Source organism: Leptidea sinapis, chromosome 26 (genome assembly GCF_905404315.1).
Source record: "Leptidea sinapis chromosome 26, ilLepSina1.1, whole genome shotgun sequence".
In the NCBI taxonomy this organism is placed as follows: Eukaryota; Metazoa; Arthropoda; class Insecta; order Lepidoptera; family Pieridae; genus Leptidea; species Leptidea sinapis.
This window is the reverse complement of record NC_066290.1, coordinates 469,994-542,082: the sequence shown is the minus strand read 5'-3', so window position 1 is coordinate 542,082 and position 72,089 is coordinate 469,994. Positions and strand designations below refer to the sequence as shown.

The 72,089-nt window shown below is 39.3% G+C and overlaps 2 protein-coding genes across 5 annotated transcripts in view; one reads left to right on the top strand and one right to left on the bottom strand.

Moving 5' to 3' along the window:
• The window catches only part of LOC126972281 (protein Skeletor, isoforms B/C), a 73,935-nt gene extending 49,866 nt beyond the window's left edge, over positions 1-24,069 (bottom strand). For 3 of the 4 annotated variants that reach the window (XM_050818920.1, XM_050818919.1, XM_050818921.1), the window contains exon 1: positions 23,903-24,069. In XM_050818920.1, coding sequence (XP_050674877.1) covers positions 23,903-23,939 — 37 coding nt within the window. In that variant the 5' untranslated portion in view covers positions 23,940-24,069. The remainder of the gene's footprint in view (positions 1-23,902) is intronic. The other variant, XM_050818911.1, reaches the window with a different exon arrangement.
• A 17,799-nt stretch (positions 24,070-41,868) lies between these two features.
• On the top strand, positions 41,869-68,582 carry LOC126972407 (protein Skeletor, isoforms B/C-like). The gene is made up of 9 exons (XM_050819119.1): positions 41,869-42,095; positions 45,588-45,725; positions 52,173-52,266; positions 52,337-52,483; positions 56,056-56,363; positions 61,712-61,916; positions 66,145-66,349; positions 66,494-66,655; positions 67,190-68,582. Exons 1-9 carry the CDS (start codon positions 41,869-41,871, stop codon positions 67,318-67,320), a joined length of 1,617 nt encoding a protein of 538 aa, XP_050675076.1. The 3' UTR covers positions 67,321-68,582.
• The last annotated feature ends 3,507 nt before the right edge of the window (positions 68,583-72,089 follow it).

The following is a 72,089-nucleotide window of genomic DNA, read 5'->3' as shown; positions in this document are numbered from 1 at the left end:
CAAAAAGTGGAATGTAGTTCACGTTATGTCATCTTGTCAGCGGACTAAGAAAGTGATCTCAAGAAAGTGAGCCTTACATTTCCGAGCAAATACCTCCGCCGACTTCACGAGACTGTGAGCTTTACAGTGAGCAAGTACGGTCTGGTTTGGAATGACATGCTGTAGGGCTGTACACGGCGAATGTTAATGTTTGTTGCGAACGTCAATAAATCATGTGGAGGTCGTGTTTCAGAACATTTGTTGTTTATAGATCTGTTCTTGACAGTGTTGTAGTGTCGGTCACTTAAGGCTTACAAATAGTTGTCGTTTCAACTGAGCCGGATCAAATAGCGACGTTCTCATATCGACAAATTATTAATATGGGTAACTTTGGAAAATTACGCCATACATATATTTGAGCGTTTGGCACCAATAATATAAGACAACAGGGGCAGAGCTTGTAACATTAGTATATTATAGTATTTAAAATTGTTATTATCAACACAAATGGATAAATAATTCTTCTTTCGAGTAAAGTATCGTATTTGACCGCCGACACGGTGTATCTCCCAGCGACACTAACCGGGCCCGCGCGCTCCACCGACACCTTGTTACTAACTCTACCAACGAACTTCAAATTCCATCTAAATCGTTCACATCTGACATGCTGACATCGATGAAATAATTTTTTCAATCAAGATTTTATAATAAACATTCATTTAGTAAAAAGTATAAAATACTTTATGGAATACATGGCATGAAAATGTTGGCAATGAGTTTCTTGATACTACTTCTCATTAAAGTTTAACCTTACCAACGTGTTGGTAAAATGCATAATTTTAACACTTATAACGGTCATTTTGACATAAATAAATAATTGAATTTTGATTAGCTTAATGATATACCCTGCACAACATACACACCGACTCCTAATATAGTATGAACGCACTCAATATGTTACGACAATTACATGAACATTGCACTTTAAACTTACATAATACAAAACGACATTAGAGAGTTACATGACTGCCCTCGAACGGATTTTCAAAGTAAGAGGCAATAGCAGTGATTGGCAAAAACTGAAATAGAATTTAAAATGAGTTGACGAGGAAAATAGAATTAGCGACGATGAAAGATACGCCGCCGACACTTCGCCAGAGGTCGAGACTGATCATTACTACCCAACTAATTCCACATTAAATTTTTACGTGATTTCAATGTCTGAACTCATCTCCATCATTTATTTAAATTTAAATATACAGATGTAACGGTAGTTTGTTAGGTAGTGAGGTCAGTAGTAATAATGTATGATTGAGATACTCATTATAATATCTTCTTGAAACTTTGTTATTTGTAATAATTGATCCCTTTCCGAATCGAATCAGGCTAGCTACCTTACCTTACCTTATTAACTAACCACTTAACTGCCCAAGTAGTCTGGGTATGTACCAAAACGATTTTACTTTACTTACTATTTACATTTCTACTTTCGACCTAAATAATTAATAAGGTACCTTAATTAACTTAAATATAGAAAATAATTTAAGTACCTTCCGTTAAAGTAAAATGTAAATTATTCCTTTTAGAAATTCTATCCATCAATACCTAAAATAAAATATACAAAAATTCTAGTGTAGGTAAATATATGTATATAGTGAAGTGGATAACCAGACTAATTTTCAAATGATTTTGATTCTCTATGTAACTTATATAACGCCATCTATGTCAATTTATTGTAGCTATAATAGGTTTATATTTTCGTACATTATGCTGCAATCTTTGGAGCTATTTAGAAATCTTACACTTTACACCAATACTTAGTTTTCACTTATATGTATTAACAAGAGCAATAATCGTAATATACAGTAAAGAAAAATACTGTAACTGAGAAGTAAAATACAACAATAATTCTATTATACTAGTTAAATCTATACAAGTAAATACAAAATAAAAATTAAATAGGATTTCTTACTCTAAATTAATAAAGAACATACATTAAGGACATGAAGATAAAATAATATTAATAGTCAGAACATTGGGTCAGAGTTATAGTTAATTCAAACTTACATTATAATTTACTAAACCAATATTTTGAAAGTAATGATTTAATAGTGTTAGGCTTAAAGTTAAATATATCAAACGTATTGAAGTCACGAAAGTCAATTAAATTGTTAAAGATACTTGTTAAAGAATGAGTTATTTCTATAATTAGATGAGTTATGACTAATTTTTAGGGTAATTGGTTGTCTATTTATCCTTACAGGAACTCTGAGGTTTAAGAGTGAAAGGAGATCAGGGGAATCAATTGTAGATTGAGCAATTTTAACTAGAGTAGTTATATCAGCAATCCTCCTTCTTCCTTAATGAGTAGTCGTTTTCAAAGGATTTACACTTATATTGTAGAAATTTTAAAAATTTGCGCTGCATAGTTTCTATTCTATTAATATAATTATTATATTGTGGGTTCCATACTTGAGAGCAATACTCGAGGTTGCTACGCACGTTATGTTTGAAAATTGCGATCTAGATCTTTTTATGAATCCTAAAGCTTTATTAGCTTTTTTATTATGTGATCAATATGTTTTTCATATTTTAATTTAGAGTCGTGTATGATGCCCAGATCGCGTATTTCATCAACACGGTTTAGTTCGTAAGTTGGTTGGTTTTTAAGTTTATAATTAAATTGTATCGGTTTCTCCTTTCCACTAAAAATCATGTAAAAACATTCCGATACATTTAAATCGAGCTTGTTTAGTGTGCAGTATTGTTCAAATTTGGTTTAGTCTTCTTGTAATAGGTCATCAGGGCTGCCAATTTTTTTGTAAATTTTTACATAATCAGCATACATCAAAAAAATTATATGCTATGTTCAAAATGCGATGTATTGTGAGTTCTGTTAGCGTCGGAAGTAGAAATAAAATTGGATTGAAAATACTCAGCAAAGAGGTTACATATGGTTTCTCCACTTTCAGCTGATTTACCTAAGTAATTAGGGACAGCTGGTAACTTAGCTGGGAGCTAAATAATTTTGGTAGCTCATTAATACTGTTTTCCGTATTTTCAATATGGACGGTCTTCACCGAGACACTCATTAGACGTCATGTATATTAGACACGGGGAAACTTAGGAGTTAGAGCTCAGCCATGTAGGTACTCGTAGATTGTTGTCATAAAAATATAGACTAGATGCCTCCTTTCCAGTATGCAATTCAACAAAACAAATATTTTGTGGAATAAGCCTTTATGTCTGTTTTATATAAACCTACTGTTTGTATTAGGTCTAGTTTGTTTACAAGGTTCTAGCAATATCAACTTTTAAATTTGTAATTAGTGGTTGTGATATATGTTGTAGTAAGTATTATAACTTGTACAACAAAAATGTTGTAGACAAAATAGATTTATTAGTCAATTTTAATAATTAGACAAAAATAAACTGTTTGTATTTGTTTTGAATGAAATCTTTTGAATACTTACTTTGTACGTATTTTGAATTGTGTTAATTTTTTTTTATGGAAAAGTAGGACAAACGAGCGCAACCTAGTGTTAAGTGATCACTTCCACCCGCATTCTCTTGCAACATCAGAGGAATCACACGAGCGTTCCGGCCTTTAAGGAAGGTGTATGCGCTTTTTTTGAAGGTAGCCATGTCGTATCGTCCCGGAAATACCGAACAAGAAAGCTAGGTTTTATACCACATTTAGATAACATAATGAAAAAATCCCTTAGTAAATTGAATAATACGAATATAACTTGAATACTGTTCTGATGCATGGAATCCTCAGTAACACCTTCATAAAGACAGGATAGAAGCAAGTGCAAAATAAATTTGAGAGCAATTGGTGTACAGAGATAATGAACTGAAACAAACTTACAGCTATTACGATCATCTTAAATTATTTAAATATTTCGCTCAATCTTATCGTAGTAACTTAATAGATCTATTTAAATTACATATATTATTTTATATATAAAAGTATAAATTGGTATTGATAATTCATATTTGTTAAATATATTAATTAGTAGCAGTACCAAGGTACTCGTATAATGCTAGAAGTCACATTCAAAATAAGAAAACATTTAGACAACGACTTGCTAGGAATAACGTTGGCAAGCCCGCTTTTGTAAATAGAATAGTCGATACATACTCTACATACAACAACTGTTAGGCGACAATTTAATAACAACTCTCCACTTAGAATTGCCTGTTAAAGTTTTTGATATTGTTTGCATGTTTGTTTTTTCTTTTTTTTTACTTTTCTTATTGTCTCACACTGAAATGTTTATTGTCCATATTGTTTAGTTACCCTTCAATTGTTTATTATTTTTTAATTGTTTAATTTATATGGCTTTTTGTAATATTTTTAGTTATATAGATATGTTTTTAAAATTACTGCTTGCATAGAATGTATTGTATTGTTTTTAAGTTCTTCTTTATATATTCATTATCCATGTTAATTTAGTGTGTAACTGACGTGTACAATTCATACATACTACCATAGATACATAAGAGTGTGCTTTAGAATAAGTATCACAATAGTTCACAACGTTGGCTTCCTATTGAATAAATAAATAAATCTGTGGCTTAAGAGAAAATTTGTGTATTGTGTTACTCTGAGCATGATGATGGTGACCGTCACCACCGCGCCTTAGCCAGAAATAAGAAGAGTTGTCACATGTGTCATGCCTTATCCACTATCAGTCTAATCAGGAATAAAAAAGCCTGCTGAGGTGTCTCCACGCGGTATTTGGTTTGACGTTTGGTATAAGTGGAGATGTGCCCTCCCAGGAATACGACGGGCGGCCTGAGTGAGGACACTCAGGAAGGGATTCTCTATGTCTGGCGGAGTCGGTATTGGGGTTTTAGGTATTGATACCAGTTCTAAGCTGCTAACACATGCGACAAATGATAAAGCTCGTATCGTAGCGAATTCAGCCGAATCGGCCTGCTGCAGCTGTGTCGTCATCGGACGGCCCCGAAACTTTAAACACCCTGGGACGTACCTGTTATATATATTCCAGGAGGCTATACATAGGGCAATTATGTATATATTATGTTAGCTTTTACAAAAACGTGTCGAGTATCAAATACATGGATGAATCGCATCCAGTTAGTAAATATTATGAATTATTATATATTATGGTAAACATAAAATTTTATTTATCTCGATTTTCTACTAATAAATTTAAGCTGTCCACCTTGCGTGCGGGTATAGAAAGTCATCTGCAATCGGAACTCGCCCAAACATTGCGTACCAAAAATAGAACGAGTTTGTTATTTTTATTCCACGCAGTATTGAACCGCATAAAAATACGCAATCACATAGATTTATCTGTTGAGACTTTCTAATTATCGAAACTTTCTCTCGGTCACTAATTCTGTGTCCGATTGATTTGTGCATTGTTCGTGTTCTGCTAACCGTCACAATCCTAACCGCCTCCTCCTCGACCTCCACCGACCTGGCCCCGGCGGCGTTGGCCGCCAGCCATCGTGATCCAGGCTCATGGCGGTACGTTGTATCAACACGGTGCCTCTTGGAATCACACATTCTAAAAATAACTTTAATAATTTCTTTATAATGATCGTATAAGAAGGTCAAGTAGTCAATAATGATTAATCAAATCTTCACCCAACATGGAGTCCGTCAGCTCTATAAAGCCAGAACATTTATTAGTTACTTCGAAGTTTTCAAGTCTTATTACAAGTGCAAATGGGAGCAGGATAAGTAACGTTTTTTGGATAATAAATACTGGTAAATTTTAAAGTAAAGCAAAATAAGTATTTTCATGTCAACGAGCCCACGTTCCTCCTCCGCACGTCGTCTGTATCGCAACAGTATCTCGTCGTCTGATCTCCACACAACATTAACTTTCCACTATTTGCTCTCACTTTCTACGCATTTTTGTCGAGAATGATCGGGCCCTGTACGTCATCACCCCTTCTCACAGATGCTCAACGTGGATGTGGCCGTGTGGTACTACACATCACACGTAATCACTGTAGCCTCGGTCGCCCGGACGCAATACGACAAAATATGTAAAATACACTACATACATTATAAAAATATAATATACAAACTCAATCTTAATTAAACTGAATTAAACTTAACCGTTTTGAGTCATAATTATCACTCACGTTCTCAACGTACCTTTTATATATTACTTTGAAGTACAAACTATGCTAAAAACACATTTATAAGAAGATCGTGTGATTACTACAATAATTCATTAATCAGCTTTGATATATTTTCGTAATCCATTTCTAAATATAAATCCAATATAACCAGACTAATGTCATCTTTCATAACCAATTAGTATCACTTTTTTTTACTGTCTTATATATATTGGAAAATGTACATGTATATAATTATATTATATTGCTTAGCATAAAGTTTATTTTCAATTGTTGTCACATTTGCTACTTCGTTACTTAAGATGTTTTAAGTTAACTGGTACGTCTCATATGTTTACTTTACTTCTAAATAATTAATGGAATTGATAGGTCTGTTTACTCAGTGAAATAAATAAAGAATTAAATAAATAACTGAATGTAAATTAAAATTATTTGCTATCATATTGCTACGTTGTTTACTTATACGAGACTCTATGCCTCGATAAATAACTAAAATACAAATTGATGGCCAAATGAGAAGAGATAGAAGAGATATGTATAATACTAGATTCAATAACTAAAATTCCTTAGTAAACTATTTATTCTGTTACGTCACATGACTTTAAGATATGTTTTATTTTTGCAATCAATAAAATATCGTTTGTTACGTGAGAGTATTAATCTGTTGAACTCATTTCAGTACCACGTAATGAGCGAGTAACACATCTCAACACACCACCTCTCTCGCCACCAGCTCACTGGAGTCCAGCCAGCCATCCATCTCAACTATTTGCACGGCATCGTACCTCACTCGAAGTTGTGCCTTTACAGCCAGGCAAGAAGGAAATTGGATTGCTGGCTGGTTTGTAGTCAGGTGGTAACAACCATATTACTTTACACTTCATAAACAAAGAATACACTAGCATTATTAAGAAACATGCAGTGACACAGACGGACGATCACCTCTCCATAGTGTTCATTTACTCTCACAGTAGAAAGCGTAATAATTGTCCGATTGACCAGTGCAACGTCCAAGGGAACGCGTTGATATCTTTTATATACACGTAACAGTATGTAGGTATGTCTGTCAGTATACGGAACGCCCAATACTGTCGCTCAATACTATGACTGTCGTGAGTGCAATGACAAACTTGGAGTACTTAAAGCTCAATCTTCAGATTGTTAATATTTTATCTGTTAATGGAAATAAACGACCGAACGAGCAGATGATCCACCAGCTGTAAAGCAACATCTTACAACAGACATTATACTGTGAGCCATAACGCATTACAAAACCAACTTAACAATAATTTCGATACGACAAATAGAACTTATGAAACTTTATCACAACAGTAATGGAGCACCGCGCCGGTGCAGGCAGCAGAAGTGTTGCAACTCGAAGATACATTGCGTTCAATATTAAATTATATTTTTTATTTATATATAATATACTTACTATACTACAAACTGTTTACACTTTTAGTTTTCATCTGAACAGAACAGTGTTGTTTTTACTATTTTCCATGCAATTTTTATTTTTAATTTGATTTAATTTTTTATTATACCCTTCCATGTACCTTAAGGAACTTCCAAATAAAAATTTGCCAAATTGATCGAGCCGCTTTTGAGTTTTGTGCTTTGTAATAATCATTTTTATTTATATATAAAATATATTACATATAGCAATCATTACATACAATATTAAATTCGTTGATTTTTAACAGTACAATATTTTTAACAAGTGTAGCCTTTACTTTAAAGGCTGCCATGTCGTACTGGCCGGCGTGCAGACACCGCGCCAGAAAGATCATTACACAGTTTGGTTGTTCGTGGGAGTGTGGTTTTAGTTTGTTATTTTAGTTGTGCCTGTAGGTTTATCTGGAAGATTTGGTGAATGAATGAGCCACCACCACGGTACAAACGTATAAAATACATGCAATACAAGTATGGATTGAATGTTCTGTCACAAATGATAAGGCAGTAAGCACTAAGGCAGTCGGTTGCAACATAGTTTAGATGACACCAAAAGACAGGTGTCCGATCAGATCACCGAGAGTGGGGACGAAAGACCACACTCCACCTCAGTCCAGATCATCCTCCACAGGTGCGCCCTGATCAGGCGTGACCTTACTTTTAATTTGTAACACTTACTCTTATTCTCAAACAGTTTTATTTTTGTTTTGAAAGCTAATGAGGCAGTTTAGGTAGTAAGACAAATATACCTACAAACACGTGCACCTATCCATAGTTTCTGTAGATCAATTTTTTTAAATAGAGCGCGGCGAGCGGCGTTATACACAGACTTTACTAGAAACAAAAAGTACTCTGTGACACAAACTTTGCCACAAACTTCAAACTTGTCCAATTAGGTGTCACACTCCGACGGGGTGCCACGGGGGCGCGGGGAGGGGAACACGCTTACTGGGGGATGTGTGACTCTCTACAGTCAGACTTAGAGTAACAACCATGAAGATCTGCAATGCGTGTGAACTATTAATTAATGTCCGCCGTATACAATATATTTCTACTGAAACATACAAAAAATGTTTGATACGTAAAATATTATTATCTGTTTGATCGAAGAAATTACTCTCGTTATCTTTACATTTCTACCATCTCACGGGAACTTCATTGATGCCTGTGGGACCTGGACTCAACAGCTCAATGTTGTGAAAGCATTTTGCTTTAATTTAATGGTTTCTGGAGCTAAGGATGCTGTAGAAAATTACGCCATGAAGTGACCACCAAACTTTTCTATGGGCAAGTATCGCTTTGTAGCATTATTGCCCCATTTGAACTGGAGTCAGCCGTTGTAATATTCGCTGGCGTTCATCGTATAGAATCTATTGTTCATCTTACGTCACAATATGCCAGAAAAATCTCTTCATTTCTTTCCTGGTTCAAAATACTAAGGCAAGTTACATCGTGTGCTCTCTCAATAGGTAGGTCAGTTAACTTCATACATAAGTCATATTGTACCTATAGCCAACGTCGATACTTGTGGTGAAACAAAAAGGTGCGTCATCTCAATGGTATCAATCGGTATCTTTTGCTGAGCAAGGCTATATTGAGTGAGCAATATCCGTAACGGTCAACTTTTGTATATATAACACTATACTGTCATGAAAAGTCTTAAAACTGCCATCTCCAGTCTGATATTAAGCTGAGTATTAATTCAAAACTTCCGCTTCACAGACAACACAGCCTCCTCACACCGGGAAACGACCCATTAGTCAACGTATGTTTATAACAGTGGAAAGTAACATTTTGTGGCAATTTTAGTGTTCAATCCAACGGATCCAAGTGAATAGAAGCTGTGGAAGTATGTCAAGGTTAAGGCAGGCAAAGGAGCTCCCCTTGGCAGACCGAGTCTCCGATATATGAACTGATTTATGGATAAATCTGCCATAAGTTTTAAAATGTCACAGTAAAAACAAGTAGAAAGAAATAGAAAAAAAATACACTGATTTATTTTTATTTAACATTACGTATTATGTAGAACCAAGGACTCGCTGATTTGATTATTATAATTTATATTATATCGTCGGTCGAGTATTTTTTAGACGACTTCAGCAGGCTTAGTTATTATTGACATTTATATATGTAGCTCTTCAGAACACTCCCCGTGATAAATGAGGTAGAAGACCCACAATGAAGCGACGTCTCTACGCAACGACAAGTTAGCTAGCTATTCACAGAGCACTGGGTCCGCGGAATTAACAATCGCACAAGATGATAAGAACAAGTATTCGTCAGTATTAGTATTAGTCATCGAACAGCGGTGACACGACAAATGGGTTCTTTTTAACAACAAAACTTCTTCCGGGGATTAAATTGAACAAGGCTTGTGGTATCCCATTCTTAGACGTTCTTCTTCTAGAGAAGACTCTATCAGAAGATCGCCCGCGGACTGACCATGGCGAAAGTAGTACTGTCGGTAGTTGGTCAACTGATGACACCAAGAGCTGGCGGCATAAAAATGTTGTCCAATATATTAGAGAGCAGGCAGAAGTAACAGGCCTGTAGTTAATCGAATTTGAGAATTTACCATTTTTGGGGTTCTTTATAGGGTATCGTACGCGTGCCGTACCGATTGTATGGATCTCTTGGTGTTGCTTTATCCGACACTTGGTCAGTTTTCATTTCCTGTTCCGCATTCATTTGATATTGGACATCACGTTACGAGAAAATTACTCGGGAGTTCTTGTTGCGTGCAAATTGCGGGCTTGAGCAGTTTATCCTTTTGCAAGAAATGTATATTGACCAGTGATTAAAAGTGGTCTGAGTGGCGCCCCTGGACCGTCCCCCGGCCTCGGGCTACTTCAACTTGTAAAAGCACAAGTACAATAGTTAACGGAGCATCGCATCGAAACCCTTTACAGTTTCTAACAATAGCGTCCAACTTTCATGCGAATATTGAACTGCAAGTTAATAACGGCCCCTTTATTGGTTCTTATACAATTCAAAAGAGGGTATTCATTTGTAATATATATATATTAGATATTCATTGTTCGTTCGTTATTCTTATTTAGATTCAATCTAAAATAATTGATAATCAGTCAAAACAGTAAAACCAAACAGAATATTTCGTTATAAATTATTAATTTTAATAATACTTAATGGTATATTATATATTTTCAGATTTATTCATTTAAAGGTAACCTTTGTAGAGTCGTAATAAATAAATAAATCAATCAATCAAAATCAGTTTATTCACGAAAGTAACGGAAATGACACTTGTGAATGTCATAAAATGAATAAAATATTTTTCTTATTAAATCTACCGCTACTTCGTAAAGGGTTTAGCTAGTGAGAAGAAGTACTCTTTTATATCAAGATTTACAAATCATTTCAATTACAATATAATATGTAAAATGTAAAATGATGCAACAAACACACTCAAACGTCAAATAGTCAATGTCTTACACGAGTAAGTCAAAAAAGTAAATGTAAATTAATACAAAAGTTATTGAGTAAAGGAGTGTCAATCCCTTATTTTGTTTAGCGTTGAGTTACTATGATTTCTGTCTTGACTGCCTTCCATTATTTCCCCGACTTAAAAAAAGATGAGGTTATCAACTCACAAGTCCGTCTATTATGGCCCGATGAGGGAACTCCTCAAATTGTACAGGTTCACATAATATGGCTTTCTCGGTTTTCTCAACTGATAAAGAAAAACCATAGATGCCTACCGGAACTCTTCAATTATATGTTATATGTATTTAATAAATAGCTGACCAACGAACGTTGTTGTTATTATAGAGAAGGAAGTGCTCTTTTTCTAAATAATGATGATTTTCTGTGTAGACTGCGTCTTTCGTTAAGTATAATAATATTGTTATTTCTAACCGAGCCAAATCCTTAATAAATTTACCCAAAATATGAAGCCTCTTTCGTACATAACATGTTGAATAATAATAATTTCTACTTAATAATGTTAATTATCAAATATTCTGTAGTAAACTTATTGTTACGCCGACACCTTCACACGAGTACCGATGTAATAATGTTCGCACACATCGCCCCACGGCACGCACACAGACATTATGTCACTCGTGTTTTGTTTTGTGTTGAAAGAGGCTGAGTTGACATGAAAGTCAAACCTTTCTAAATTACACGCGGGCCTCGTGTGAGCCACATGCTGACTTAAGAGATGTGTGTAGTCTGACGTCGAAAGAAGACAGTAGTTGAATCAAGCACGTCGTATGAAGTCAGTATTGCTTGGAACTGTAATATATATAAATAGCTTACGGTCCCCGTGTCAGCTACTATGATATATATATTGTACTAGAAAATTCTTTTAACTATTTCTATCCTGCTTACACATTTTCCATCCCTTTTTTCTGTTCGATTTGATCCTGAACTAACTAGAAATTTCCATTAACTTAACAAAACCCAAAAAATTCCATAGACTGGTAGGTGTATCAAACCCAGGTCTACAGCGTCTAAAGTAAACATTTTTCCGCTGAGCTACGAGTATTGCTGACGGAGCTGTTGAAATTAACAATGTCTTGAAGTTTGACACTCTCGTCATTTACGTTGCAGCGTTGCTACGCAACAATATACTTATTTTATCTTATTTATATGATATTCTCTTAAATACAAAAACCAAAAGCAAACTTGTAATGCTCACTTCTAAGTCAATAAGGTTTCTATTATTTATTTTCTTTTCATGATATTTACTTTTTTTTAACATGCTCACATAAATCGAAATTTTGTTTGTTTTTGTTTAATATATTCTATAATATTATAGTGATGAAGCAATAAATTGCTTTAAAAATGTTATTTTACATTTTTTCATTTAAGTTCGAAATTCCCAAACTGCTGCTAATTGGTGCCATGTAGTCTTTACATTCGTTTATGCAATTTTTTGAACTTAATGAATAAATAAATTATGATCTTATGTGGATGTCATAAGCTACAATAGCAACACAACTATGATGTTGGTGGATGTTCAAACATCCCGTCGCGGTCGATGACAGACAGCGGACTATAGTGACAGAGTTCCCTTTAGTTATAATATTTGGGTTCATAACAACAGTTAACAAATAATCAAAATATCGAATACCAAGTTTTATAACAGTCAAATATCTGCAGTATTTCGTTTTAGCCCAAAAATACAATACTTTCCTTTCCATTACAAATTATTTTGTTTAACATTTTAATAAAATTTATTGAAGTAGGCGTTACTTACCGGAAATCCATAATTATGCAAATGATTTAAGTTCTCTTAACTTCAGTCAAGAAGAAAACTTAAATCAATTGTATAACATGTTAATCTTTAACTAGCAAAAATGTTAAGATACTCAAATCAAATAAGAGATCGTATATTATTACGGAAAAACATAACGTCGGTACAAAGTTAATGTGTCGCTCGCGCCGGCACTAAGACCGTCGCGTGCCTGTAATGTGTTTTAAATGACGTTTTATTTACCCCGTCCCGACTCCCGCGACAGTCGTCACACTTCGATACCGTACCTATTAGTTGTACTATAACATATTCTTTGTCGTCGTTACGGGCTCACTCTCGGATCTCAATGCTGCTGGTATAAGTCATTTTGTGTTATGACCTATAATGACTTTGCCAGAAATTATTTTTTCGTAGAACATAGTACTTCTTTGACGTTTAACAATAAAATAACACCTCTCCGGCTTTTCTCTTTGATAGATAGTAATTTTTGCTATTTTAATGTCCATTAATAGACAAGTAATACTTGTTATAATAAACTCTCATCAAAATACTGCGGTTTTAATTCACGTTTTAATTTTTTTTTAACACAGTGAGTATGATGAACTATCAAATAGCAATAAAAAAAGGTCACTTGAGTTAATAGATTAACTCAACTCAACAACAGTAAGTCGTCTTTTTGTGACTGAACAATAAATGAAATACATAAAAGTAGGAATATAGGTATTGTATTCTTGTATTTTCAACGTTTCGTAAAAAAATCTTTTAAAAAATTTTTGATAGTTGTAAAAATGATATATTGATAAAAAGATAAAATATACTGATAGATTCTTAAATGATATGTTTATGAGTTTCGCGCGGCGTGATTAATTACCGATAACAAACTGATTGTCTAAATGACCTAAGTTAATGCATGTGGCGTAAAAGTGATGAAATAACAAATGTACGTGCGTTGGCTCGTACATCTATAAAAAAGTCTAATAGAAGTATGAAGCAGAAAAATCATTTCATGTAATGGAAAATGTAACATATTACTTTGCCTTCATATTAATCTTCTAATTTAGATCTTCAATAATTTTCTTTAAAACGGGGTACAAAACGGACCCTTCTAATTACGATTAAAATATACGATTATTTCAGACTAAGAACTTGATCATAATATTTTGTTTCAATCTAATACATTTTCATGATAGGCCCAAAAGAGTTGTTCTAACCTTTTACATATTTATACGTAAATTCTTATTAAAATAATTTGTAAGACGATGAAGCTGTAAAAATTGATTGTAAAAATAGCAATGAGGTTCTTCTCACTTTTTCTCATGAAAGCTCAACGTTTTCCGAAGTGGTGGTAAATGGTATGATGTACCTATGTACTATTGTATAAATGTATACTTTTGTAAATGTATAATGTATTTTATTTTATTCTCAGTAATGTCAAAAAATCTTGCATTGCCAAGTGTGTGAAGGTTTCTTAACAACCTTCCAAAACACAGCAGAAGTCACATTAAGCGAATTGCACTCAGAAAAATATGGTGAACTGTTAGTGAGTGTTGAAACTGTTTGGTCACCCAATATTGATTATTAAACTGTTTTTTCAAAATATTGTAATGATTTTATAATTGTCATGGCCGCGTTGTCTACATTCACCAAGGATAATACCAATAGCATAGTATAATACTTGACAATGATCCGGACGCGATAAGAGATAATAATATGAAAAGAAAGCGAGCAAGTGGTAGGCGGCCGAGCTCCGCGCACCGTTCACAGTACCGTTACCATGTGACCCAGTGGTCGCTAGGAATGTGCCGTACATCGACGGCTGACCACCGGGCCTGGCGCGCGAGCGCTAAGCCACTCGGCGATGGAGCGTGCACACTGTGACCGAGTAACGCGGACTTAATACATTGGATTCTAAACAGCGAATATGCTCAGTACCGCTACGATAACAATATTAGAAACAAACGAACAACAGACATCGGCGAGACGAAGGTTTGGCCTTAAATGAATAAAATTGAATAATTAAAAAAATAATTAATAATTTAATATAACTCATATAGCCCAGCCCGGTAAATTTGATTGATATGATGAATATGGATGTTTTTTTCAAAGTCAGGGATGCTTATATTATGTATTTATGACCACTTAAGTAAGTACATCGTATTAAATATATCGTTGTCTATCACCCATGGTACAGGCTATGCCTAGTTTGGGGCAAGATCATTTGAGTAAAAGAGTATCAAAACAAATAAGGTCAAACAGCTGTTCGGAACAATCTCCGTCGTAAATTGTGTTACAAACACACAATAAAACAACGTTTATGAGTGCTAGTACCATATTGCGTCTAAGTCTTACCTAAATGACACAACTGAATTGGTCCGGCACGCCCGGAGGTCCCTTTCTCCCAGTTAAAGCTGATGTCCACCCCCCGTCAGAGACAAATGAAAGCACGAATAAAAATAAACGACTCCAGGACGGTACCAGACTAAGCAGTCCGGAAGAATCCATCCCTAGATTTCGATATTTAGGACTTTTACCTACTGGTGGACGCCCGGGTTGCCCCGCGTTCTCTGTCTGAGGCAAAACTGTACGGACGCGGGGCAAACAGGCCTAGTGGCTCAAGCCACCCTCATAGTTGTGCATTACTTCCGGCAATCTACAATCGCCCGTTTTATGAGAAATAGTTGCAACACAACAGAACCACTTCATGGAATAACAGCCCGAACCGTAACAACTAAGGGACCTTTAACCTTATACCACACTCCCTACTTACAATCTGGCAACACATGAGCTCTAAGCCCCTGGTATTCCAGATGTCCTCGGGTGGCTCCTCACCACGACCCATCACGTTTGCCTCGTCTTATATAATAACTAGTATATGACCGGCAAATGTTGTTTTGTTGGCAGAACAACGTTTGCCGGTCATATTATTTGCCATTTATATAGATAAATTAAGTAACCCACGCCCGCTCGTTGTATGAATTGTAAAATACCTGGCCTTCAAAAGTAAGTATCACACTTTTAAAATTGGGATAACGTTTTAAGTTCACAAGATATACTTTCGAAATAAAAAGGACTCCAAACAGAATTTAATTTTGTACATAAAAACTTTATAGTCGGTAACCTTCTTTTAAGATTTGGAAAAAAAAAACTTCAAAAACAAAACCATTCCTTTTTCAAAGTTGACGTTTCCGAATTACAATTTTACCATTCACATTTTCTTTCTGTTTTAAATTTTTTTCAAGATCGATGGGTCTTGTTTTAAAAATTTATGCTAAAAAGCACATAACATTTATTTATCATGCCTCTTTCAGTTGAAGGATGTGCTAGGATCATGGCTTTTCTAGAACTAGGCATCAGTATTCGTCTCACTGCAAGAATGGTGGGTGTGACGGTACGAACGGTCGAGAAGGTAAAGCGAAGGTACGAAGATACTGGACACCATCTGAGGAGACCTTGTAATGGCAGACCCAGGTGTACCAGTGCCCGAGAAGATCGTTATATTATTTCCACTGTGTTAAGAAATCGTCACCAAAATGCAGTTGAAGTCCAGCAATAGCTACTTCAGACCCGGAGGGACTACATTAGTGACAGTACAGTGAGAAGAAGACTTGTTGAAGCAAATTTGAAACCCCGAAGACCAGCGAGTGGCCCAAAACTCGAGAGACAGCATCGAGTGACGACTGTAGACGACGAGTGTAGACTGCGATACGCCCGTGAACACATGCAGTGGGATGAAGAAGAATGGTCAAGAATTTTGTTTGCAGATGAGTCTCGATTCTCCCTTTACACTTCTGATGGAAGGCGAATTGGTTACAGGCGACCTGGTGAGCGATACCTTCAAGCCTGCATCTCAGAAAGAGTCCCATACGGTGGAGGCAGTGTACATGTATGGGCTGGCATATCTTCAGAAGATCGCACAGAGCTAGTAGCCATAGAAAATGGCACCCTCACTGGGCAAAGATATGCTCAAGAGATTCTCAATGAGTATGCAGGGCCGTATTTAGTAAATATGGGTGATGGATCGATGCTGATGCATGATAATGCCCGGCCACACACGGCTCATATAGTACAAAAGTATATTCAGGAGGTCGGTATTAGCGTGATGGCTTGGCCATCAAGAAGTCCTGATCTCAACCCGATTGAACACGCCTGGGACGTGCTTGGGAGGCTAGTCAGAAATCGCAGACCACCACCTACTACCCTCAGGGCACTAAAGCAGGCCCTGGTAGAAGAATGGGAGATTATTCCCCAACATCGGCTCCGAAACCTAGTGTTCAGTATGCCAAACCGGCTCGAAGCTGTAATCAGAGCTCGAGGAGGCAATACCAGTTATTAAAAATTAAATATCATGTAATACTGTCTATTTTCATTGTTTTATCTTTTTTTATTTAAAAATGTTACTAATGTATAATTTTTGTTTCTAAGAATTAAAGCCTATAAAAAATGCAACAAAACGTTTTTAATCTTAAATCTCTACCTTCTATAGTTAAGAAAAAAAAATAATTTGAAAAGTGTGATACTTTTGCAGGCCAGTGTATAATGAAATATCATTGACTGAATTATTTTTGTTTTTGCGAATATATATGTATTTTAAGACAAAAAATATAAGTTCCAGAGAAGTAATCACCATAAATTATGTAATAAATATTCTCCGAAACAAGCTGCATCATATGGTATGAGTATTATTCCGATCGGATCGGTAGTTTTCGCAGTATGGCCGATGGAATAAATAGCATTTATTAGCATAAATTGATAGTCTTTACAAAACGCCAAGTAATCTACCCGTTTACAGAACACTGGATCCCCGACAAATGATTCGACCTTATACTGGGGTGCACCAGACTAGAGATCACAGGAATTCTCCGAATGTAATCTGTGCTTTGTAGAGCGCTACTTATGTAACCGAGAATACGTATGTAATATGTAAGATAAGACACTAGATTTAAACTTATTAATTATGATAATTGGCAGCATTTTACAAGTTGCGAGAACAGCTTTATGATGATAATATAATTGTTGTGGCTCACGGCTGATGGTTGGTCGCGTCACGCTGCCCAGTTTTGTGACGACATCATTGTGACGTAGCTATTATAACAATAGACAATAGAAACACGTCGATAGTAACGAGCAAGAAGATCACGAAAAATACAAGAGATTAGAAATTCAAAGTAAAAGTTCACCTTAGTTTTACCTACCATAAAAATAAATTTAAAGCATTTTCGCATGCATATTAATATTTATTGAAATATTACATGAATCTGTTCAATTTTAGATAGTGGCCTGTCTGGTCAGACAATTTTGAAGCTGGTGAGCCTAACCATGTGTATTTATTTTTCTTTTAAAATTATATATGAACGACAGAAAAGAACGGCGCGTGGGGAAAATGTCTCGATATGACGTCACACGATACAGTTGATCGCAGTTTGGAGCGCTCTGTACTAGAGCAACTGTTCTGTGCGGACCACCGCCCGTATGATCCAGAACCAACAACCGATCAGTGAGCACAGAACTCTTGTTAGTAACCGATCTACGAATCGTTGTGATCTATCTTATTTCAATCAAACTGTGGGTTTATTATTTAAGTATGTATTGTTTTTTTAACTTATATGTGGGTTTATATATATTGGTATTGACAAATTGAAATTTAGAGGAATGATTGACGAACCACATAAAATCTGGATTCCAAACAAACACTAGATATCTGGTGTTGAAAGAAACTGCGGGACCCATGGAAATGTTAATGGATTGTTGACTTATTCACATTATGTTTAAAATAACGGACGAATGCGTGGGTTCTGTACTAATAAAATTAAAACAATGTTTTTGAACGGACAATCCTAAATGCAGAAGCTGTCTAGTCGAAGCCGAAACGGTCTCATGTAATACTGGAATGTATAGGAGTGTCCTACCAACGGGTAAAAATGGTTGAAAATATGAGGACGATCCGGAACAGATCAGGACTGCACGCAAGATGAACCCAACTTAGGAGTTTAATTACGGAAACAGGAATCCCCGCACCATACCATAACAATATAAATGGCTTTTACGGCCATATCTATTGATTGGTTTTATGTATAAGCTGGATCTATAAAGATCCAAATTTAAGCATCTGATGTTTACTCACCCAGACATTTTTGACTGTGTTTAAGGGTTTCGTGATACGGATGGAGAGATCAACGGAGTAATGATATGGATCCATTTAGAGCCAAACATTATTTAATGAAGGTTATATTACTTTAAAAAATGAAAAACTAGTTATTTTAAATTTATAGATATCATTAAGTATGTCTTTTCAATGAAATAATAACAATACAGCTAGAAAATCAAGTCCATCTTTGTCCGAATTGCCTCATTATATAATAACACAAACATTTCGTTGCTGGCGAGCTCTGACAATATAAAGTTATATTTGGAATTGAATATAATATTGAAGAACCACTTTAATAGAAGTCAATTCGTCTTTGCGTCCCAAGCGATCGTAGTATTTTCATAAGCAGGTAGCACTCGCCACCAGTCTGTCTGTCTGTCTGTATTGTTAAACAATAATTTGTTATGTGTTATTCAACACAGACCACTACCACGAGTGTTCACAACACAAACAGTATGCACAGTGTCCACTTTGTGCATATGTCAACATAATATATCGTCAATCTAAACAATATGTTATGTTTTTAAAGTGATAACCCTCACTTCTAGGATTAATACACAAATAAAATTTGAAAAACAAAATTTTATGAACGATGCGGGATTCAAACCCACGACCTCCGGCGTTCCGTGTTATTGTTTTTCAAATTTTATTTGTGTATTAATCCTAGAAGTGAGGGTTATCACTTTAAAAACATAACATATTGTTTAGATTTACAAGAGCGACATCTCAAGTCAATTTCCTAATATGCAAATATTGGGGTTGAGCAGGTTATCAACTGTAAAGTAGATCCTGTAGATGAAGCCACAACCTGAGAGTTGAACAAAGCAAACAGAATTTTATAACGAGGTGGTACTCGAACGGTTAGCTCAGTTGGTGAGAGCACCGGCACGGAACGCCGGAGGTCGTGGGTCGTGGGTTGAAATATACTACTCACACCAGAAAATGATCATGTCCTACATTAGGAAATTGCTATGAAAGTGTTAACGTTACTGATTGTATCACGGGTAAGTGTTTTGAGTACAATCAGACCCACAAGAATCTAATCTGAACAAACAACGGAGATCATCACAAGTGTGTCACATCGTTCAAGCTCTATGAGCGTGTCACGTCACTTATATGACAAGAACCTCATTAGTCTGTGTTTCAATAAAATAAAGCCTACTTGCTTATGAAAGACGTTCTAACATCGCGTGCCACTACTGACGTCACCGCGGTCACTAACTGTAACTAGATGTGACCATCTAACATATCATTTACCCATTTATTATGTTTTTTATAGAATATACTGTGTGGTACTCAATAACTTTTGTATTAATTTTCATTTACTGTTTGACTTACTCGTGTAAGGCATTGACTATTTGATGTTTGAGTATGTTCGTTGCACCGCTTAACATATTATATTGTAATTGAAATGATTTGTAAATCGATGAAAATGTAAATTTTGATATAAAAGAGTGGCAGTGAGTTTCTTGCTACTTCTTCTCATTAGCTCAACCCTTTATGTAGCAGCGGTAGATTCAATGAGAAAAAAATATTTTTTTGACATTTATAAGTGTCAGTTCCGTGACCTACATGAATTAAGTGATTTTGATTTGATTTGGTAAAAATCTGAAAATGTCATTTTCTTTAATTTAGCCATATGCTCAGTAACAGAGGAAATAATGGAACGTCTCTCAGACCAAAATATATAATAATTAAAAAAAAAAATATAAATGTTTTCTGTTTCATATATTGTTAGAATGGAGAGAAGAGTTAAATTTAATTGTAATTAAATGTTCAAGTCACCACTCCTGCCTAACACATTGCTCTACTTTTAGGTTTCACTGTCAAAGGAAATGTCAATTGCTTCATAAAACACGACCCAATGATTGAGACAGCTTGAGTTAATCGCGACGGCTTTGATAACTTATGTAGAATGTAAACAAAATATTATTAAAACTTACAAAACCTTACGTTATATTGAGAGGAATCAATTTGGAAATAAGTCAAACAGCTGGAGTTGTATTGAAGCATCACAAAAGATAATGTTATTGACGTTAAATAACTGACTGTACATCATTTTTTGAAAAAAATATTTGCATTCCATTGAACAGAACAGGTTCAGTGACAACTGGTCAGTGGCGGTATGATGGCGCCGCCTGGCCCTGCGACCAACCACTGACCAGACACCATAGCACCGCGTGTCTGCGGAACAATGCATGCACTTAAGCGATTTACAAACATTGTTAGTATGCAAAAATTCTTAGCAAACAAATAACAATCAAATTAAGACAATATAATGTAGGGATTAGTAGGCATTAAACACTTTCCTAGGATAACATGTGACTTATTATTACAATGAAATAGTCTCGAACTGAGCAAATTATGTAGCTACTGTGAATGAAGGGTTGATAAATTGACCAGAGACAAAAATATTCAAACAGATTAAAACTCAGAGTATAATGTAAATCTACCAGCCATTCAATAGATATGCCTAACACCTCAGTTCAAGCACAATAATCTTGTGCATCCTTTCTTTGAAGTGAAACTTTTTAAAGTAAAATTTCTTTTGATTTTTATTGTAAAACATCTCAAACTGAGCTACCAGCGAGTCATAGCTCTGCTTGTAGATTGCTCCACACAAGTTTCGATCAGCGAAGGTGAACGGTCACGGAGACAGCGCAGTGCGGGATCTCTCGTAATACAATAGTACTTTTTTGGAATAGCAGTCGAACTAGCTTTGCTAACCATAAGTCCTTGTAATACAAGAGCGCTAGGATATTACGCAAATAAATTCTGGAAGATTGTCTGTTTTTGAAATAGCTCTGGCGCAATCTGACTTGTGTTGTGGCTGCACCTGAGTCAGCTCTTGTTGATGATTGTTTTTGGTCTTGTCTCGGCCAGCGTGTGCACAGTGAACGTGTTGCAACATCAAGTGTCGCCATCACTATATCTTCTATATAAATATATATATCGTATCTTCACAAAATCCATTTGGTTTCACAAGTTGGCAGTGCCAGCGAATGCGAGAGATTGTCTCTGGGATATTGCTTATTATCTATGATAATGGGTCCCGTAACAAAGAGCGGAAGCTTTTCGGATCCAGCGCCCTCGGTGTCAGCTGGCGGTATATCCCGACGTAATGTATCTCCGACAGGAAAACCGACCACCGTTCACTAACGATTGTATACCATCCATTATACCTAAGTTATAACAGTATTCGACTTGTATGTTTATTATTTTGTAAATATAAAATAATTGTATTTTTATATTTATTTGAATTATCTGTTTTCTTTTTTAAAATCCCATCCGACCAGGATTTGATCCTTACTCACGCGCCTAACCGAACTAATCCTCTTGCGGGCATCATATATTTAAATTATTGTCGTAGGATTTATCATAGATAAATAACATTTGAGCGACAATAATATATATTATAATGATGGTAGCGAGATTGGACGCGGGAGGAGCTCACAATTTATTTAATTTTATTTCCAAACATCTTTTAAGTAGATTCTTATAAATTTTCAGTCTTCAAAATTCGTCGTTAAAGCCTTGAGTTACCAGTGACACAATAATAAAATTCAAGCAATTAACATACTATATTCTTATTACTTTTTATGATATATGACTAATTAATAACACTCTATATATAAAACTCAAATAATCTATTAAAATTAATTAATTACAAATTTTATATATCGCGATGATCGCGGTCGGCAAGTGAGGTGTCCATGAAGCTGGCTCTGACAGAGGTATGTACCAGGCCTTGGGTCACCTGTCAAATCCGTTAGACGCCTCGATAACCCTTGTATTATTTTTTTTGCTCCAAAGGGAACAAATATGTATCCATCACTGAGTGATGCATATTTCCTCCTAATATCAGAGCCGGCCATACAAAGCAGACACGTCAACTAACATAACACGGAGATTGCGATTTATACTCCGTAATACAAACACGTCCGATTGTTCTGCCAGAGCCTGTACTGTGTTTACATTGTGTGGGATCAATGACACACACCATCAGTTATTTAGATATCAACAATGTTCTCAATAATTGCTCATTAGTCTGATGCAGCTAACTTTTAGGGCTTAAAAGGAATTGAATACCACGATTTTGTATATTATTGTACTTATAAACTGTGTTAGTGTAAGTGTTAGTTATTCGTTATCTGTCCGCGATGTCTGTTCCGACACCGGTGGACTGGAGGCTCATCTGAACACTCCACGTTATGTACTTTCATGTGAGCGAGTGCTTAGACAACTTTTTTCGTAAATATTGTAAGTAACTCTTACATTTAAAAGGATCTGTCTTGTGAGCTGAGGGTTGCGTATGAGCTTTTAACGGGTAGGTCGGATGGAAATACAAACAAATTTGTTACAACATTAAATTAAACGCAATATTATAGTAAAAATTTTTCAGTTCAACTTGATATTAAATTGAGTCCATTCTCATATTAATATAAATAAGAGGATGACCCAGTAACTCAGATAGTACAGAATAGCCAAGCAAGGATATATTATTAATCCATCCAATAAAAAGCTCGTTTAAATATGACTGGTGAATAGTGTGGTAAGTATATCTTTTACATATTATTTTTAAAGGATGTTATTATATATATTACCTCATGAAGTAATAAATATTATTTAATCTTTCTTAATTTGAGATTAATATTAAAATTACAACGTTTTGTTTTTAGAATTTTATTTATTTACACACATGAAAGAAAATGTTTTTTTGCATTTTGTCACATTGCAATTATAATTTTAGAATTATACTATCATTACTTTATATAATATTTACAATTACACATGATTTTACGAATGAACTACAGTAATCGGAAGGACCCATCTATCATGAACATTCGAACTTAAACTCAATTAAAAATTGATTTTCAAAATTTTCGGGCTTAATAATTGTAAACACTATGATTAGACGTTCGTTTGTATATTCACGTGCACTTTATTATTGGAAACTTTTGACGAAAATGATGACTTACCAATGAGGAGTAGCAATGATACCGCCACGAGTAACATCGCGAGCGCAGATTCGTGGTAGTGTGGTAGTGGTGACGGCGCTGGTAGTGAGAGCACGGGCTCCGCGCTATGACCGACGAGTGACTGCGGAGCGCGGCGCCCGCACCCGGCCGGCCGGAGAGAGTGGTCCCACCACCGCGACCACCGTCTCGCTGCTCTCTCGTGTGGCCAGCACTCTACAGATCTCGCCGTCGCCGATCACGGCCGGGCCAGTTTACCACATAGCTGCGATAACTTTATAATTTGATAAAAAATGTGCGTTAACAATGGCGCGACGTGCGAGGATCACCTCCCATCAAGTGAGGCTCGCGCTAGGGCCCGCGCCGGTGCGTTCACTTCATGACACATTCCCTACTAATATTATAAATGTGAGTGTAAGTTTATTTGTTATGTTTTCACGCCTAAACCACTCAAACGATTGCGATGAAATTTAATACAGAGATAGAATAGACCTTTGAAAAGGACATTGTCGCTTTTATTGCAAAAATATAAAAGGAGGAGTTGAAATAGGGGATGAAAGTTTGTATGGAAGTTCGTCACTATCGAAGATGACTCCATAAAACTTTGTATTTAGGCACATTGATAAGAAGTAAATAAATTAGTCTAGCGTTATTAAAATTTTGACCTGTATAGGGATGAAATAAGGGATGAACATTCGTATGTATGGAAGTTCAAACAACGTCAGGCTGTCACGTCGAACTCCCACTCGATTTTGATTATGTTTGGTACAAAAATAGACTAGACCTTGGGAAAGGACAGAAGCCCCCATTGAAGTTAAAAAAAGGCATGAACGGGGTGAATTAAGGGATGAAAGTTTGCATGGGAATTCGTTATTTTCGGAGATAAAACCATGAAACTTTGTATTTAGGCACTTGATAGGAAGTAATTTATATACATTTGTTCGTGTATTTTTGAAACTTCGACCAATATGAGGATGAAACAGGAGATTTAAGTTTGCAGGGAAACACTATTAAAGAGACTGTCCACAATGACAAGGAATATTCGTTGTATCATAGAAGAGCACCGTCAGCAGCGTAAATAGCAGCTGTTTGTGTGTGTATTATTTGCAAAGTATCCTAACAAATAAATAATGCTGCCCACAATAACTATCCCACGCGGACGAAGTCGCGGGTTAAAACTAGTATTAAACGATTCTTAAACACGTAGAACGGCATGGCTGACAGACAGTTCACATGGCGCGCATAGTTTTGTAAACTAAAAGACAAATCGAGTTCATTCTACCAAGGAACCTCGGAACGAAACAAGACTAACAAGAGTTTCAAGAGGACGACTGTCCACAATATTCCAGTATAATAGTGTAAACTATAATTTATTATGATATAAGTACTGTAACAAGGAGTTCTTATATATATATATATATACAGGGTGTCCCAAAGTTATGGGACATGAAGGGAAAGTACCTTAAATATCGAAGATAGGCTATTTTACTGAAAGAATACTTTGTTATTTTTAAAAGTTAGTACTTCGGCATTCATAGATTTTCTAAAAATTACTTGCCTCGTCTGGGAATCGCACCGACTGAAATGTAAAAAAAAAACACCCCTACTTTTATAATGCCAATCGAAAGAATGGCCAAAAACTAATAACTCTTCTTAAGTAACATGGTATTTTAAAATAAAGGAACAACGTAAAATGAATGTTTTCCTTCTTCGATTAGTACGAATGGACCGATTAGATGGCCGGCCAGATCCCCGGACCTTACACCATTAGATTTCTTCTTTTGGGGATACGTGAAAGATATGCTATACAAAAAACGATACGAGAACGTGGGTGAGTTACAAACAGAATTGTGGCATATCATGTCGAGTATTCACCATAAAATGATAAGAAAATCAACAGGCATCGGGCTTATTAAAAGATTGGCGATTTGCGTAACACAAGAGGGATCACATTTTGAGCATTTAATTAATTAATTTACAAAAAAATACCCACTTAGTTGACTACTTTCTTTTAAAATACTATGTTACTTAAGAAGAGTTATTAGTTTTTGGCCATTCTTTCGATTGGCATCATAAGATTAGGGGTGTTTTTTTTACATTTAAGTCGGTTCGATTTCCAGACGGGCAAGTAATTCTTAGAAAAGAGATTCAAGTGACGCGAAGAAGACAATCGAATTACGAGACAGATTAGAGAATGAAGTAAAACAAGAAGGCCTAATATAAAATATAATATATGGTGTATTAAGTTGTAAGAAGAATATATACATTCAAAGAAGAAACAATGTTTTATTAACCAACGATCCCGCGTGTGAGGGAGGACTCACGCGTTACAGTACTTACTTATAATAATTACACACAACAGCAATGACAGCGTCATGTCTTCTGGGAGGACCGCCACTTTATCAGCCAAATGTAAACAGTGGAAATGGCAATAGTTATTTCACATTAGCTGTTATTTTGCGCTCAAACTACCAACATATTTACCCATACATTAATTATTTCACAAGCCCCATTAAAAGTTGGTATAACGTAATAAGAATCTGTGGAATGAGCTTCCTTGTGCGGTGTTCACGAGACGATACGACATGGGTGCCTTAAAAAAACCGGTGGGCGGCGGTGATCACTTAACACCAGGTGACTCGTACACTCGTTTGTTTCATAAAAAAACCAAAATTCATTTTACTTTCACAACGTATTATAACTAGACTTGAAGATGGTAGGCAAGAGTACAAAATAGAATCAGTGAGTCAGTAAGACTGTCCACATGCCTTTGGCAATTTAAACACACCCGCTATCGAGAACTTTGCTTCATGTTGTAAATTTTAATGTAAGATGTAACGTGGTTATAACTGTTAAATCAAAATCACTTTATTCATGTAAGACAAGGAAATTACACATATGTATGTCAAAAGTTTCGTTTACTTCTTTTACATTTACTACCATTTAGGAAAAGATTGACATTGAATGAGAAGAAGTGGCGAAGAATTGATTGTCACTCTTTTAAATCAACATTTAGAGCTTCACCGTTTTACAAATCATTTCAATTACAATATATGCGAGGTGTCGTCAAATACTAAATGCCTTACACGAGTAAGTCATTTAGTATTTGACGATTTTATATAAAAATGTAAATTAATAAGTAAAACACAAGAGTTATTGAGTACAGTAGATGCGTCAATCCACACACACCGCAAATCAATAACGGTATTATGCGTGCATTTGATTAGCGATTTTAAGTAAAATAACTTAATTAAATAAAATAGCAAAACGGTTGACACTAAGGGCCATCCCTGCAACTTCCCGCTAATTCCACACCTAAACACATCAAATTGTCCTTATGACGATTTCGACTTTGACTATTCAAGCTCAAAAATATATTTTGTGTTGTTTTGAGCTCTTCGAGCTCAAGGAGTTACCTGTTCTATGATTTTGAGCTGAAAAGTCTGGTAAAAGTTTAATAAAACACTATTTTTTTAATTTTCAAACGGCAATAACTTTTGAATGAATGAACCGATTTTCACGCGTGGCAGTTGGCGGCATTCGAAGTAGTTTTTAGAAAAAAACACAAGGTAGTATTGTTTGCGGATGACACTTCGCTCATATTCAAAGTAAAAAGAAGCCAAGTTGTATATGACGAAGTAAACAATGCTCTATCTGACATCTTGTGGTTTAGCGCCAATAACTTATTGTTAAATAGTCATAAAACTAAATATATTAAACTTACCACGCCAAAATGTCAAAAATGTAGATACGAATATTTTATTAAACGGAGAGGTGGTAAAACCAGTGGAATCTGCTATATTTCTTGACATTACTCTTGATTCCAAATTGCAATGGGGCCCCCATATTGAAGGATTGGCGAAAAGACTTAGTTCTGCAGCATATGCGGTTAAAAAATTTGACAGTTAACTGACATAGATACGGCGCGACTTTCATAGTGCTATGTCCTATGATATATTGTTATGCGGCAGTGCAGCCGATATTAATACCATCTTTATGCTGCAGAAGATTTGCGCTATTTATAACCTAGGTAATAAATAATCATTAAAAGAAAAATTTAAAGAAATAAAATTGTTGACTGTTGCTACTCAATATAAGTATACTTGATAATGTTCTATATGTCCATAAGCACATTGAGGAATTTGCTAGAAACAGTGACAATCATAATGTTAACACGAGGAACAAACATAAACTTGTAATGCCTAGGTACTACTCGGCTATGTCGAGTTAATAAGTCTTTTGTGGGGCGATGTATATGCTTTTACAACAACATCCCAGAATATGTTCAAAACAAAAGTACGACGATATTCAAAAGAATTGTTAAAAAAAGTTGGTGTGATAAAGGTTACTATAATATAAATAACTTTCTTAATGATTCCACAGATTGGGCCGCCCTCAGGCTTTTAAATAATTGTACCATATTACTTAGTAAACATATTTTTTGATGAAAAAAAAGCACGCTGAGTTTGTTGCGCCCATTCTTATCAGGTCTGCGGCATTCTTTTTGGAATGGGTAGTTTTTGACTTCAATAAGTGATGGCATATCCTATTTTGAATAAAAATATTTGAATTTGAATTTGAGACTCTTATATAATCTTTGAGTTTCAATTGATCAAACTCGGAATTTTGAAGAAATTCCGAACAAAAACTTTTTTCCGTTTTCTTTCGTCAACGATAACTCACAAACGAACCAGCCGATTTTGGCCGGCTTAGTGGCGATCGACGTGGTTTTATGATGTTTAGAGCTGATTAGTTTTTGGTATCGATCGAAGAAGCTGTTTAAAACTTATTCCAAAAAAAACACATATGAAAAGAAAAATTCGTAGTTTTCTTGTGATCTCTTAAAATATACCGGTCCAAATCGTATTCAAATTCTTAGTTTATTCAAGCCCTTTCGAATGGCGCCAACCACCCTGAAATCGGTCGAGCCCTTCAAAAGTTATAAGAGGTTTACATTCTTCCATACATACACACACACACACCTACACACACACACATACATACACACTCAATTTTCGAAGTACGGGGTAAATCCAATAACTTCCCGAATTTTCGAATATTTTCAATATTCTTAGCAGGAAGTTAAAAAACATAAAGCAGATTTCCCGCTGCCATACAAGTAGCGCCCGTTCACAAGCATGACGATAATATTGTTACTGTAATATCTAACGCGTGTAAAGTAACCAACGCACATACTCAAAAGATTTTCCAAGAATGAAACAAATCACACTAAAAACCGCTTTTTCCACTAAGGTCAAGACTGTTGTATATAAAGGATTTTTATGCATAAATGAGTGTCAAAAAATCTATTGCACATGTAAGGGTGCTATACAAAACTCCAATAAACTATATTAGTAAAATATATCAGAACCTTGCACTATTAGAAGTTTGAGTCTAAAGTCCAAATTATACAAAAGTGTTGATTAATGGATCAAAGTGGACATAAAAGTGGAAAAAGATCCGTCAATGAATTTTTTCAATGGATCTTAGTGGACAAAGCGATTAAAACATTTTGACATTTGCTACGGTAAATTTTATATATTTCGTTTTCTTGCTATTTAACATTAGATTATTAGCGATAAGCCAGTACACGATGTCAGATAGTTACCAGTGGGAGGCTCCTTTGCACAGAGTGCCGGCTACATTATAGGTACCAAAACGGTGGTGTGTGAAATTGTGTTTCGGTTGTAGGCGTCATAGCTAGTGAAATTACTAGCCAAATAAGACTTAACATCTTATGTCTCAAGGTGACGAGCGCAGTTGTAGTGCCACTAAGAAAATTTGGATTTATCAAGAATCCCGAGCGGCACTGCGTTGTAATGGGCAGGGCGTATCAGTTACCATCAGCTGAACATCCTGCTCGTCTCGGCCCTTATTGTCATAAAAAAGAGATAGGTAAAGTTTACTTCGTCATACATTACTTGTTTCTTTTCACTTTGAATATCAGTGAAGGGCCGTTTAAGTGTATATGTTTTTTTTCTATAAGGTTAGGAACATCGTTTATATAGTAACACTATTGGGAAACTCCACTAATATTTCAAAAGTTTTTCTGGCACAAAAAAGCCCATAAGAGCTTTACGCAATGTCAGTCCTCTAGAATCGTGTAGAACATTATTCAAAAAGTACCGTCTGTTAACGCTTACTGGTCTTTATCCTGTATAAACCTAATGGGTATGCGATGTTGGAGGTTCGGGTATTGGAATGATTATAGTCTGACTGCGATAATAAGCCCCTTTATTAGTCTATGCGAATACTTATATACTAGTTGGAGAGATGAGTGTGTGTATAGGTGTATAAAGGTGTTACACACACTACAGGTATAATATGCTTTGAACCAGACATTCCTTAGATCATCTATAATGACTATGTGAAGTCAGAAAAGAATTAGCATTATATTTTAATACAATATTCAAAGTGCTAAGTCTTCGCAAAAACTATGCATCCCACAACCCTTATCAGCTGTTTTTGAACTATCTTTGACCTATAAGACTAAGCATATTCATACTTTGACCTAAGCATACCTTTAAGGCCGGCAACGCATTTCTTGACACACCTGATGTTGCGGATGTCCATGGGCGGTTGCCTCACCTCTCCCCATCCCGTGAACCTCTTGCCCGTTTGCCCCCTCTTACATAAAAAAACAGATGTGTGGCACTTGGGGACTGCCGCGGTAAAGCTATTGCACAGCATTTTTTATCTGCATAAGTTATGCAATTATAATTATTAGTAAAGTTTTTTCTTTGATACTAATACAAGTTACACATTTTGAGCTTGGTGACCGATAAGAAAACATTTTTTTTTATTGAATAAATGAGAAGTTACTTAATATGGCTTAAAATATTTTTATTATCATACATGTAGGTTATTCAGGATTTTTTATCATTGAAACTATAGGTTTATGGTAACTGAAATAAGAAACATAAGTTTGAGACTTGATATCCTCTAAATATCTAGAAAATACCGCGTCAATGGTGGTCCCATATTTTGTTGTGGATTCTTGTAGCAGTTAGTTATTATTAATAACATTAATAAACAATCTACCTACATAGGTTTTTCGTATTTATGAATCAGTTACTGGGTGATCTGGTCACTAGGCTTGGGTAGAGGTCTTAGGTCTATGTGTTGAATTTAAATAGACATCTATCAGTGAATTTTACTTCACACTTAAACAGGCTTAGGACTGTCTACAGTGTCTTCGCTCAAAATAGTCCCATTTAGCAGCAAAACGTCGTCGTTCCGCCATAATTATAAATAATACCTTTTTCTACAGTTATTTGCATATTTTGAAGTTTTTGTACACTGTGATCACTAATTACCAGCACTAATCAACTAGAAATAAGAATTAAATTTAATTACCAAAATGTATCTAACAACCAAAAATCAAAAATATTTCCGAACCAATAAAATACGACTTGTCACGGCACCGCTATGCAAAAATTATGAAAATTAAGACTAATTGAGATTTTGGTTGCAGTGGCATTGTCAGGTAAACGGTACTAAAGGTGTGTAAAATACCGATCTAAGTACATCAAAGAATAAAGTGCGATTTTTCGGTATTACCTTCAGAATATTATTAAAAATCACGTTATTCATTGTCATACACTTACCATTGTGGCACCCCTTGCCAGACACCCTTATGGTCACAAAATTATAATTTTACTCCATCTAAGTTGAATTTAAAAATAAATAGTGTTAGCATATGCGACATCTAGTGTCACTTTTATAAACTATTTCGTATGTCCAAATCGAACGTTGAATCTTTCGAGTGTAATACAACATAACAGTTTCCGATAGATGGCGCTGATCACGGAACACTGGGGGGTGTTAGGTTTTCTTTTCGTTACGGAATTTCTTGATTCGGTCGCCGCGCTCAAAGCCCGCGATAAACGCTATACAATAGCTTTATAGTATTAGCTTATGCGACATCTAGTGTCACATTCATAAACTATTTTGTATGTCCAAATCGAACGTTAAATCTATCGAGTATAATACAACATAACAGTTTCTGATAGATGGCGCTGATCACGGAACACTGAAATGGGGCAGTTATTGAGTTTTTCGTAAGAAATTTCTCACTAGCAAAGTTAAGAGAGGCTGTAGAGGCTCGCCCCCTATTACGTGGGAATTAAACATAGTGAAACTTGGATGGAAAAAATACACCTCTAACCCTTCAGGAATATAGGCGTGAAACTGTGTAATGTTATGTAATTTCTTATTTTGTTTATTTGTTTCGCAATAACAGGAAGTAAAATGAATGAATAAATACATAGACACAAGCCATGTTTCATTTAGTGTGCATACTCCTTAATCATAAATCCAATTTCAATTGATATTTACTTATTTACCTAAATAAATAATTTTATAATTTAGTTATCTTCCTGCAGTTGTGATTGTCAGTTCGTCGCGTGGACTTTTGATTGCCAGGATTTCGTGTGATAATTATGGCAGATTATGGGAACAATGAATATTACGACATGATATTGCGTATGGGTGCGGTGAGGTTGGTGCACAGGCTCCACCCACCTGGGTCGTTTTGTAGTTCTGACCGTGGTGGAAGACAGAGGAGTAATGTTGCGCTTGATCATGTGTATGCATGATGTACCTGGGCTGTTTTGAAGATACTAGTGATGAAATAACCGGGTACATAAAAGATAATCAACATGACGTCATGTGGTGTTTTCTATGTATTTATTGTGTAACTCCAGGAGTATTTAAAAGCTGCTCAAGATACAAATAAAAAAAATGGTACGTGCCTACGCTTTGTTTATGTTTAAGTCCGTAGGTAGCTAACTAAGTATAGGTAGGTCTAAGATGTCTTATTGATTAAAGATGAGATGAGAATTGGATTTTTTTGTAAAATAAAATACTGAAAATAAATACCAAAAATGAAAATACTAAAGACGAGGCAGTAAGGGCCCGGGCTATAGCCTGTTCGCAAGAACGAATTAAATAAAAATGTACTCTGTGGTCCTGTCAAATCAAACATCAATGGAGGTGCGTTCATAAAGCTCAAGAAAGTTAGCCCCCCAGATTTTTTTTTTATTTTTTATTTTTTTTTATTACATCGTTAGTTCGCCATTTGTTCTTGATTGTTCTCTATAAACATTTGTTTGTTCTCGATTTATTTATTTAATAAAAATTTGCAATTCATTAAAATTTTAGGTTAGGTTATGTTAGAACAGCTAAAACAACGCACGAGCCGAGCGTAGCGTGCCGCGGCAGCGGCCGGCGAGTGCCAGAACCAAATAGTAGGCGTTTCCCCCCATTAACAGGGGGTGGAGGCTAACTAAAGGGTATGTTTTTAATTAATTGTTTTTATATAAACAACAATGAACAAACAATTATTTATAGCGAACAATTAAGAACAAACTACGAACTAACGATATGCGATATTGAAAATTCAAAACTAGAAAAAAAAAATTATAGGTATAAAAAAGGGTCTAATGGTATATAATTTGACGCAATTGCGCAATTTTAAATTGTATTTTTAGTATTTTCTGAGCAAAAAAACCGCTAAAATCATATCATTTTAGGTTTATAAACGCTCATAAGCATTCTTCATAAGCGATCCAAACGCCATTCAGTAAAAGGCACTTCATGGTACGAATTTTAGTGATTCAGTTTAGGTACCTAAACTGAACTGCATCGGATTCGCATCGCTTATTAAAAGTTGATGGTAGGCCCTCAGTTGTGAAGTTTGTTTCATTGGCAACCTGTTATAATAAGTGTTACCTGTTATATTAAGGCCTGTGGTTGTTTGCCTAAGGACTTGCATCCCGTGCCATTATATAACTTTAAAAAAAAAGTTCACAAAGTATGTTTCCATTCCAACCAACACGAAGTTCATGGTGAGAATGTGAAAGTGAAAGCCTTCTTGTCATTGGTTAAAATAGCCAATGTCAAAGAGAGACCAATCAAATTCGCGAAATATTACTCTTTAGTCTTTATTATATTGTTTTGTTCATTTAGATCGAACCTGAAACTTGTGTTTGTCAAGTTAGGTGACAATAAGTAATTAAGTAAAAACAGTAACTTACTACCACAGTGCATAGTAGTCAGAACAAACTTTTACTTTAGTAGACGTGAACAAAAAGTTTTGTAAAGTTATGAATCTTATATAAATTAAGTTGCACATTTTACTTTATTATGTTAATATTTTGTTTGATATATTTAGTTGTGGCCCAAGGTATGGAATAGATTAATAAAGAAGTAGTATATTTTTAATACTTTCTCCTAGAAATGATTCTATATTATAAATCGATATTAAATTTAAATTTTAGAGTGTTCGTCTCAAGATGATCAAGGACCATACAAGGGAAAGTACATCGGCAAACTTAACTCGTATCACCATCAGGTAAGATCAAACTTTCTCTGTTGGTAAAACTTTTGCAAGGACACTAATGATTCACAAAAGCATTTAACTAATAATGTTTAATTAGTTCTGGTATCAACTTAATTCATACTTGGATAACGTTACTGACCTTTTACAAGAAGCCAAACATGTTTTATAGAATATATAAATTTTATTTAAAAGTTTGTCGTTGGGTTAAGATATACACAAATTTTACACCCCACAGTCAAGTTAATAAGAAATACATTAATTGTATTATTTGAATATAAAGCATATGTATTCAAGAGCCTTCCAGTGACGAAATGAAAAATATCATAGATTGGTCCATATTTCATTTGATACCATAACTTTAAACCTCCTACTTCAATTAAGTAGGTGAACCATAATATTTTTTCTGCTAAGATTTCTGTGATTAGTCGAAGAAGTTTGATCAGATTTTATTTCAGAGCTGGTATGAGCTATACTAATTATGAAAGTGTCTTTTTGGTAAATTATGTCGAAATGAGCTTAGTTTTGTCATACTAAAAGAGAAACCCATAAAAGTACCACTTAAGAAAGTGAAAAGTAAGTACAGTTAAAATTAAAATTGTCATGTAAGTTTATTCTTAAAATATATTTTCCTAGGTGTTCAGTGCTACTAACTAGTAATCTTTATATTATTTTCCTACTAATAAAACTGTTTGAAAATGGCATAAAGCTAAGTATTCTTTTAAAGTTTTCAGCTTACATCTACTTTAAATATAACAGCTTGAATTGAACAACTCGAAATTTCAAGTTCTAGAACAGGTGCACTTTATTTACAATTTTTTAATATTGGATCTCACCTCAATTCTTAAATTAAAATACATTTTATAGTATATTCATAGAATATGTAATATGTATTTATACATATATATCATATTCCAAGGTTGATATACTATCTCTTCCCGAAACTACTGGTTGGTTTATCCTAAGACTGACAAAGGCCCTATCTGGCCCAAATTTCAATTTTGGCCTCCAACTAAAGTAATTTTAGTGAAAATTAAAAATATCTTACATTCAAGTTAATATGAAGAGTAAATAATCTGTTTTGAGCTTTGCCCAGTTGATCGTAAAAGTGGCTAGGGCAAACTCTTTCAAACATCAATAATTCATACTGGGCTTATAATTAATAATTCATATTCGTACATATTTGAACAGATTTATATTTATGTACACATACATATTTATATGCTTTGCAGTGTTCTGATAAATTAATTTGTTATTACATATTTGTATGTTGAGAATGTAAGTGTGCAGGCTCAAACATGAGTGAAGCAGACAGTGTTGCGGGTTCTCCTTCAGATTCTACATCTGAGCTGAGAAGATTCTGCTAAAGTTTCATACTAACATGTCCTGATTGTGATTTCAAATATATTTTCTTCTCTTCTTTCTTATTCTTCTCAGGTCTGAGGCAGTCTCATTTGAATGAGTGGTAGTTTTTGACATTCAATAAGTGATTTTAAAACCTATTTTGAATAAAAATATTTGAATTTGAATTTAAAAGTATAGGCATCACATTGGTCGGAGTGAAACTGGGCTGTACTGCACTGTGCTAAAGACACTTTATAAACCATAACCATTTTAAACTATCACTCATGTAGCTGACAGTCTTCTAAATATTTTCTATACTTTTGGTGCATAGGGAACTGTATAAATGAGGGCCACTGACTCTGTTAACTGCAGAAAAAAGCACATTTTGTTCATGGTTTCACATCACATACCAACAATCATTTTTTGTATTGATGTTTGGTGAGTGCATTGTCAAAATAAATAAATATAGGAATTGCTATAACAGATTTTTTTATGGAAAAGGAGAACAAACAAGCCTGTTGGTCACCTCATGTTTAGTAATCACCACTTGCTAAATTCACCAGAACATTCACTTTTTTGAAGGTACCCTTGTTGTACCTATTATCCTGGAAACACCCCACAAGGAAGCTCATTCCACAGCTTGGTTATGTGTCATGTGGAAAAATGTTCCTTGAAAACCGCACTGTGGAGGAATGCCATACATCCAGATGGTTGGGATGAAATTTTAGTCAAGCCAAGTAGCTTTGCCTTCCAGATGACCGTGGAATTGGCAATTATTGTTATTATAAATCTTACATTTTATGAATTGATATTATTTTTTAGGATGAAAATATTTTTAATTATAATATATATATTATTATACCAAACTTTCTAATTAAGTTAAATTAGTACATTGCGTATAAAAAGGCCCCTAAGGCATTATAGAAATGGTTAGAAAACCATTGCTATAATCAATACCCATAGCTGCAGTAGACATACTTACTATCTTGTCGTATTATAATATGAATTTGTTGGGGAGGCCAAAGTGAAAACTAATATTGATATAATATTATGCTTTAAACACTTAAAACTAGGCTGCGATTAGGTGAGCAATATTTAAGTAGATAACTAAATCTTTAAATATTAAAAAATATAGTAATGAAATGTTGGTGGCATGTGTATGTTTGTTTATCTAGCATTGTTAATTGAAGCAAGTGGGCGCCACTCTCCGCAGGTGTCGGGCGAGGTGTACGCCGTCGACGAGTGGACGCTGCTACTGTCGGACTTTAACTACGACGGCACCGGTGATGACACGTTCTTCTGGGCCGGCGACTCCGGCAGGCCGGGCCCGCTGGGCTTCATAGTACCGGACCAATACGGCAAGTCAGTATCTGTTGAGGCTCAAGAGGGCTGCACCATCACGGCCGCCCCTCTGGTACCATCGCCTTATATTAGATGGCACACTCGTCATTCCCTTGTGGGCTTCATGGTGTGCAGTGGCTGCGGGGAGCTTCTTTTACTTGCTGCTGTTTCGCCGACGGGCTTGGAGCTCTAATTATCATGATCAATAAGTTGGTCTTTCTCTATAACTATATAAAAATGATAAAACCGCTTGCTTCCTTCAAAATATTATTACGAAGGCCGCTAACACGTTAGAATATGTTACCACATAATATTAAAATTGTTAGACCTCTCATTTCGTAGTAGTAAAGGTGTTGTAATGTTCCCAAACTGTGTTCCTTTGGTAGCGATGCCTCCTTAACCATGTAGGTCCGTGCCACTACACATGTGGTCAGTCAGTTTGCTAGGTCATATATGTGGTAACAATGTAGCGTCGACCTTTAGTTAATTGATTTTGAAGCCGATAGTCTTGTCCTCTTTATGTTAAGCCCGTGGGTCCTGGCGCGCTCAGGTATTTCAAATAATCCTACATTGAAGTGCTTAGGTAATAACTTATCAAAAATGTGAGATCATTTAATTTCCAACATTACAAAAATATTTAATATATATCTTGAATTAAAAATGGTGGAGTGTGAATACGCCTTTATTGGCGGTTTTGTTTTTGACGGCCGTCGGCATCTTTTGAGGAATATTGCGTGATTGTGATTGGATAATGTCTTTCTCACATTTTCCAATCACATTGCAGTAAATATTTGAATCTTGATATTCATATTCACACAATTAAAAAGAGTAAAAATGCAGACAGGCCGATCTTTCTAACCTAAATGTATGCATTACGTAGTTTCATAATTGGATTAAAATTACCTATTTTTATTAGGTAATACATACAAAAAAAATACAATTTTAGAATGATTTTCAATGTCAGTTAAATATGTGCACTCTCTAAATTTGGTCAATCTGTCAATAACTCTACTCTCATTTCATGGTACCATTTAAATCCAGACTACCATAGCTTTTGACTGAACAATTTTGCTATATCTGAAAGTACCCGACTCTTGGTAAATTTCCCTTTGAGTTCAGGTAAATTTATTGAATACTCAAAATTGCCACTAGCTTCCAGCATATCCCTGGAACCTTCCCTTTTTTATCCTGTTGAATCGCTATCGAATTGTTTGAATGATGTTTGTCTTTGTCGATGTACCGCAGTAATGTCGTATTGCTCTTTTTTCTTATCATATCTTTTCATAAGATCTTATGACAATCTATGTAATAGTCATTCTTCGTAATTTCTGCAGCAATCGAAAGAGATGATTAGAGCTATTTTAAAATAAAAAGTAGTATTAAATGAAACATTTATCTATATTTATACTGGACCTATTTTTTCACCACCAATGCTAAAGAAGCTCTCGCTGTTTTCCAATCCTGGAGTTTTTTTTTGCGGAAGATGTTCAATAAGTATTTTAGAATATGATTATTTGAACGTGTCGTGTGGCGGCCAGAACTAACATCCTGGAGCGCTACAACAACGAGGAGCTGCGGCTGCGGCTGCCAGACGGCAAGCGCGTGTCGCGCATCACGTGGTTCGCCGTGTATGACCTGGCCTCGCAGAACGCGTTCGGCGACGTGTACGTGCCCGAGGACTTCGACGCGCCCGCGCCGCGACGTCTCACGCCGCTGACGCCCGCTGCCGGCCAAGCCGCGCCACTCTCCAGCAAGCCGGTGCAGTTCCTGGACGCCACTACCTTCGTGTGAGTATTGGACTGCACAACAAGCGATTCGATTCCCTAAAAAAAAAATGTTAGAAAGCTGATAGTAATAAGTACCTGGTGAAGCAACTAGATATTTAAGACTCGTGTTCATCTTTTGATACGTCATTACATGTACATCATGTGTAGAGAGCACTACCTATCTTTCTCCTTGGCGATGAGACGTAACGTTACTGCGGCGGTGTTCTTCTACAAAACATCTAGCGGTGCTATGAGCTGTTCTGATTTGTTAGCCAAGATGGACTCCCACATCCCAGCCAACCCTTGCGTCACCATCTTATATATTCCTTTCCTAAAGCGTCAAGTAATTATCGACTGGCAAGTTTGCCAGAACTTGAATAAATAATCCTAAGAATATCAATTGTTCTTTAAATTTATACTTTTCACAGTTGTATGTAGTTCTTGATGTGTTCTGATAGCATCATTTTAGTTAATACGCCAAATTATCCTCTTGTACTGTATACTCTCTAAATTGAGACGACTCACCTGTTCAAGACGGTAAAACTCCTCTCAATACAATTCAAACCTAGAACCTGGGTGATTGAGGATAATGATGGAACCCCACTCTAGGAACTCAGCGAAATCTCAAAAAAATGGCGAAAGTATTGCACGGAACTCTATGTATATCCCCAAAACAGTGGACCCCCGCAGATGCCAAACCAATGTTGCGATATTACCCCGGAACGCTGCATTCTAAGATCTGAAGTTTCAGCAGCAATAGCAGCGCTCAAAGACGGCTCCTAGTCCTGATCAGCTCACCGCAGATATTTTAAAAGCCATGGGTCCAGCAGGAGTAGACGCAATACATAGTATATGCAACGACATCTCGGCTACAGGAGTTTGGCCTGGCGACTGGTGTAGATCAATTACTCTACCTCTACACAAAAAAGGCCCTACAACTAAATACGACAATTATAGAACTCGGGCACACATTTCCCATGCCAGCAAAGTAGTTCTCCATATCATCAATCCCAGGGTTCACCATTATCTGGTATGGCAGATTTCCCAAAAGCAGGCAGAATTTGTCAAAAGCAAGGGGACGCGTGAATAGAGCCTCAATATCCGCCAACTGATCAAGAAAGCCTATGAGTTCAAAACATCCCTCGTCATGTGTTTTATTGACTACAGTAAAGCCTTCGATTGGGTGATCTGAACTAAATTATGGAAAGTTCTGGAAGAACTTGGAGTACCTCAACATCTAATTGCTCTGATTCAGTCCTTATATATCTGTAATCAAGGGGTAGTCAAAATCGACCAAACTGTCTCAGATGCTTTTAACTTAGAGAAGGGTGCACCTTATCTCCGATTTTATTCAATGTCTATGGAGAATACATTATAAGACGGGCTTGTGAAGACTGGAAAGGAGGCATCACCATAGGAGGCGTTAAGCTTTCAAATCTGCGCTATGCCGATGATACCACGCTTTTGGCAGCCAACGAATCTGAAATGGTGGAATTACTCAACAGGGTTGCTAATATTAGCTTGGAACTCGGCCTTTTAATTAACCACACGAAAACTAAGCTTATGGTGGTCGACCGCGCCAAAAGCTAACAATGACTGGGGCGCTGAATCTAGAACAGGTCGACAATTTCACCTATCTGGGGTCTAGTATCAGCAACATCGGGTCATGCGAGCTGGAAATCAGGCGTCGCATTGGAATGGCCAAAACTGCAAAGAGAAAAAGTGAAAAACAATAGTTGGATGAAACCTATAGGAAAAGTGAGAATATAACAAAAATGATAGGGAAAAAAAATTACATATTTCCATAGGCACTTGCAGTTTCGTCGGAAATCAAGATTAACAGTTTTTTACCCTTAAACACCCCCACTCCCTTCCATTTCCCGACCTCAGATCGCCCGTAATTTATTTTTCCTTTCATTTTTGTTATATTCTCTTTCTTGGCCCTACTATTATTTTATTTGGGTTTCAAAAATTATCGACCCTGGTGTATTATGCTTGTGTTGAGCACAAAATTTGTTCACTATTGCATATTGAAAAACCTTTTATTGTAAAATTCAACATTTTTCATTGATATAGGCAGCTTTTATTAGTTTCCAATTAAATTTGTCAAAATGACCATCATGGTAACGTTCTAGTATTGATCACGCAGTTGCCACAGCATGCGAGTTTTGTTCTTTTAATACCTAATAAGCCGTATTAGTAGTTGGAAATAACATAAGGTTTATGGGTCGAGGTTGTCAGCCAGCCTGCCTCCGTAGCTGACATTAATTATCATTACTTGTAAGACAATGTATCTTTAAAAAGTTCTACTGAGCTTCTTGCGCCCTTTCTTAGGCATATTTTCCAAATGGGCTTTAGATTTAATTTTTAATAAGATTTACGTCTTCATTCTCTAATCAATACATTTGAATGTCGCCAGCATTCCGGAGTTTCGGTTCGACAGCTCGGGAGAGGAAGTCTACTTCTGGACCGGCGTCGGGCCTCAGCCCTCCTCGCGCGGACTGATCATCCCCGACGAGGACGGATAGTGAGCACACAAATATACACACACACACACTTTTATGTATATTTTTGAAGACAAACATCAATCAATGATATGTTGGACGCCTCTAAGATGTAATAATGCCTGCATGGCATTACATCTTAGAGGCGTATTTGATGACAGTATTTGACCGCGTACAACGCAGAGCTCGGATTGTAAGAGATCCAGTGCTCTGTGATTTTGGCTAGATTACTTGACGTTGCGTAGAGACGTCACTTTATTGTATGTTTTCTACCGCATTTATGACGGGGCCCAGTGGGTAATATAGGCTATTTAGCCTGATTCCTGCCGCCGAATTCCAACTCGCCCGACACGCCACAAATTTGGATATCACGCCAACAATCTGGATGTGTGGCGGTCTTCTGCTGTGCGGTTTTCAAGGAACTTTCTTTCACATTAAACCAAATTATGGAATGAGCATCTGTCCATGGTTGCATTTTTCTTGCGGATCGACGATTCAGCGACAATAGATTATGTCGACATGAGGTCAATTATAACTCAATGTTAACTTAATATAACACATACAAATAAATAATGGGATTGTATTGGCGCAACGTGCCCGGCCAGTCATTATATTATAGGCTATAAGATTTATTTTACTACGCGACATGAATGTAGTCGTTAAATTTCAATTCACATGGGGTCCTGGTACGGGCCGGTACAGAGTGTCTGTGTGCGCAGCCTGGAGCCGCTGCGGTCGTACGCGGGCGAGGACGTGCGCCTGTCGCTGCCGGGCGGGCGCACCGTGTTCGACGTGGACTGGCTGGCCGTGTATGACGTCACGCGCGGCGCGGCGCTCGCCTCCGTGCTGGTGCCCGACCAGCTCAACGTGCCGCCCGCAGACACGCACCTGCACGACCACAGGTAACATATATAGATAGCTGTCGTCAGACTCCCCGACGGACGCACCGTGTTCGACGTGGACTGGCTGGCCGTGTATGACGTCACGCGCGGCGCGGCGCTCGCCTCCGTGCTGGTGCCCGACCAGCTCAACGTGCCGCCCGCAGACACGCACCTGCACGACCACAGGTAACATATATAGATAGCTGTCGTCAGACTCCCCGACGGACGCACCGTGTTCGACGTGGACTGGCTGGCCGTGTATGACGTCACGCGCGGCGCGGCGCTCGCCTCCGTGCTGGTGCCCGACCAGCTCAACGTGCCGCCCGCAGACACGCACCTGCACGACCACAGGTAACATATATAGATAGCTGTCGTCAGACTCCCCGACGGACGCACCGTGTTCGACGTGGACTGGCTGGCCGTGTATGACGTCACGCGCGGCGCGGCGCTCGCCTCCGTGCTGGTGCCCGACCAGCTCAACGTGCCGCCCGCAGACACGCACCTGCACGACCACAGGTAACATATATAGATAGCTGTCGTCAGACTCCCCGACGGACGCACCGTGTTCGACGTGGACTGGCTGGCCGTGTATGACGTCACGCGCGGCGCGGCGCTCGCCTCCGTGCTGGTGCCCGACCAGCTCAACGTGCCGCCCGCAGACACGCACCTGCACGACCACAGGTAACATATATAGATAGCTGTCGTCAGACTCCCCGACGGACGCACCGTGTTCGACGTGGACTGGCTGGCCGTGTATGACGTCACGCGCGGCGCGGCGCTCGCCTCCGTGCTGGTGCCCGACCAGCTCAACGTGCCGCCCGCAGACACGCACCTGCACGACCACAGGTAACATATATAGATAGCTGTCGTCAGACTCCCCGACGGACGCACCGTGTTCGACGTGGACTGGCTGGCCGTGTATGACGTCACGCGCGGCGCGGCGCTCGCCTCCGTGCTGGTGCCCGACCAGCTCAACGTGCCGCCCGCAGACACGCACCTGCACGACCACAGGTAACATATATAGATAGCTGTCGTCAGACTCCCCGACGGACGCACCGTGTTCGACGTGGACTGGCTGGCCGTGTATGACGTCACGCGCGGCGCGGCGCTCGCCTCCGTGCTGGTGCCCGACCAGCTCAACGTGCCGCCCGCAGACACGCACCTGCACGACCACAGGTAACATATATAGATAGCTGTCGTCAGACTCCCCGACGGACGCACCGTGTTCGACGTGGACTGGCTGGCCGTGTATGACGTCACGCGCGGCGCGGCGCTCGCCTCCGTGCTGGTGCCCGACCAGCTCAACGTGCCGCCCGCAGACACGCACCTGCACGACCACAGGTAACATATATAGATAGCTGTCGTCAGACTCCCCGACGGACGCACCGTGTTCGACGTGGACTGGCTGGCCGTGTATGACGTCACGCGCGGCGCGACGCTCGCCTCCGTGCTGGTGCCCGACCAGCTCAACGTGCCGCCCGCAGACACGCACCTGCACGACCACAGGTAACATATATAGATAGCTGTCGTCAGACTCCCCGACGGACGCACCGTGTTCGACGTGGACTGGCTGGCCGTGTATGACGTCACGCGCGGCGCGGCGCTCGCCTCCGTGCTGGTGCCCGACCAGCTCAACGTGCCGCCCGCAGACACGCACCTGCACGACCACAGGTAACATATATAGATAGCTGTCGTCAGACTCCCCGACGGACGCACCGTGTTCGACGTGGACTGGCTGGCCGTGTATGACGTCACGCGCGGCGCGGCGCTCGCCTCCGTGCTGGTGCCCGACCAGCTCAACGTGCCGCCCGCAGACACGCACCTGCACGACCACAGGTAACATATATAGATAGCTGTCGTCAGACTCCCCGACGGACGCACCGTGTTCGACGTGGACTGGCTGGCCGTGTATGACGTCACGCGCGGCGCGGCGCTCGCCTCCGTGCTGGTGCCCGACCAGCTCAACGTGCCGCCCGCAGACACGCACCTGCACGACCACAGGTAACATATATAGATAGCTGTCGTCAGACTCCCCGACGGACGCACCGTGTTCGACGTGGACTGGCTGGCCGTGTATGACGTCACGCGCGGCGCGACGCTCGCCTCCGTGCTGGTGCCCGACCAGCTCAACGTGCCGCCCGCAGACACGCACCTGCACGACCACAGGTAACATATATAGATAGCTGTCGTCAGACTCCCCGACGGACGCACCGTGTTCGACGTGGACTGGCTGGCCGTGTATGACGTCACGCGCGGCGCGGCGCTCGCCTCCGTGCTGGTGCCCGACCAGCTCAACGTGCCGCCCGCAGACACGCACCTGCACGACCACAGGTAACATATATAGATAGCTGTCGTCAGACTCCCCGACGGACGCACCGTGTTCGACGTGGACTGGCTGGCCGTGTATGACGTCACGCGCGGCGCGGCGCTCGCCTCCGTGCTGGTGCCCGACCAGCTCAACGTGCCGCCCGCAGACACGCACCTGCACGACCACAGGTAACATATATAGATAGCTGTCGTCAGACTCCCCGACGGACGCACCGTGTTCGACGTGGACTGGCTGGCCGTGTATGACGTCACGCGCGGCGCGGCGCTCGCCTCCGTGCTGGTGCCCGACCAGCTCAACGTGCCGCCCGCAGACACGCACCTGCACGACCACAGGTAACATATATAGATAGCTGTCGTCAGACTCCCCGACGGACGCACCGTGTTCGACGTGGACTGGCTGGCCGTGTATGACGTCACGCGCGGCGCGGCGCTCGCCTCCGTGCTGGTGCCCGACCAGCTCAACGTGCCGCCCGCAGACACGCACCTGCACGACCACAGGTAACATATATAGATAGCTGTCGTCAGACTCCCCGACGGACGCACCGTGTTCGACGTGGACTGGCTGGCCGTGTATGACGTCACGCGCGGCGCGGCGCTCGCCTCCGTGCTGGTGCCCGACCAGCTCAACGTGCCGCCCGCAGACACGCACCTGCACGACCACAGGTAACATATATAGATAGCTGTCGTCAGACTCCCCGACGGACGCACCGTGTTCGACGTGGACTGGCTGGCCGTGTATGACGTCACGCGCGGCGCGACGCTCGCCTCCGTGCTGGTGCCCGACCAGCTCAACGTGCCGCCCGCAGACACGCACCTGCACGACCACAGGTAACATATATAGATAGCTGTCGTCAGACTCCCCGACGGACGCACCGTGTTCGACGTGGACTGGCTGGCCGTGTATGACGTCACGCGCGGCGCGGCGCTCGCCTCCGTGCTGGTGCCCGACCAGCTCAACGTGCCGCCCGCAGACACGCACCTGCACGACCACAGGTAACATATATAGATAGCTGTCGTCAGACTCCCCGACGGACGCACCGTGTTCGACGTGGACTGGCTGGCCGTGTATGACGTCACGCGCGGCGCGACGCTCGCCTCCGTGCTGGTGCCCGACCAGCTCAACGTGCCGCCCGCAGACACGCACCTGCACGACCACAGGTAACATATATAGATAGCTGTCGTCAGACTCCCCGACGGACGCACCGTGTTCGACGTGGACTGGCTGGCCGTGTATGACGTCACGCGCGGCGCGACGCTCGCCTCCGTGCTGGTGCCCGACCAGCTCAACGTGCCGCCCGCAGACACGCACCTGCACGACCACAGGTAACATATATAGATAGCTGTCGTCAGACTCCCCGACGGACGCACCGTGTTCGACGTGGACTGGCTGGCCGTGTATGACGTCACGCGCGGCGCGGCGCTCGCCTCCGTGCTGGTGCCCGACCAGCTCAACGTGCCGCCCGCAGACACGCACCTGCACGACCACAGGTAACATATATAGATAGCTGTCGTCAGACTCCCCGACGGACGCACCGTGTTCGACGTGGACTGGCTGGCCGTGTATGACGTCACGCGCGGCGCGGCGCTCGCCTCCGTGCTGGTGCCCGACCAGCTCAACGTGCCGCCCGCAGACACGCACCTGCACGACCACAGGTAACATATATAGATAGCTGTCGTCAGACTCCCCGACGGACGCACCGTGTTCGACGTGGACTGGCTGGCCGTGTATGACGTCACGCGCGGCGCGGCGCTCGCCTCCGTGCTGGTGCCCGACCAGCTCAACGTGCCGCCCGCAGACACGCACCTGCACGACCACAGGTAACATATATAGATAGCTGTCGTCAGACTCCCCGACGGACGCACCGTGTTCGACGTGGACTGGCTGGCCGTGTATGACGTCACGCGCGGCGCGGCGCTCGCCTCCGTGCTGGTGCCCGACCAGCTCAACGTGCCGCCCGCAGACACGCACCTGCACGACCACAGGTAACATATATAGATAGCTGTCGTCAGACTCCCCGACGGACGCACCGTGTTCGACGTGGACTGGCTGGCCGTGTATGACGTCACGCGCGGCGCGGCGCTCGCCTCCGTGCTGGTGCCCGACCAGCTCAACGTGCCGCCCGCAGACACGCACCTGCACGACCACAGGTAACATATATAGATAGCTGTCGTCAGACTCCCCGACCATCCAGACTTGTAACTGGAGGGGTTGCAACGTTGGAGGTTCTCTATTAAGTTCACCCACACATAATAATTGGGCATGTAACTTAATTGAGTTCAATTATTATTTTTTTATTCTTTATTATTATTGATTTTATCTTAAGGCGAGGTATTCCCAACACTTAAGGCAAAAAGCACTCGAACGTATATCTATAACATTCGATAGGTACGCGTAGATACGTACATGGCTGAGACACGAACCGAGCGATGCGGGTCAATGACCCCCACTCCGGAAGGACCGCGTAATATTTTTTAAAATTTACAGTTGTGCAAGAGTACGATATACTATGACATTTTTTATGCATTTTTGAAGTGAAACTTCTTTATCGACGTATGACAGATATAGCAAATCGACACGATTTTCGGTTACGCGCCATTTTGATTTTTTAAATCCCAATGTCCGCCGCGCTAAATTATGATGTCAACAATATTGATATAAAATCCGAGGTTCTCAAGGGTGCAGAGAACGAAGTTGGGGTCATTTTTGAAATCCAAGATGGCCGCCGCGCAATACTAATTATGGATACTTACGTATGCGTGGAGGTTATAATCATTATCCTTATGCCAAACAACTAAAAATAGCTAAAAATCTTTCGAAAATTGTTGTGCCATATGGAAATAAAATCGTTAAAATCAGGACATTGTATGCTAACGAACACGAAACACTACAAAACGTCAGTATCTTGATGTGTTCTTCTTCACTGCATAATATTAATACAACTGCTCCATCTTCACTGACTGATAATGCAAATGAAAATGACGGTTATATTATAGATAACTTAGAAGAAAAAGGAGGCGTAATGTCTTGTTTATAAAGCAAATAGGTATTTATAGCTGGTATTGTGGTAAGATCTCTTTGTCACCATTTAAAATGCATGGGTTGCATCGACTTGTTAACTCTGAACAGTAAGTTTTTGTACCACAAATTAGTAAGCTCACGAGATGGAGGTGGAATAATATATATACCTCAAGCAGGGGCGTGCATTGGTTTTCCAGCGCGGTAGGCACTTGAAGTCCAACTAGTCGTATTCGCGATTAATATTAAACAATTGAGTTTCTGTTATAAGGATAAATATAAGTTCACTTTAACATTTTTCTGCCGTTCTGTCAGATTGATCGTGTTTTTTAGCAAGAGATGTCAAATTATGCAAGTCACCGTAACTTACACCGTATCATTCCGCACAGTTTTCGTTGTAGAAAATAAACAGCAGGGGAAGAAATTGAAATGGCGGCATCCAGCTAGCCAAGTGTATTTTTCGTAATACTTGGTATTGAAATATCTCATAATTTTACCTTTTTGTTGAGTTAAGAGACTAATATTTTTGCATTGGTCTATACAGAGAAAAATTTTTTATTTTATTTACGAACGAAAATTGTGCAAAAGGATACATACCTAATTTATGTAAACAAATCGTATTTTCGCCACAATCCCGACACTGGAATTCCCCCATTATATTTTAATTCCTTACTAGTTACCTATTTTAAACACAAAACACACAGCAATTTCTTTTTCTAATATAAACACTGGTTAAAACTTAGTATCCCTTAGCACGAATTTGGATGTAAAAAATATTGTAGTTGATAGAGCTTTAGTCCACGATTACAATGATACCACTCTTATTACAAGGTAATGCACCGTTTTCGAGAAAATAACGAAAAAAATTCTTACCTAAAACAGATAAATCACGTAAATAAACACTACTGTCATCGCGGCGGGTGGCTAGAAACTGTCATAAAATGATTTTGGTTTCTTCGTAAAATATTTGGATAGGCAAAGGGTTTAAGGCTGTATGGGCTACAGCCATAAATTGTATGAAAAACAGTGAAATGATGTAAAAACATAAATGTAAAAAATAGTCTATGACAGATTAGACGGCTTCATCAATAATTATTTTTAGATAAAAGAAAAGCATTTATAAAAGGGTTTATTGTTCATGTTCATCAATCCCCAAACATCTATCGCCGCTGCCGCGGCACGCTCCGGTCGGCTCGTGCGTTGGTTTAACTATTCTAACATAACCTAACCTAACCAATTTTAATGAATTGTATATTATTATAGTGCTACCACTCTTATTACAACGTAATACACAGAATTCAAGAAGAACCAAAATAAAAGTCTACCTTCCCCCCTCCCTAACTTGTTAATGGGGGGAAACGCCTACAATTTGGTTCCGTCACGTTGTTTTAACTGTTCTAACATAAGCTAACCTAACCAATTTTAATGAATTGCAGTTGATAGAGCTTGTTGTTAGAGTGTGGTTTAAAAAAACAATGAACCCTTTTATAACTGTCTATTATTGTAAACATGATTTAACACTTTAATTAGTTCTTCGAATGGATCCCTTTTTTGTTTTTCGACGAATCTTCTCCACGCATATTCAAATATTAAGTTTATTATTATTAAAATTATCCTTTTGAAAAAACCTTTTGATGACACGCCACTGTGACTCAATTCTTGAGTGTGCGTGCCGTCTGCAGCCACAAATGGGTTGTCTGGATCACTATGGTTTACTTTGTGGTGTATGAACCCATGATCCCCCATACAATCATAAGCTCGCCAGAAGTCAGTATGTATGGTGGTGGCCTCAGCCACATGCTGTTTTATTAATGGCAACAACACATCGGCTGAGCGGATATTGTCTGGGCAGACTTCTAAACGGAGGTCTTCGCTTCCATCCTCTATAAGGACCAGCACCCAGTGACCTTCAATATGACGTCCTGAAGCAATAAAATAAACTTCATTTTAATTCTATACACAATATGCAATAGGATATGTTTATTTTATTTCGTGCATTTTTGTTAGTGAGAACTTACCTTTATTAAACTTCCTTTTGCCGAACTTGCTCTCGTCAATTTGAACAGTTTTGCCTGGACCACCAATTTTCCAGTAAATGATTGCCTATCCATCTGGTACAGAACAATACCTCTCTGCAATAATTGAACCAGTCCATTATGGTTGCCCTAGAAAGGCAATGCTCTCCCTCTGTGAAATCTTCCTTCTAAGTATCATAGTAATTCCACTTGCATGCATAGGCATACATTAAATAAAATACTTGTGGTAATGTTATTCGAATGCCGTCAAACCAAGTACTATTTCCTCGGCTAACATAAGATTTGAATCTGCATGCTTTCTTATTGCATATAAAAGAGCCCACAGTCCGATTGGATGAATAAACAATCGTCATTGGTTTTTTATGATAATGACAAATTGTTTGCCTTGGTATCATGCCTTTGCTCTCAGCAAAGGCAAGAGCTTGCTCGCGCGTACCCAATCGTTGATATACTTTAGTTAAATTCCACATCTCTTTAAATTCTTTAACGTAGTAATGCCGTTTTATTGGTGTTTCATCGGCATCAACATAATCACGACTGCATGATGGTTGATGTTCTTGATTAGTCAAAGGCGGGAATCCCTGACTAGTTGATGGCTGGGGTTGTTCGGCGTCCGACATCTTAACAAAACGCAACGCGGTAAATTCGAAAAAATTCGTCATTCGAGAAAGCAGAAAATCGGGTTTGTTGATATACTTTAGTTAAATTCCACATCTCTTTAAATTCTTTAACGTAGTAATGCCGTTTTATTGGTGTTTCATCGGCATCAACATAATCACGACTGCTTGATGGTTGATGTTCTTGATTAGTCAAAGGCGGGAATCCCTGACTAGTTGATGGCTGGGGTTGTTCGGCGTCCGACATCTTAACAAAACGCAACGCGGTAAATTCGAAAAAATTCGTCAGTCGAGAAAGCAGAAAATCGGTGTCCGGTGTACGAGCGCAGGTCAAACGTATAAGCAAAGAATCAAAGCCCAGGAAATAAGCCAAAGTCGTTGAAAAAAACCACAAATAACACGAAACAGAACACAGAAATATTCACGTAACCACGATAGAAACGGAATAAACCAAAGAGATTTTAAACATGGAATAAACATTATAGGAAATAAACCAAAAATTATTGTTTTGTTTTACTGACTTCACGGCTCTAGGTTCTATTCTTTTTATATAAAAATAATTATTGATTAAGCCTATCTGTCACAGACTATTTGTTACTTTTCATTTCACTGTTTTTCATACAATTTAAGCCGTTTTATCTCCCACAGATTTTATTTTACTTTTACATTTCACTGTTTTTCATACAATTTATGGCTGTATGAGCTTGAACCCTTCACCTGTACTTATATTTTACTAAGAAACCAAAATCATTTTATGACAGTTCTTAACCTCCCGCCGCGATGGCAGCGCTCATCTAGTGTTTATTTACGTGATTTATCTTTTAGGTTAGATTTTTTTTCGTTATTTTTTTGGAAACGGTGCATTACCTTGTAATAAGAGTGGTATCATTATAAACGTGGACTGAAGCTCTATCAACTACAATATTTTTTACAACCAAATTCGTGCTATGGGATATTTATTTACATGATTTATCTGTTTTAGGTAAGATTTTTTTTTGTGATTTTCTTGAAAACGGTGCATTACCTTGTAATAAGAGTGGTATCATTGTAATCGCGGACTAAAGCTCTATCAACTACAATATTTTTTACGACCAAATTCGTGCTAAGGGAAACTAAGTCCAACCCTAAACACTAAATATAATTAACAATAAACTAATCAACATAAAACAAATAACTAATGTAATTAGCTTAATTATTCACGCCCGTATAAGTACACGAATGACGAAAACACAACAACTAAAAAATGGCGCTGTCATAGTTGATTAGTGAAAAATATATTTTTATTTCCGGAAATGTCATATTTTATATCTCATAATCATGAATCACGTCATGTGCGATGTCAACACTCTTATGGGAGCGCAATAAGGTTGAAACTCGGACACTAAGCGAACGAGACACGTCATAATAATTACTCATAAATCTTAATGAAGGTATCATTTCTTTCGTTGGTTTAATCCGTGACAGCTCGGTTGTCATTTCGAAGTGTCATAAGCTTGCTTACTCCGGATGTGTTTAAGATGTCAAATTGCGATGGTCATATTTAAGAACGATATACATAGTAATCTTTTATTTTTCTGTGGTCGTATTACCTTGACAAATAAATTTTGTTATAGAAATTGAACGTATTCTACTAGGCTTCAGTAAGCATTATCGGAACTTCTTACTGTGAGTATTTAGTATATCGCGTAACGAAAAACTTACTGGTTGGGTGTTCAATAGAAGTTCGATTATAGAATAAAAGAACTAAATTTGTCTGAATTATCTTGGAATCTAGTGTAGGTATATTAATAAGACTCTAAATATGGTGGGTAGGCTATGCCTATTGGCATATATGGAATGCACGCCCCTGGCCTCAAGCGATGTATATGAGGTGTATAAAGCTGCAGAATTTGTTGTTATATATGTCATGTAATTGTTTACATTAAAATATTTAATAATTGTTAAGCTTGATGAAAAATAGTAAACCTTACACTCTGCTTACACACTTACTGATACTCCTGATATTCTATATATTTTTTTTGCATCTGCACAAGTTTAGTAGACTGGCATATTAACTAAAAAATAACACCTATAATATGAATAATGAACCTCGTGTGGGCAGGTCCGCGCTGCCGCACTGCAAGCAGCTGCACAGAGACCTGCAGGTGTCGTGGGAGGTGTTCGGCAACCAGGTCACGTTCCAGCTGGCCGGCATGGTGAGTGACCGTATCTATCAGCAGGATGTACTCTGTATACTGTGCACCGTGTGACGAGTGGTGGTCGCAGGTGGCGGAGGACGAGTACATGGCGTGGGGCGTGTCGGGCTCCAGCAGCCGCTCCCAGATGCTGGGCGCTGACGTGGCCGTGACCAGCTTCGACCCGGCGCTGCAGCGCGGGCTGGCCACCGACTACAACATCACTGCGCTGACGCCGGTCAGTATCATTTTATTTATTTGTTTTCAACACTTACATCTTGCCTTACAGGATTATTCCTAATGCGCGAGTGTTACATTCATCTTATAAAAATAAATTAACATTTAAAATGAGCATAAATTAAAAACCTATGTAGGTACCTCATCTAATTATATATACTTAATATTACATTCATAAATTAATACTAAAGAACCTAATCTAATAATTATTATGTATTACTATCATAACATGTAGCCCACATTGCAATCCTTGTGAGTTCACTCAGAGTACAACAGAACAGGTCTATCCGCTCGGCCACGACGTTAACAGTAACAAGCGCGCATCTTCTTGACCAGGTAGGTGCGACCGCGGCCCGCGTGCCAACGTTAGCAGTGACGGCCTGAGCCTCCGCCACACGTACCGGTCCGGCACTCGATGATTAACCTGCCGTAATACGTCCGCATTAAATAACTTGCCTCTTATTATTTTAAAAATATACGGAACAAGTGCGAATTCCCTTCTAGACCTTATCTCATTGTATTCGACCATACCCAAAACAAATAGTGTAGGGTACATTAATGGGTAAACCCCATAAAGCCTTATGTACAAGAATCTAACAAATTTGTTTTGCACCCGCTCCAACATAAGACTATATTTAGCCTCATGTGGAGCCCAAATACCTGCGTTACTTTCTAGTTGACTCCTTACCAACGTGTTGTATAATGCTGTAATAGAACTTATGTTAGTGAAACCACTAACGGTACGAAGCAGGAAACCCAAATTTCTGTAAGCTTTCTTACAACAATGAAAAATATGATCTCGAAACGAAAGCTCAGTGTTTAACCTGACTCCTTAGTTTCTGACTTCTGAAACTCTCGACATTCGTATCCCCTCCATATTATAATTATAACAAATAGGGGCCCGTAATTTAGAGAAATTAATGACCAATGTCCTTAGAATTTGTCATTCCTCCTTTTTTTATCTCTGTATTTGGATACCTACTTTTTCTCGAACGAACTTCTGTACATATATTATCCTCTATTATTTCATTAGTTCTTGTTTTCGGTTCCTCAGTGACAATTTGTCTGTTATTGTAGTTAGTTCCCCGCTCTTCAACAACAATACTTTTATCGAGTTCCATCAGTGATTTATTCTTACTACTGTTCTTTGGAAATAAATCAATATTTGTTCAAACCGCATTTTTTGTAGCCACACTTGGTTTTGCATCTACCTTCATTAGATTTTGTGCTGCAACCTTTGCAAACGACATCGATTGTTTATTAAAGCTCGATTTATATTTTTGTTCTTGATTCTTTAATTCTTTTAAGCATGCTTCTAGATGTGAGTTTTTAAGTTTAAGTTCTTTAATTTCGTCTTCCAATGTGTTAGCTCTGTCTGCTTTTTGTTGTATAATGTACATATTGTTTCGTAATTCCTTTAGCTCCAGCTCAGTTCTACTTGGATGTTCTTGAAACTGCTTGTTTGATTCTGTTTGGACCTCCATACAGAACTTCATATCTGCCCTAAATTCTCGTAACTCGGTTATCGATGTCATTGCGAAACACTGCACATGGTATAACATTTTACATCTTGAGAACACTTCGTATAAGCTATATCAAATATCCCGCCAGTATTGACGTAATGACACTCGAGGGCAGAACATACTCAGATCCGAAGAGTATCTGCAATGCTTGCGCTAGCCAATTTTGTTCGGTTTACTCGTTCTCTAGCAACGTAAGCATAGACAATTCTGCCCTACAGTCGATCTTAACCAATACGTTTTCCCCTAATACTCTTAGTCAAATTTTAATCACCAAAGCAACCGTGGAAAAGGCATATACCGTCGAGTCGTGGTACAGAGCGGACGTGCGTTTGTTATTATTGTGTACTGTCATTGTCCACTAACAGACAAATTGTGTCAGTAATTAAATCGATTTGTTCTAATATATTAATATATTTGAAGTATGTACAAGTGTCAATGGTGTGAGGCAGAGTTCAGAGATGGAGTTCTATGTAGTACGTGTCAGGGTCGTTATGACTTTAGCTAGTGCGGGTATCACGGAAACGGGATACAGAAAATAAGTTGAAAGAAGGAATACATGGAAATGTTCCACGTGCAAAACGTCGGGGTCCTTGAGTCCGCTTACTGTCCCCACTTCGAAATCAGCCGAAACGAAATCCCCATCGATACTTGACATGGAGAGCATATCACGCGACCTAAGATTACTAACAAAGCAAATATCAGCCCTCCCGGCACTTATGGAGAGCGTTAAAATAATTCAAGCCGATATTGCTAACATCATGGCAGTGAAGACAGACATAGAGGACATTAAGAAATCAATGAATTTCGTACACAGTTCTGTCGAAACGTTGACTGAGAAAATAACAGCAGTCGAACTCGAAGTTCAAGTGTTATTGAAAACGAAAGAAGAAGTTAATCGCCTACAGAAGCAAATGGAGCAGATTCAAGACACTATCCGGGACCAAGAACAGCGTTCACGCTTAAATAATATAGAAATAAAAGGGATACCTTACAGGTCAGGGGTTCCAGAAGTTTCTCACTTAAGTCCAATACTTTTCTTGGCGTTTGTAAATGACCTCTCTGAGGTTATTTTACATTCTCCGTTCTCACTTTTTGCTGACCACTTAAAACTGTTTCGTGTGGTCAAATATCCTGCCGATGTGACCTTACTACAGGAAGACTTGAATCGCATTGGTAAATAGTCGATTGACAACCATTTACCTCTTAATATCAAAAAATGCCAACATAAAATTCAGTAAGAAACTATCAGTGACTGATTCTTCCTATCAATTGCAAGACACAGTCCTCGAGGAAATGGACAAGATTAAAGACCTTGGCGTGTTTTTTATTTTAAGGTAAAATTTTTTGTTTAAGGTCATACCGGTTCCTGGGATTTATATGGCGAAATTGCAAAATGTTCAAAAATAATTCAGCTCTGAAGAATATTGATGCAGTATAATGAATCCCCACTATAAAATTCACATTAACAGTATCGAGAAAGTCTAAAAACGCTCCACGTTTTTTTTTCTGTCCATGGAAAGAAATTGTCTACTCTTAAATTATATCCGGAGAGATTACAACACTTTAGATTTTCATCTCTTCTGCAATGCCTTTACGTATCGGTTCAAATCCTGTTGCTTAAAATTCTAAGAGGCTTCATGGATTGCCCTTGCTTGCACAGATATGGTTGCTTGGTTGTCCCCAGACCTAGTTATAGATTTAGTTATTCTAGACCCTTTTAAGTGATGAATACCAGGACCAATTTCGGTCTAAACGGCTCGCTGTCCAGGATGTGTCGCGGAGACAACAGCTGTCACGCATCTAATATAGATATTTTTCTGATTCTTTAACTAATTTTAAAAGTAATTTGCATTAAAAATATTCGTAATAATTATTAGTCTTCCATATTTTTAATAATATTTAATCCATATCCATTCCGAGCGATATTGTTTTATCGCAAGCTGTGTCGCCTGCAATTGGGTCTTCATCTCTATTTATAATAGAAATGTGAATGCCGCTGAACGGTGATGAAAGCATACATAAGGTAATGGCTAAAGCGGTCGTGTTCCAGTGCGTGATGGTGCTGGGCGCGTGGCGCGGCGTGTGCCGCGACGAGCGCGTGGCGGGCCAGGACAACAACCAGGTGTTCACGGCGGGCCGGGCGGCCGGGCTCACCACCGTGACGTACCGGCGGCAGCTGGCGCCGGCCGAGGACATGGACCGCGCCTGGCCCACCGAGCGCGACGTGTTCGCCGTGTGGGCCGTGGGCGGCCTGGACGCGGCGCGCGACCCCGCCTACCACCGGCTGTTCCCGCGCCGCGACGTGCGCCTGCGGCTGGCCGCCGACCCGCCCACCGACGACTGCGTGCCCTTCGCCATGTGAGTCTGACCGCGACCGAACACACACACCCACACACACACACACACCCACACACACACACACACACACACACACACACCCACACACACACACACACCCACACACACACACACACACACCCATCTAAACCTATAAACAATAATATTGTATAGATTCTATTATTACACAAGCGTATGAACTTAGCCCTCTGAAAGCTTTTTACATTATACTTTTATATATTACTAGCTGACCCAGCAAACGTTGGTTCTAAAAGCTGACAACCACGACCGCGAAAAGGTCTTTTCGTTTTTCGTGGTTAACATAATATAGCATAAGGTTACTATGGATGCGAGTTCTGACGAAAATTTGTTCTGACGAGTACGTTCGAAATCCTCGTCAGAACAAGGCGTTTACGCTGTACGCGTTTTCTGTTATTCTGATAGTTAGTTCGTTTCTCCCGTCCAGCAAAGATGGACGAATTTGATGAATGTGATTTGACATCGATAAAGAAGGTCTTACTTCCGTTGATATTCCCGAGGTGGACTTTGAGTCCCTACACAATGTGCCAATTTCACGGAGATATAACCACTACGGAAGAAGCGCGAATGAGACTAAAGAATCATTGAAAAATTATTTTGATAGTCGAGCAGATGAAATTCCATTTCAATACAACCTACTGTAATAATCTATAGCTCTACAAGTCGTGTTCTTGATAGATAAAATGTAAAAATTAATTCTAATTGCTCATGTCCCTAATTATTGTAAACCCCACATCTAAATAAAAAATTATACTTACTGCTAGTGTTGAGTTCTGTAGCACTTTTCTCCCAATTTTACCGGGAAATACCTCTGTTGTGATAATTTTTGTCTCTCATATCCCACAAACACCTCTTCTCGTACACGTGACTGATCAATTTATCGTTATCAATGGTAGAAACCAAATCACTCGAAATTCGCAAACGCAGGTCGTGCGAAAAAATCAAACTCGTTTGAACGCTCGAGTGGTTCTGACGACGTCGTGCATGTTCTCACGCGTTCGTCATTGCCCGTGTAAACACTGTCATTGGATACCAGGCGTTTGTTTCTTCTGACAAATCTGTCAGAACTCGTCAGAACAATTTTTCATCAGAACTCGCATCCATAGTAACCCTAGCCTAAGACACTCACAAAAAATCTCACCAATTCTGCCACCGATACACAGATTCATAGCCAAGGGACATTCGCCAGTGGTCTTCCATCGCTTGTGCCTGGCTGTATCATGCGAATGCTATGCAATGCATCACATGACATCACACGATGTTCTACACTACGCATTGCAGCACACTCGTTTCTGTATCACATCGTAATTAAAGTTTCTCTTATGCTCAGCACATCGTTGGACTGATTACTCGTCACTTTCGGAAAACTCACAAGTTATGACATGTCTTAAGACTATAGCATTAGCTTAACGCATTAGTAAATTTACTACTATGATTTACAGAAAATAAAATTACAAAATAGCAACTACTTTTAATTATTACTCAAAAGCTAAGTCTTAAATATTAATGGTAACATGAACTTATTTTCACAAAAATGAATTTCATTTAAATTCAAACACTTAATTCAATTTGTACGTATTGAGGGTGGGTACTTTTTTTTGTTCTAAAACGACCTTCAAAAATAACATCGAATAATCGGTAAATTCAAATTAAGTTAACTTGAATCCTTCAATCCCTCCACCTGCGATGACGAAGAAAGAGCCTTTGTATTGATTTACAAAGCTATGAAAGGTATACAATAATCGTAATTGGAATTACATTTTTTTATTAGATTGTATAAAAATACGCAATTATTTTTATACTTTTTAGTGCATATTATATCTATTGTTTTGGAATAGTGTTTTTTTTTTTTTTTTTTTTATGGAATAGGAGGACAAACGAGCGTACGGGTCACCTGGTGTTAAGTGATCACCGCCGCCCACACTCTCCTGCAACACCAGAGGAATCACAAGAGCGTTGCCGGCCTTTAAGGAAGGTGTACGCGCTTTTCTTGAAGGTACCCATGTCGTATCGTCCCGGAAACACCGCACACGGAAGCTCATTCCACAGCTTCGTGGTACGAGGAAGAAAGCTCCTTGAAAACCGCACTGTGGAGGACCGCCACACATCCAGATGGTGGGGATGAAATCCTAACTTGTGGCGTGTCGTGCGAAGGTGGAATTCGGCGGCAGGAATCAGGTTGAACAGCTCTTCGGAACACTCCCCGTGATAGATGCGGTAGAAAACACACAATGAAGCGACGTCTCTACGCAACGCCAAATGATCCAGCCGTTCACAGAGTACTGGGTTCCCGACAATTCGAGCTGCTCTGCGTTGCACGCGGTCAAATGGATCAAGCTGATACTGGGGTGCGCCAGACCAGAGATGACAGCAATAGGAGTATTGCACATGGAGATGTGAGGCCGGACCTGCGCTTTGTAGAGCGCTAGAATGTGGGCCGGCTTGAAGTATTGCCGTGCTCTATTTATGACGCCCAGTTTCTTTGAAGCCAGTTTGGCTTTGCCCTCCAGATGGCCACGGAATTGGCAATTGCTCGAGATTTCGAGACCCAGTATTCCGATACTAGGCGAGGCTTTAAGGGAAGTGTTCTCGAAGAGCGGTGATACGGCAAATGGGGTTTTTTTAGTGGTAAACGCGCAAACTTGAGTCTTCTGGGGGTTAAATTGGACAAGGTTCAACTTACCCCATTCCGCGACCTTCTCGAGAGAGGACTCGATAGAAGACACAAGTTTCTCCCGGCACTGGTCGACGTTTTCCCGAGAGAGACCTGCATGGCCCGTGTATACGGCATCACCAGTGCTGTCGTCTGCATAGCAATGCATGTTGGCGGTGTCCAACATATCATTGATATGCAGAAGAAACAGCGTGGGAGATAGCACACAGCCTTGGGGCACTCCAGCATTCACGGGCTTGGGATTCGAGCAATAACCGTCGATAACGACCTGTATGCTGCGCCCAGTGAGGAAGCTGGAGGTCCACTTGCATAAGCTCTCGGGAAGCCCAAATGATGGAAGTTTTGCGAGGAGCGCCTTGTGCCATACACGATCAAAGGCCTTCGCTATATCCAGACCAACTGCCAGGCCTTCCCCCTTGCTTTCAATAGCCGCCGCCCATCTATGTGTTAGGTATACCAGAAGATCGCCAGTCGACCGACCATTGCGAAAGCCGTACTGCCGGTCGTTGATCAACTGGTGACCCTCAAGGTATACCAAGAGCTGGCGGTTAATTATGCTCTCCATGATTTTGGAGAGTAGGGAGGTAATCGCAATAGGCCTGTAGTTTGCCGGATCCGAACTGTCTCCTTTTTTTGGGATCGGATGGACAAGGGCTGACTTCCATGAATCAGGGACTACGCCTTTTGAATAAGAGTGCCGGAATAAACGCGTTAGCACCGGCGTCAACTCAGGGGCACACGTTCTAAGCACGATTGGAGAAATGCCATCCGGCCCGCTCGACTTCCTGACGTCCAACGAAAACAGAGCTCGCCTAACAGTTTTCTGTCGGAACTGTACTTCAGGCATGGAGCTCTGACACCGCGGGATAGTCGGCGGTGTTTTTCCGTTGTCGTCAAGAGTCGAGTTGGAGGCAAAAAGAGTGCACAGGAGATCGGCTTTCTCTTTTGCCGTATGGGCCAGGGTGTCATTCCTCATGTGCAACGGCGGCATGGACGGCTGGTTGAAGTTACCAAGAGCAGCTTTCGACAACGACCAGAACTTGCGTGTTCCGGTCGGGTAACTGGAAAGCTGCTCGCCAATTTTGACGACGTGCTTCGATTTCGCACGGGCGATTTGCCGCTTAAAAAATCTGGAGGCACGGTTATATTTCCTCTTCAGAACTTTGCAGTTCGGATCCTTTGAGCCCAGCGCCGCAACCCAAGTTCGATACGCCTGTTTTTTGCAGTCAAATGCTGCTTTAACTGACGCATCGAACCAGGGCTGTGATCTGCCACCGATCGGTACTACAGAGCTTGGTATAAAAATATCCATGCCCTGCAGCATCACATCGGCTACTGCAACGGCGCAGGCACTAGGATCATCCGAAGGGAAACAAACCCTGCCCCAAGGGTAGGATGCAAAAAAGGAACGCATCCTATCCCAATCTGCTGACTTGTAGTGCCAAACGCGGCGGGTCGCTGGTGGTCTGCGACGTTGGCGTCGGATAGGCACTACACTCCTGACCAGGCAATGGTCGGACGTTCCGAGAGGGGCGTCGACAGAGACCTGGTAACCATCGGGATGTGTAGTCAGCAGAAGATCTAATAAGGACGGCATGTGGCTATCCACATCCGGGAGCCGCGTCGGCGACTCAACCAATTGGGACAGACCATACGCCAATGCAAAATTATGCACAGATCGCCCTGCGTAATCTGTGGTACGTGATCCAAGCCATTCGGCATTGTGCCCGTTGAAATCACCCAAGACTACGATTTCAGCGGAGGGGATCTGAGCAAGCACGTCATCAAATGCCGCTTGAACGCAGCCCATGAGGTGATCCGTTTCTGCGTTACCACTATGGGACCTGTAGACACACGCATAGATGCGGACGCGGTCCTCTAAATCTACGCGGAGCCAGAGAGTAGACAGGCCCCTACCCTCAAAATTGCCGAGACGGCGACAGCAGATATCCTCCCTAACGTACACACATACCCCGGCATGAGGCATGAAATTATGCTCAATTTTGTACCCGGGGTACGTTAAATATGACGTATCGCTAGGTCGAGATATCTGCGTCTCCGTAAGGAAACACAAGGCCGGCTGCGACGTCTCAAGGTGGTGGTGGACGGCGTTTAAGTTGGAGTGAATTCCCCGGATGTTACAAAAGTCCACATTAAGCGTGGAGCGGGGTGCCGTGGTGTTGCTGCCCTGTTTGTCCTGTGACATACACAAAAGTGTTTTTAATGTCAGTTGTTTTTTTGTTAAAAAATTTTTTATTATTGTATTTATGGCTCTTTTGTAGAATTATTTAAGATAAACATTTTATTTTGAATGTAACTCCTGTGATTTTTACGGAGCAATCATGAGTAGCTTCCAGATTGCAGATTTATTTTCTGCTTACTTCATACTTCTTTTATTTTTTTAATAATTCACATTCTAGTTTTATAATTGATTGCCTATGTGTCTGGTGAAGCTATATTATTGTGAAGTATCATAAAAATCCATTCAGTAGTTTTTGCGTTAAAGAAGTTCAAGCATACATCCGGACATATAAACATTCCCATTTATAACATTAGTAGGATTAGTGAAAACTAATCTTCCTTTAGTTCGAATACTCCATTTAAAGTTGAACTCTCTCTCGTCGCATTGCGATGATCATTTTGGTCACACTCGCAGGCCCAAGGCGCGGTCGGTGTCGGGCTGGGAGCGCGCGCAGCTGTTCGACCCCGCGCTGCGCGTGTTCTCGTTCCGCGTGGGCGAGGCGGGCGGGGCGCGGGGGCTGGCGGCCCGGCGCCGCGCCGCGCCGCGTCTGGCCTGGTACGTCAACGGACAGCTGGCGCCCGACCTGCAGCTGCGGCGCGGACTGACGTACACGGCCCAGGTACCGCCACGATAACACTCGCTTAGGTGAATGATGATGGCAAATACCAGACCGAGGTGCAGCTCTGGTCGCCCGAATATTTTTAAAAGTATGGGGGTGACTTATCGCATATTTCTATGTATTTATTTATTTTACATATTTATACATATCCAAATTACCATAAAATATTTAATTATCTAGTTATTATATTCACACATACAAAACATAATATAATATTAAATTCACAACAAACCCGCGCGATATCCGTAGTATGTATGAATTTGTGTTGAATGCGCACGCGGCGCGGGGCGATCGCTCGCATTCCACAGTAACCGGTAATCATTAGCTAAACGGTCGAACGCCAGTCGAGATTTAGTTAACCTGCGCAGAACTAGTGTCGTTCGCTCCTTCTAACAGCCTTAAATATCGTCACGTGTTATTTTTTTGTATATAATATATATTTGTAGTGTCTTCTATTTACAATCTGGACTTGCTAAAACTAAATTGCTCTTCTTATACTATTTATACTCCTTCTTTTATATTGTTGCGTTGCTTGTGTAATTAAAAGTGCTTGTTTCTAAACTGTATTTTCTCTTCATTATCTACTCTCACTGGCGCTTTAACTTCATACCGCCTTGCAACCTAAAAGTAGATCAAGATCGGCGTAGTTAGCTGAAGAACTGGCAATAGACAACAGTTTAAACTCATATTAGTGAGCTAAATAAATAAGGCAGCTCGATGTTTGGGTGCCCAAAGTTTAATGAGATCGTAATGACACCAAAGCGTTTTATCAGAGATTGATAACTAGAACGTTCGATCACAGTCGATCAGTTCATTTAAGATCGCAGTCGGTCAGTTTTCACACACTGGCAAAACCCGGGTTTAACTCGCAATAAATGATATTGTGTGTATGATGTTATTGGAAGGACATTGTATATTATGAGCTGTTTAACCTAGGGCTTTCAGCTCTTTGTTGACACTGCCTAAATTAAAGCAAAAAGTTGACAGAAAGCGGTCGGAATCGATTAATAGAAAGGCTGTGGTCCTTCATCACGATAACATAAGACCACCCACATCTCTAGCCCTTTAGCACAAATAAAGAGAGTTGAACAAATAACTTTGGATTCTTCAAAATGGGGGATACCACTTGTTGCTGCTTCAGCTAGTTCCGCTTCCTCCCGAGCCGACGGCGTCGCCACCTCACAGGAAGTGGAAGACCCCCGAGCTGTCGCAGCTCTATCACTTCATAATATGGCATCCAATCCTCGTCAGACCGTTGTTCTCTGCGTCTGCTACACGTGACGTTAATTTACTCTCACAATGGTGACCGCATCTATCACTATAGCTACGGCTAGCTAATATCACTAGCTCTGACTATGTATTGCCGTAGATCATGACGCGTTATGGACTTAAGGAATCGTCTTTTACTTTCCATCCTTATTTCAACGGTACGATCAATTTGACTAATTTATTTCCATTTGTCTCGGAGCTGTCACATAAAATAGATCATTGCTCTCAGGTTGCGATTTACACCGATTTCAGCAGCGCCTTCGACAATGTGAACCATACGCTATTTGTCTCTAAATTCAATCACGGCATCGAGGGCTTGCTGCTGAAGTGGTTTAAGTCTTATTTGCAGAATTGACCGTTGTCGTTGATGGACTTAATTCTCAGCCATATCTTGCAACATCTTGTGTGCCTCAAGGTTCCCATCTGGGGCCCTTACTTTTTTCCATATTGTCACGTAGCTATTTGGGCTGTTGATAGAAATAACAACCACGTGGCAATTTTTAAAACTATATTTAGATTATATATCATAAAGATTTTATAAGGTCGAAGTTGAAGCCGAGGTCATAATTTGCTCGCAGAGTCGCAGAGAGAGAGAGAGAAGAAAATGCAGCAATTTAGCTGATTACGTAGCTAGAAAAAGCAATATATCAAAATAATATATTTAAAGAACCAAGCATTAATCAAAACATATTCTAATATTATTGAAAAAACATACACTAATATTTAAATCATATTACTAAAGCTAACAAACTAAATTATACTAATATTAATCTGAGAAGTATTTATTACAACAGCAATAATAACAGCTAACGCAAATTTCCTAACGCGCCATGACACTCTTAGCTTATATTTATATAAGCAAGCAGAATATTAAGTAACAACGAATATATAATTGTTCTGTCTTCTTGTGTTTGGTAAAGGACCAACTAAATCGATTGATAAAACTTGAAAGGACCTTGAAACATTTTTTGGTCTCCCCATTTTACCGAGAGTACCATGAGTTGGTAACTTATAAGCAAGGCAAACGTCACACTGAGATATAAAATCAATCACATCAGCGTACATTCCGGGCCAATAGAATCGAAGTGCAAAACGTTTATATGTCTTGAACACGCCAAAATGACCAGCCGTGGGCTCTGAGTGACAGAGTTATACTTTGTTCTCTCTGCTCCTGAGGCACTAACTCCTTCCAATCGAATTCTGTAGTGAGAATGTTTTTATTCTTCATGTACCTATATAACTTGCCATTTTCAACTCTATAGTTCGGAAAGCTTATAGAGGACTCTTGGCATTCCTTAAAAATTTTAATAAACCAAGAATCTTGTGTGATTGGAGCAGGAAATATATGTATGTAATGAATTTATAAGAGCGTTTACATGTGTGCTTCTAGAAAGAGCATCGGGATTAATGTTATCTTTTCCACGTCGGTGTTCAATCTCCAAATTAAAAGAAGACAGTCGAACCCCCCTCTCGCTAATCTTCCAGTAGGATTAGAGAGTGACAGAAACCACTGAAGAGCAGAATGATCAGTAAAGACTTTAAAAGTTTTTCCATTTTCTAAGTAACAGCGCCAGTGCTCAAGCGCAGAAAGTACAGCGAGAGCTTCGCGTTCAGTTGTACTGTAGTTTTGCTCTTGCTTTGTCAGCGAACGACTCATGTATGCTATCGGATGTTCAACTACATTAATAGTCTGTGCTAACATAGCACCGACTCCAAAGTTACTAGAATGTACCTGAAAAGCATGCTCAAAACTAGGACACTGGCGCTTGAACTAAGCGAGATTTCAATTCCAAGAATGCTTTCTCCGTTTCTGAATTCCACTCAAATGGGGGCATTCTTCCTTGTAGTAACTGTACTGAATTGTGAAATAAAATGCCTTTACCAGGAAGCAGTACCAAGAAAGCGTTTCACCTCTTTCCTGCTAGTAGGTACTGGAAAATCCAGTATTGCCTTGACCTTTTCTGGGTCGGTCTGCAATCCTTGCGCATCAACAACATATCCTAGTTAACGAAGCTTGCTTCTGAAAAAATTACTTTTCTCTAAGTTGATTGTGAGATTAGCCATTGTAAGTGTTACAAGGACTGTGAAGAAGACTCACATGCTCCTCAAAGGTTTCGCTGATGATGATGACGTCATCAAGATAAGCAAATACTTTGCATTCGAATTCAGGACCAAACAAAAGATCTACTAACCTTTGCTGTGTCGCTGGGGCATTTGTGAGTCCAAATGCGGTTGTTTTGAACATAAATGTGCCTCTTCCAGGAACGTAAAATGCAGTCTTCTCCCGGTCCTCTATCAAAATTTGCTAAAATGCCTTAGATAAATCGATACTTGAGAGAAATTTAGCATTCTTTAAGTTTCCGAGATTTCAGAGACATACGGAAGACTATATGCATCTTTTTTTGTCACTGAATTAAGTTTGCGATTATCCAAACAAAAGCGTGGATTCCCGTCCTTTTTACCAACAACTAAGACTGGAGACGACCAGGGGCTCTCAAGTGTTATGCAAACCAAACAAGTTGAGAAGTATTCAGAGATCATTTACGCGCCAATTCTCATGGTTACTCGCATCGAGAACCCTATGAGGAACGACTGGCTGAGTTTAACATGATAAATTCAGAAAGAAGAAGTAAGAAATTTTTTCATTCTGAAACGTACGTAAGCAGTTTTGTTTAAATAGAAAAGATATTTTCATTTACAATTCATTATTCAAGATTATTACATTACAAGATTATTATATTAAATTTACGATTCAAGATACATTTATATTATTAATAATGTTAAAAATCGCAAAATCTAATGTAAAAACACAGTTACTATTACACACGTTTTAATCCATTATAAAAGTGTTTTATTTAAATAGTAATTATATTGTTCATCGGTGATGTTGTGCAATGCGACCCGAAGGGAAGCCCACGGGACGGCCCACGTGTAACCTTAAGATCGATCGTGTGTGCAGGTGTGGGGCGGCGACGACCCGCACTCGGCTGACCTGTACCACCCGCTCGTGGTGACGGACGAGCCGCGCGGCGGCCTGGAGCGTCTCACTGACGCCGAGCAGCGCCGCGTGCGCGTGCTGGCGGGTGCGCGACACACGCTGCGGGGCCGCCTGGCGCCGCTGGTGGCCGGGCCCGCGTGTCCCGCGCTGCTGGCGCCCAACGCAGGTACTGACTTACAATGACACACGCTGCGGGGCCATCATTATAGAGTTCCTCTTACTTGTATTAAATAATTGTAAGCCTATAAAATTACAATGAAGCACACGGAAGCTCCTCGACCTTATAACGAAGTGCTTGTTCCGTGTCCAGGCGCGGACCTACGGCGCGACGCGTGGGACACGTTCCGCTCCTTCAACCGCTCCCTGCGCTGGACGTGCGAGGGCGAGGCCGCCGCGCGCCCCGCCCAGCTCGTGTTCACGCCCAACTCCACGTGGCCGGACATCGTCTACTACAACTCCTTCACGCACTCAGGTCTACTAGTAATTTCACTAGCTACGGCGCCCTTCAGGCAGAAACACAGTAATGAAGGCATAAAAGGCATTTATTTTCTCAAAATTGATTCCTTTAGAATTCTTTTTGATGTCATTTCTTATACTACTAGATACTACTACCGCTTCGGAAACAAATGGCGCTCTGAGAGAGAAGAAGCGGCGCAAGAAACTCTCCCAGCATTCTTTTTTATTTGTGTAAACATACCTGTGTTATTAATATTCTGAAACAGTTAGCTTACTGCTAACATTAAAAAACCCAGTCCTAGTAACCATAATATCGTCCAAAAGAGTGTTGTAATGAAAACGGGTGATGTAATGTTGTACTGAATTTAATTACAACACTCGTTTGGATGATGTAATGGTTATTAGGTGCTTTAATGTTGGCAATACGCTAACTGTTTTAGAATCTTTTATAGTGGATTTAAATCATGGGTGCAGATAAAGTAATATTATACATTACGTTACATTATTATACATACACAATAGTTGTGACAGTAGTGCGCGTGTATCACAGACATGGGCGGCCGCATCTTCGTGGTGGACCGTCACCGGCGCCCCTCGCGCGCCGCGGCCCCCTCGCCCGCCGCCGCCCGCTCGCTGGTCGGCGCGCTCGCCCTCTCGCTCGCACTCAACATACTCCTTTGACGAAGAGAAAACCTTGATCAAAAAAGAATTACTCGGTAGCAAATGTAACTCAGTAGTATCTCGCCATCTGGTCTTGTGTCGCCGTCGTTACACTTGTGACGTTATTTTGTTTGTGTGTCGTAACCACAGATCAGGCCGCTCTTTTCCTAATCATAAATAAAATCTATGTTAGTAAATTCAACATTAATATTATGCGTATACAATGCGTTTAGACTAATTTTAAAGTATATATTTTGATTTTCATCTACTGAAAAAATTTAATTCCATATTAAATGATCTTCCTGTATACCGTGCAGCTTCTCTCCAATATCTAAAATTAATTTGCCCTTTGCAAAAAATCTTCGACCAAATGTTGGAATTTATGTCTAGCTCGACCTTCCCAACTCGTTCATCCTCATAATCTCTGTATGTGCATAACATCCCTCTGTTATGTCACATTTATTTAATCTGTGAACTTCTAATCAGCTCCACGTGTTCGACACACGGCTCTCATTTGTTTCGTCGCAGCCGATACACGATGTGAGAATGAATTGTCATGTTGGCAGCTGTATGTAGTCTGTAAGGCTTTAATGTAATATCTGAATATTGTCTGTAGTTGATGAAAGCGTTCTGTATGATCTATGAGCCATGTATATAAATAAAATGTTATATGTTTACTGCTTGTAATTTAGCAAATCTTCGTTATTATTCTCATATAGAGAATCTGAATCTCAACCGAGGTAATACTCACTTAATTATAGTATTTTTCTGTTTTAATATTTTTTCAAAGTATATCTACTCTCCGTCCATTAGTATTAATGACACTCCGTTAGGTATCACATAACTCGTACTACATATGTGTGATGTATATTACAATATGTCCTATGCCAGGTGGACTCCGAGGGAGACAGCTCCGACCATCTCCAATTATTTCATAAATTCGTTGTGGCTAGTTCATCATTTTGAATCTAATAAAAATAAATGTCATGTGTAGGATGTACGATCTGGATTCTAGCCTCAATTTGGTAAACCTTACCAATACCTGATTATAATTGTAAGTAAGAATTATACAAATTGTTGTCGTGGTTGTAAAGCTGTACATCTTGTAAACGCTTAGACATAGATATATATGTGGTGACAATTAATAATTGACAATAATGTATATAATTGCAATGATAATTGTAAATAAGATGTTATCGTATACACAGATCTCCGCGTGCATCTCGTAGTGCTTAATTATAGTAACACTTTGTATTTGATGTTAAATAAAAACATAATGTGTATGTGCTTAGTATTGTTTACTTGGTCCCTATCCTCGGACTCAGGCTGTTGGCAGTGTGTGTGTGCCGCACTGAACGCATATAATACATGGAAACATGTCTGACGCTTGAAAAGAGCGCAACTGAGACTTGAAAATACCGTAGTGGGCAGGGCTTCTTCTGCACCTGCACGCGGATCAGTTCGGTTAGACGAGTGTTGACGATCGGATCCTGGTCGGACGGGATTATGAGACAAGGAATGCACTAATGCATATTAAATCCTTGTTTGTGTAAATTCATGCAATCGTCGTCCCATAGGAATCACTTTGCGTGTGTAAGTACACCAATTACTAGAAATTCAATAATAGTTATTTATGCAACTATTGTGTAATAAAAGGTATTAAAACACTCATGTGTGATAATAGTATCACAATATTTATCAACAGTTTGCAAACAAGACTCTATGTCATAGTCATTCGAAATGATGTGACCTAAATATTTAAACTTATCAACAATCTTTAGCTTTTTATTTGCGAGAAATAAGCAAGGATAATTTCGTGACTTGTGTTTTGGAGTTCGAAATATCTTAACTTCACTCTTTGATGAGTTGTATTTTAAGCTGTGAGCCGCTGCCTATGTCTCGCAAATGGAAATTAGCTTCCTAAGTCCTCCGATTGAGGGACTAAGCAGTACCATATCATCTACGAAACTAAGATTATTACAACAGGTTTCATCTATGTGGCATCCAACGTGTGGGCTGCTCAGTTCCTCAATCAAGTGATTCACATAAAGGTTTTAGAGTAACGGAGACGTTTAACCTCCCTGTCTAACACCACATTCTAATCGATATTATTCTGATAGAGCATCCATCCACCTAAGCTGATTTTTTGGAGTTTACTCCTTAAGAATCGATTTTCATATACCTAAGGCACCCGGTATGAGAAAAATATGGTCAGTAAAATCTACTCATCAAATCGGATCATTAGACTACTATAAAAGGCTTTCGGGAATGTTAACCACAGAAAAATCCGCGTACTCACAAGTAGAACCATTAATTATAGTTATTTAGCAAGTGTCATAGATTAATTTAGTATCTTAAGTAAATAAATACCTTTACCATAAAACCAATATATATATCTACCCCTAAGTGCACCCCTTTTCATGGTCCTTCGAGCCTAAGTGCATCCCTTTTCATGGTCCTTCGAGAATAGTTCGGTTCGCGAGTGTTAAGAGGTATTTTCGTGAATTCGAAGCAAACCAGTGACATAGCAAACAGTCTTCGTAAGTGTAGCTGAAATTGTAGTAAGGAGTTTATAAGGTCAGATCAACCCATTTTACTTAACTTTTTGTTTATTTTAATTATGAACACCATGGAAAATCTTTTTATGAACCAAACAGAGATATTTGACACTTAAACCAAATTATTAACTAACATTAAGAAAGATGGGTCCGGTAAAAAAATCTTCGAATACTGTAAAAGACGTTTGGAAATGTTAGAAAATTATTGGAGTGATTATCAGGATAACCACCGAGAAATGAACGATTTGGGTCAGTTGGAGCATGTTTATTTCACCAAAAACTGTTTTGATACAGCTGAAGACCCGTACCTTACAATAAAAGATTTAATTAATAAGACGATTGAGCAGTTGCGTAGGTAATATACTGGTAGGCACTGGCCTGCAAAAGTAAGTATCACACTTTTCAAATTATTTTTTTTCTTAACTATAGAAGGTAGAGATTTAAGATTAAAAACGTTTTGTTGCAAATTTTATAGGCTTTAATTCTTAGAAACTAAAATTATACATTAGTAAAATTTTTAACTTAAAAATGATAAAACAATGAAAATAGACATTTTTAGTTTAGTGTAAAAAAATTCAACTAAAATGTATTACATGTTATTTAATTTTTAATAACTGGTATTGCCTCCTCGAGCTCTGATTACAGCTCGTGCCGGTTTGGCATACTGAACACTAGGTTTCGGAGCCGATGTTGGGGAATATTCTCCCATTCTTCTACCAGGGCCTGCTTTAGTGCCCTGAGGGTAGTAGGTGGTGGTCTGCGATTTCTGACAAGCCTCCCAAGCTCATCCCAGGCGTGTTCAATCAGGTTGAGATCAGGACTTCTTGATGGCCAATGCATCACGCTGATACCGACCTCCTGAATATACTCTTGTACGATATGAGCCGTGTGTGGCCGAGCATTATCATGCATCAGCATCGATCCATCACCCATATTTGCTAAATACGGCCCTGCATACTCATTGAGAATCTCTTGAGCATATCTTTGCCCAGTGAGGGTGCCATTTTCTATGGCTACTAGCTCTGTGCGACCTTCTGAAGATATGCCAGCCCATACATGTACACTGCCTCCACCGTATTGGACTCTTTCTGAGATGCAGGCCTGAAGGTATCGCTCACCAGGTCGCCTGTAAACACTTCGCCTTCCATCAAAAGTGTAAAGGGAGAATCGAGACTCATCTGCAAACAAAATTCTTAAACATTCTTCTTCATCCCACTGCATGTGTTCACGGGCGTATCGCAGTCTCGCTACTCGATGCTGTCTCTCGAATTTTGGGCTCTTCTCACTGTACTGTCACTAATGTAGTCCCTCCGGGTCTGAAGTAGCTGTTGCTGGACTTCAACTGCATTTTGGTGGCGATTTCTTAACACAGTGGAAATAATATAACGATCTTCTCGGGCACTGGTACACCTGGGTCTGCCATTACAAGGTCTCCTCAGATGGTGTCCAGTCTCTTCGTACCTTCGCTTTACCTTCTCGACCGTTCGTACCGTCACACCCACCATTCTTGCAGTGCGACGCATACTGATGCCTAGTTCCAGAAAAGCCATGATCCTAGCACATTCTTCAACTGAAAGAGGCATGATAAATAAATGTTATGTGCTTTTTAGCATAAATTTTTAAAACAAGACCCATCGATCTTGAAAAAAATTTAAAACAGAAAGAAAAATGTGAATGGTAAAATTTTAATTCGGAAACGTCCACTTTGAAAAAGTTTTGGTTTTGTTTTTGAAGTGTTTTTTCAGCCAATTCTTAAAAGAAGGTTTCCTACTATAAAGTTTTTATATACAAAATTAAATTCTCTTTGGAGTCCTTTTTATTTCGAAAGTATATCTTGTGAACTTAAAACGTTATCCCAATTTTAAAAGTGTGATACTTACTTTTGAAGGCCAGTGTAGTTATTTATGCAACTGTTGTGTAATAAGGGGTATTAAAACACGAACGTGGATTTATGTGAACGTGTGATAATAGTATCACATGAGTGTTTTAATACGTAATTACCTCGGTTGCATACAAGACTTTATCTACACCCAGAATATGAATCCTCTAAAAGATTCTGGAACATTTAGCTTACTGCTAACATTAAAACACCAGTCCTAGTAGTAACCTCATATCATTCATTACTGATTATATACAAATAAACTAAGTATTAATAAAACAATTATTTATTTTAGTAGTAATTTATATTTAGTATAGTGCAATAATTAAAATTCACTCGAATATAATGTTCTT

Coding starts and splice junctions, on each gene's coding strand:
- LOC126972407 (XM_050819119.1), top strand. CDS start 41,869: ATGGGGTCCTGGTACGGGCCGGTACAGAGTGTCTGTGTGCGCAGCCTG. Junction 52,267..52,336: donor CGTTCCAGCTGGCCGGCATG/GTGAGTGACCGT, acceptor TGGTGGTCGCAG/GTGGCGGAGGACGAGTACAT. Junction 56,364..61,711: donor GACTGCGTGCCCTTCGCCAT/GTGAGTCTGACC, acceptor TCACACTCGCAG/GCCCAAGGCGCGGTCGGTGT.